Below are 72,089 nucleotides of genomic sequence, written 5' to 3'. Positions count from 1 at the left end.
CTATCATTACACCTGTTTTCTACACTTTTTCAACATACACTGGATCCATATTTACATAAATGCTATTAAAAAAAATTTAAGCTTTCTGTTATAGTGCTATATGTGTCTGAACAATACCACTGTGCCAACATACAATGAATTAAAAGCATATTTGCAAAAAAAAAAGTTAATTGAAAAGTAACAGAAATGGCTAGCTAAGAGAAGCTCGGATCACAAACAAATTTAATTTTATGTGAAAAGTCCAAAGTAGTTTCAAAAAATATCAGCATTTGCCTCAAAGGCAAAACTCATTCCAAATATATGGATCATATTAACAATATTCCACTAAATGCAGAAAGATGGGACTGTTCCAATAAGCAGTGACATTAAGATACTCACATCAAGAAGGTCCTGGAAATACTTCTTTTTCTCCCATGGCAAAAAGCCTTGGTAACTTCCAGCATAAGACTGTAATTTTCTTCCCACAAACCCTTCCCTTATATTTGTATCCACCCGCTCATGTCCTTTTCCTCCTTCCATTCCCTGTGGGCCTTCTCCAGTATCTAAATTCCCAGTATGTTTTGATTTCTGTGTTTCCCTTAATATGAGTGCATTCAACACTTTTTCTCGAGTTTCATTTTTTTTTCTTCCCATGCTCTGGGAGGGAACTGTGGCTTTAGGCTTTACTTTATAAAGAGGTTCATTTGTTTTCATTGTAACAAGAGTCCCCATTGTTCCTGTAAGCCTTGAAGGAACTTCTTCATTTGCTTTTATTGTTTTTATTTTGCCATCATTTACATCTTTATAAGGCTTCTGCCAGCTGGTACTGTTCTTCTGATCTTCTGAATGATTATTCACACCCTTCTCTTCCAGACCTATAATGCTCTTTACTGTAGTTAAGAACTGGAAAGGTCTCAGGAGAGCAGCCTTGGATAGATTAAATCCTTTCTGAGTGATATCACCATTTAGTAGTTTTAAGTCCAGGTTCTGAAGTGCCAGCTGAACATCTTCGGGAAGAAGAGATACATTTACTGATGGTATTATCACCTCTTCATGTAGGCTCTCTTTTGTGCCATTTCGACGTCTCCTGACTTTTGGAAAGCGTTTCTCTTCAGGAATATCCTCAAATATCATTTCAGCCTCTGGTACTGAAGTTACACTTTTAAAATCAGAGTCAGATTTTTGTGTGGATGTTGCATTCAGTTTTGGTTCTTCTCTAGTGTCAACTTCAACAGCTACTTGCATTTTAAACTCTTCATCATTTTTATTTAGGAATGTAAGGTTAAAATAGATCACAGTTGCATTCATGCCACTGTGCATTATGAGGTGGATAGTCTTCCATTTGTTAGCAACTGAAGCATGTCGGATAATTGGATTATCACTGTATGAGCCCTCAATTCCTTTCTTGGCTATTTCGCTGAAGCTGAAGTAGGGCAGACATTCACCTTTGGGAACAACATAGTAGGTCTGATTAAGCTGAAGTGTCACCTTGTACATCTCTTCAAAGTGATCTGGAAAAGAAACAAACAAACAAACAAAAAAAAACCAGAACATGTTTCTGTCAGTTACCAGTGTGACATTAATCTTTCACTCTTTCTTGAATTGTAATATGCCCAGCTAGATTCACAGTATTAGCAAGGAGACAGCTTTGTTAAAAGACACTTATTCTAGTTTCCTATTTCTCGCTCGCTTATGTTCAGTAATGGATGACTAGAATATATCCAGATATATAAAGCTGCCAGACATTCCCATGCTAATTCTGAAAACTGGTATAATTTATCACTCTTTCAGTCTCTACCTGAAGAGCCTTAGTGCTCGTTACCACATGTCACTTATATTTATGTATCAGTCATAAGTAGCTTGCCCATATTAACTTTTGGCCACATTTTAGGAATTAATGTTACAAGGACTGGGTTTCACTGCTACACTGCATCTTGATTTGAAACTTCCAAAATCACACAGGCTGAACGAAACTTCTCCCTCTCACAGCACAACACAGATTATCTGTCAACTCTCATATGAACAAAAACTTGCTGACAGCCACAGCATTGCCAGTAACGCATTTGTCTGAGCTGAGATGCAGGGGAGCCTTTACTCTTCAAAAAGGACAAATTCTTCCCCTGACTATACTAGAAAGCACTTTCAATCACTTCATTCATTCCTGCTAGTCTTTCATAACCAAATAAACTTCAGACAAGTTCACAGGTGATTGAAAGTAGCCTTTGGCAAGAGCCCACAAGCAGATTTGAACTCACACTGTCAGCATCAGAGAGGTTCTTTCCATTTTTTTAACTGCTGTAGGCATCATCAATTCAACTGTCCCTACTCAGATAAAAGACACTTTGTGTAACTGAAATGTAATTTCTCCACTTGAAATATAAGTCTCTTGAGGCAAGGAGTTTAATGCTTGCTGCTCCATAAGGTATCAAGCCCCCACTCTGGTTGGTCACTAACAGTTTCATTAAATAAAGCAGCATATAATATTGATCCTGGTTTGGATTAGTGAGTACAAGAACCACCTGAATTTTTCTTCAGCTGCTACCAGCTCTTTTCCACAGCACTGTACAGGGCATCTTAGCCCAGTGTGAGAGTAATGGTGAACCAAAGAGGTCAGCTAATTCAAGAGAATCCCTACAGAATGTTTATCAGTAATGCATTTTACATACCCTGGCCACAATCACCAGCATCAAATCCACACGAGAGGACGTTGCAGGCCTGATCACAGAATTTGTCTGCCAGCCAGGAATTAGCACAGCCTTGGTTACAGTATGAAACACCACTTATTCCTGCACCAAACTGCCATGGTTGTCCATTTCCAATACCTCCAAGTGCACCTCCACCAGCACCATAGCGACTACCCCCGCTGTTACCTAGAGAGAATAAGAAAAAACAAACCCACCAGAAATAAGAATTTCAAATTACTGAAGAAAGGCACATTTTAAGACTCAGTGTTAAAGCTAGACTGAAGACTCAACAATCACCTGTGAAATGAAAAAGTGGCAAATTCTAACTAGACCTCAGTGAGTTAGTGTAAAATCTATGGTGTGCATAACCTCAGTGAAGCCCAGGAATCAATGTACAGTGGCAACAAAAATGCCAGCATATTTTATCTTAACTTCAAAAAGGCAGACAGAAAACTGATTTACTACTTCTTGGGCTTGCAACCTTGACATTACAATCTCCTAGAGGGGTATCACTTTCTCAATACACAAGTACCACTTCATTTTTCTGCCCTATAGCCATGAAAATTTGATCTAGAAACTAATAGTGCAGTTCAAACTCCATTATTATTTGGATTCTGAGTCCAAATAATATATGATACTGTATATATATTGAATAAAATATAATAATTTTAAATTCAAACTCCCTCATTTCAGCTAGTTAAATTTAGTACCTAAATAATACTTATGTTCTACTTCCTGTATTTTCCATAGAAATTTATAGTTTGCAAAAAATAAGGTGTTCATCTGTAAGTCAACTTTTTGTTTATTAAAGAGGCATGTTTTACAGTTATAGGAAAATGACAAATTACAGAATTATCCTTGTAAGGAAAAACAAACAGTTGCTTTTTTAAATTTAACACTGCTGTCTTACCAATGCAATCCCCTCCATCCCAATCACATGCTGAGTTATTACAGGCTTTATCACAGTAACCATCCTTAATCCATGAGCCAGGACATCCCTCAGCACAGTTTGGCACAGGCCAAGTCAAGTAAACCTGGAACAATATTACAGTGTGAGACAAGGACTGGCAAAACCGAAGTCAGTTGAGCTTGTTTATTGGACTACAGAGACTTAAAATAATCCCTCCCTGTGTACAGCGCCTTAAGATTTCGCAAAGCTTTACAAACAGCATTTAAATCCTATCACCCAGGAAAGAAGTGTTACCAGTTTCAAACAAAAGGAAGAGCTGAAGAATTCCATACAGCAAAGCAGCAATGGCCAGAAATAGAAATCAGGACTTCCCCAATCCATTTCTGCAAACCATACTCCAATAAAATTAGTATTTTTTGTTTTGTCAGCTAGAAAGGGTGAACTCAAACTCTGAAATAGCTCTGCAGTTCACTTATTCTCTTGACTCAAAATGTTTCTTCATTACTAACCAGTCATGAGATAAGCAGCACATGTTGAACATAATCCCTGAAGTATCTGATCCTCTGTGACTTAAATAATTCTAAGAACTGGCAGGATAAAAAAAATGTGTGGGTGTGTATATTTTCAACTGGGGAGGCATTAAAAACCACACACATTTTCCCTGAGGCTTTATTGTTTCAAGATTTTAGCAGCACATTTCCTACTGAAACACATGCTGATGAGGTGATCACAAACAACGCTGCACCTAAGCTGACTTTGTATCATAACTGGGATGAATAACTCAAGAAGAATACAAACTCAGCAACAATATGATCTTACATGCCTACATCCTTAGATGCATTAAAGCAACTAAAAGTCTCCTCAAGTACTGAAACAGTTCTTTTAGCGTAGATTAAGCTAATTTTGTACAACCCTTCTGTGTTTGTGCACAAGTGTGTAGATCTGCCTGCACAAAATGATTAATTTAATGTTGTGTGTACCCACTGCTTTAATATAAATCACATATATAAATCTTGACTTTTTTCTCCATACCACTCATGCAGATGAAGCTCATGGACGAGAACTGTGATGGCAACCAGAGCCTTTCTGCATAACTCTTGCTAGTGTTTCCTCAGCCTGCTTTCCTTGCTTAACCCCAGTTGTTGATAATACATTTGTTGAAAGACTAAATTACTTTGTGTTTGTGAACATGGAACAATATCTATTTTAGTAAATAATTTTTATATGATTATATAGAGATTGAGAAAAGATATTATAGGTGTCTGGGACAGAGGTAATTAATGGTAAATTTAAATATTAGACCAGGGTGAATGTCTTGTGACCTCAGTGTACCCATGGAAGAATTGATTCTGGTTCATTTTGAGTATTTTCCACAAAACAAAAAGCATTTACAAAGGAGGGAAGGCCAACGGCTGCCAAACACCACATCAGTCTTATCAGTGCTCTAACAGAATGTGGGAGAAGTAGAGAACAACACTGAAACTAAAGCATGAAGCCTGACAGAGGAACCATTACACCCCCTGAAACCTATAAGTGAATACAAAAATAGTAATTTTGCAACCCAAACATCAGCACAGCACACATACAAATAGAGACAAGAGCCTTCCCCACCCTGCACCTTTGCTAACAGTTGTCTAGTGAAGAAAAAAGAACCTTTAGAGACAAAAGAAGGAAATCATCTTATATTTGCTCTCCCTTTCAAAGCAGCATTTCTTTGATTTTTATTATGTTAGCATAGAAGAGTTCTATATCTACTGGTAATATATTTTCATAATGGCTTACCTTTTGACCTTTAGAGTGACTGTAAAAATCATCGGGCCAAACATCCTTCCCAAACATAACATCATCATTGAGATAAATAAACTTCTGAGAAAGGCCACTGATACGATGAATATGGCTTTCAATAGCTGGTGAACTGAAAGTAGGCAAGTGACTTACATTCTGAAATATTTCCTAGAACAAAAATCACCAACAACAAAACAGTTTCAGAAGGCAAAAAAAAAAACCAAAACCCTAACCATAACAGCTCAGGCACACCAGATATTTGATACTTATCTGCTAAAAAAATTATCAAGAAAAATGAGAGATAAGAAAGAAGGAAGTAAAAGTATTTTAGCAAAATAAAGACATCAATATCTCATTTTTCCCCACACAAAACCATTTTCAAGTCTGCTGCTTAACTAAGAAACTGCACCTGGTTCATCACAAACTTTCACAGACTACTCTTTCATTGAGTACTGGATCAGGCCCAGGAAAGACATTTACAATTCTTATGAATTCCAGGCTGTACAAAATTTCCAGCAAACTGAACCTCTTCCAGCATTCAAAAAAAATCAGGATTGTTCCATCTCTTTCAAGTAACAGAAAGCAAAAGACAGCAAAAGAAGTTGAATTAGTATCTTGTTAATACTCTGGTTGCTCAGAGCTCCTATGGCACGTCCAGATACCAAAATTACTCCCAAATTTGTAATAAGCTACTACAGTATTTTTGTTTAACTTATTCAGGAAGCTTGAAGGATTCCTTTTCTCTTTTTAAATAACATTTTTAGATTGCATAGCTACTTTTTTCGTAGTCATCGTCTCAGTCCCAGTAATTGTAATCCATCCTGTCTCAACACAAGTTTATTAGGTTATTACTGGTTCTAAGGGAGTGTTTATGGATTCAGATTAAACTTTCTTCTTCTCAGATTTTTTTATAATAGACTCCATAAGGAAATTAGACATAGGCATACATTAGCTGAAGCCCCAACATTTGGAAAAGGAGACTAAATAAAGGCTTGATATATATTCAGTTATCTGGTTAGCCAAAATACAAAGACATAGTGAGGTTTAATAGAACCATGAATGAGACAGGGAAGAGGTTGTCACCTCTTCCAAATAAATCAGCCTTGAGCTGAAAGGGCATAAGTGCATTTTAAAACAAACACAGTATCTTTACTAGTGGCACTTGCATATTGGTATTTTTATTTAGGGATTTTGGTGGGGTTTTTTGCTTGGCTTTTGTTTGGGATTTACCTGATGTGTCACTATAGTTATCCGAGGATTATCCAGGTTAAGCCAAGAAGGAATCTGCCCATTGGTGACGATGAAAATATGCCGTACCCAAGGGGCGTGTCTCTCTATTGATCGTAGGGAGTACCTCAGCTCTTCGTTATCTTCAAAACGGCTGGCAGAAATATCTTCATCCTGTTTAGACTACACAAAGAAAAAAATTCTTTGTTAGATTCTAAATACAACATTCAGGTTCTGATCCAGCTAAGGACAGTGCGCTTGAGCATATGGGTACATAAGCACTTCAGGACTTAGCCATTCAAAACTATAATTGCTATTGATCAATGTACTTTTTTCTTATAAAGGGTCATATTATTCTGAATTATCAGGGCGAACAATACAATCTTCTGACATCACTGGCTGACCGCCTGGTATCATTAGGATGGCTGCTGACCACACTGCAAGGTGACACTGCCTTGTGTGACCCCCAGTTCTTGAAGAAAGACCAGTAAAAACACCTCCTCCTGCATCTCAAATCAGTAACATCACCTTTCAGAAATCCAGTTTCAGGAGGCTGGGACCTTCCAAGCACATTGCATCATAAGCTTTATTTAAATGTCACCTAATATAGATGTACTGGAGGTGTCATGATGTAGCAGCTCTGCAATTTGCCCCTGCTCTTAAGCAGGAGAAAATTAATCAAGCTTAGCCTAATACTACCAAATAGTTAAATGTTTCCATATGTTTTTATTAAATAGAAAGTGTTCCAATTAAAAACTTATCAGTTAAGTAACAAAATTAGGTGACACGACACCATATGTTTATTTTCCCACTTACAAGACCTTAATGACCTCTCCTAAAACCAACAATTAAGGCTTCTGAAATGACCATTTCTAAAGTCCAAATGAAACAGGAAACTCAAGAAAATATTTGAATGTTTAACAATTAGCATTTTCACTGCAGATTCTAGACTATGTATATGAGTCTTCTTTTCTAATATGTACAATAACAGCTTTTACATTCTCAAAAGCATAATACCTGAAAATATTTCAGCAACATCAGCAGCCATTGGATAGGTACACATTCATAAAATAATGCATAATTTCAACATGGGGAAATACTAAGTTCAGGGTTGGTAAGAAGAGTTTCCCTGAAGCCCAGTTCACAGCACACAGACTGCAAACTTTGCTGCACTGGGCACATTTGCTTTATCCATGTCACTTGACATTTAGCATAGAAATAATTTCCAGCAGGAGAAAAAACCCAAGATTTTAACAGATCATATCTTGAAACAGACACCTTGTTATTTCATTTCCTGTTTCCAAACCAAACATCTTTCCCTGTATCAAAGGCATTCAAAGTAGGCCTCCTCTCCTTACAAACATCTGTATTTCAGGACTTCAGCGTTTTTGGAAGAGAAGCAATTAGCATTTGCTCAGCATAAATGATGCTGCAAAGCAAAAAATTACAAAGAAACATATTGAAAATGAGATGATCATGCTTCTTAATAAAAGCTTCTATCTGTCCCACGCAGGAAACCTGCTTATCTGCCACTCAGTATCAGTTAAGCCTTTCAGGATTTGACTGCACACAAGTTTATCAGAACATGTGCAGAGGGCAAAAGTTTTCACTTAGTAGAGAATGTGACAATTTCAATTAAATGTCACAGTGTTTGATCCTTCTCCCTTCCTTGATTTGAGAATTGGACAGTGTTCTTGTGATGGTTCTCATAACCTAATAAGTACTTGATTCTTAATACTTCCAAGCTCCTGGAAGAAACCCCACGTTCCTTGTCATTTCCTAGTTAGGCTCTACTTGCAGTTTTTAAATGCTGTAACCTTTCTATGCTGTAACAGAATTTACCTACCTGACTGACAGAGCTGAGGTCCCATAGTAAATAAGCAGGATTAAGCATCAGTTCTTTCCCATCTATAGTCATGTTCTTCTTTGCTTGCTTATTCAGTTCTTGGAAGCCCTTAGGGTTATTCAGTTGCAAGAGAGCCACACTGGCTTCTGAATAGAGCTGTAACTATACAAGCAGACAAAACAATTTCTGGCATGCATCCCCAGCAGCATTCTTCTTTTGCCAAGTCTATCTTTTTGTTGTATTTTACTTACTAGAGTCACTAATAAGAGTGACTGATAAATACTACTTTTTAAGAATTACAATTTTGTAGTGACACAGAAAGAAGTAGTAAAATGGAAAATGAAAAACATTTAAACATACAGAACATTTCTAGATGCTTCATTTTCACTTTACAAAGAAAATTTCTCTTTACACAAGGATCTAGGTAACAGTAAAACTGTGCATGTTATAAATATTTCTGGAGCAAGTGAATAGTCAGTCCCCATCTATTCTCTCCCACCCTAATAACAAAATTCATGTTTTATTAAAACTTTATTTTATGACTGAAAGAATCATCCTTTTTTTCCATCTTAATCAAGCAATGATCTTCTCAGAAAATTACGGGCACCAATGTATTGTTGCTGTCACAAGCAAGAAGTTTTCAGAATGGTTTACAGTTAGCTCAACCTACAGCTCTGAAATCTGAGATTCAAAGGGCTCCAGAGGTAATCCATGTGGGTCTCCAAGTCTTTAATGATGGTTGCCAATATGCTGTTAAGGTCATTTCTTAGTTGTGGACTGTTTGATCAGTTTGCTGTTTTTATCTCTTGCCACCAGTTAAGACTGTGTATCAGATTTCATAATGCACAGGATAAGTGGCTTGCACTCCACACCCTCTCACCCTTTCTCTCACAGCTAGTGTAGATTCCAAACTACAGGGCACCAAAGCACCTCCGTATTAATACACCATAACCCAATAAAATCATGTGTTTACCATATGAAGTAGCATGAGCAGACAATCAAGCTAAAAGCAGATCTGCACTTTGATTTTCCAAGTGGATGCATTCAACACTGATTGAGAATAAATGCAGTTAATCATATTTATTTGAGCCTATGCTTAATGTTTGTTCCTTCAGGCAACATAAGACAAATAACCACACCTACAGATTTTCAGTTGCATAAGAACTGTAAATGCAATTCAGAAATTACCAAAATTTGAATCATGTCAGGTTCAAAAAAGCAGTTTCTTTTATAATAACTTTAAGTGGGTTTGTTTATTTATTTATTTATTTATTTATATTAACTGTGACCCTTTCTGCTCATCTTAAAACACCACTTGTCCCAGAGTTTGCAGCCCTTCCCTTAGTAAGACCAGCTGTTCCACTTGTGACATTTTAAAGCTGTTGATGCTTTGACTCATATGCTATTTGAGATCTTTCAATCTGACTTATGAGGCCTGTCATTAAAAAAATCTGATAAATCTCAGACCTTCCAGGGAATCATCTGAACCTACGGGTGGAAAGGATGGCTTCTGTAGGTACAGTTACGGCCTGCAGCCAGCAACCTCCAAAAATATCGATATTGAAATGCTACAGATTGCAAAGCTGCCATCACTGGGCTTGTGCTTTATTTAGGAATACAACAGTGTCACACGGTCCCTTAGAATCTGTCATTTAAAACATACATACACCAAACCAAAATTATTACCATTCTAGAGCTTTGAAAGCATTTAGGAACATTTAGTTTCTCTTCAATTTGTTCACGCCAAACTCAGCGGAATAAGTGCCTGCACTACAGACTCCTAACTATATTTATTACAACACTTCCCCTTTCCCCCACTAATACAGCATATATGCTCCAGTTTTTTAAACTTGTAATATTCTGACCTCAAACAAGAAGTGGAAAAACCTGCTCCACTGCTCAGCATCAGTTAAGGTAAACCCTGCACTGAACAGATTATTTTTATTACATCAATGTGTTTTTTCCAGTAATACCTTTTTAAAGAAACCAGTCTTTTCCTAAACAGAGCTATCAATAAAGTTAAATTTCAAAGAAGTTACTTGGTGATATAACTGATTAGATTCTAATAAATTGGAAGCTCTGCTCCAAATATTTTGTTGCTGATATTTCACACAGGAATTCTCTCCTGACAGATTTTCTAACGCCTCACAGGTATTAACCTCCTCTCAGCAGGGATGCATGCAATTGCCCAATCCCTTGGAATATCACCCTATACAGAACATCTTCACCCTGCCAAAGCAAGTCAGCAGATCCAAATGTATTGTAACAACCAGCAGGTATGGTCAATGTAACCTGGCGAGCCTCTGCTCACACAAGTGGGTTGAAAGCACCGTGCAGGCACATGCCCAGACCATCACTGTGCACTTTGTAGTCACACACTTGAAAACAAGACAGGGAAACTGCATTCTTTCCACCAGGTAACTTTAAATGTAGGTTCTTCTTTGGAGCCAGCATGTTTGGCAATGCTTACTAGACTAGGAGGCAGGGTAGATTTGCTCATACACCTCATGCAGAAGTAAACACCCTAATTTCCATTTTCTCAAGGTAAGAGGCCTCAAGAGCACTTTTTTCTGAGGTGAGGCTTAGACTCCTAACTAGTCTTTAAATTATTTTGCTTTATAATTTTAATGAACAAAGCTGATGGTTAAGGAAGTGAGATGCTCCTTTTCTTCACTCTCCAGTATGAACATAGTGAAAACTGGTATGCCCACATAGCAAGGGAAGAGGGTCATGTGTTAAACAGTTACTAAAAGCTTTACAAATATGAAACACTGCTGTCTTTACAAATGTCTCAATTTCCCTTTATAAAGTGACACTTAGAATATAAAACATAAAATAATATAAAATAAAATATAAAAATATAACGAGGCTCAACTTTGAGTCAAATCCTCTTGCCCCTGTCAATCCATTTCTTGTCAGTCTTTACATCATGACCTAATTTTTAAGTCACAGGTGTCTCTTTATGCTGAATAACAGTTTTCTTTAGAAATGTAGTTAAAGGGTGGGGAAAGTGAAGAAAAAATGTTCAGTTGTTCTTCATATACAGGTCCAACATAATGTCTTTAAAGCAACATGGCTCAGCAGCAGCAGATGCACAACCAGAGTAACACCTCCATCTAGTGGCTTATTAACGCTTGGTTAAGAAAGCATAGACAATAAAAAGCAGTCAAATATAGTTTTCAACCTCATCTGTCATAACACACATCGGAGAACAACAAATGTGACCAAAAGACACACTGCTGCTTAAATTTCACCTGGAGATAAAATTCCATTCATTACATTACAGCATAGGCCATAAATAAAAAAATTCAGTAGACCATAACAAACATAATTCACCTTGGAAATGGATCCATTATATCACACATCTTCACATTTTAACCACCTCTAGCTGAGCTCAGCTGTTTTTTCTTACAGATTTTTAGAAGAAACACCTGCCCAGATGTCTGAACAATTTTTGGTCCTCTTTGGATTCAGAAGGGATTTCAATCAAACTAAAGCAACCCAACAAAACCAGCTTTAGCAACATCCAACACAAACACACCAACAGCTACACTCCTACTTTACTCACTGTTCTTCCCTTCTAACAGCAGCACTGTTGAAAGTGTTTATCATAATTCCTTTACCTCCAGCAATTGCACTAAGAAACAGCCACTTACAGCATGCAGAAACTCATTAAGCATCAGGAGGTCTCTATGAGACACAAGTCTAGCTTAAACTCAGGTGCAACTTTCTCTCTTTCCACCACACATCTCACACCACTTCAGAGACCTGAGATTCCAGAAATAATAACATAGGAATTGCTGCATATTTCAGTGGAGATTGTAAACAACCAACCTTTCTTCCACTTTTAGTGCAGCATTAACCTAGCATGTCTCTGGTAAGGAGAAAACCACACTTGGCTGTGTTTATCATAACTGCTGACCTACAGCATCCACTGAAAGGAACTGACTCAGAGCTCAGATCTTAGCAAAGACTTCTGCAGAAAGAACCTCATCCACACTCACGCATAAAAATTTTTATGCATGCAAATAAAAAATTTCTTACATTTAAATACATATTTTTCATTATAACATACATAAATTCCCGTTATCAAGAGTAGAGAACTGTTGGAAAAGAATTCACTGCTCTGACCACACAGGGTAAAATAATCCCAATGTAATTGTTCTAAAGCATCCACCACCAGAAAAAGAAACACAGAAAGCAAAGATGGCTGGAAAGAGAAACTACAGAATACTGCGAGATACCAAAGGAAAATTATGTATATACAGAGATACACCTAGTGATATTGCAGAAAAGTTCTTAGGAACAGATAATGACTTGATCACAATGGCAATGTTTACACAAAGGTAAGAACACACCAGGGAAAAGGGAACCAGAACAAATAGATGACACATGACTGATGACAAGGAAAAACCCACAGCCAAGACAGGGTAAGGAAAAATGGTCTAGAAACATAATAGGCACGGGATGGCACTTCCATAGAAACAGACAAGGAGTGGAAAACATAACTAAGATTACCCAGAGATGCAGCCTTCATGTTGATCAGGACAGCAGTGAAAAAACACAGAGAAACTAGAGCATTTCTAAGATTTGCTGAAGAGCTAAGTGGGTGAGCAGCCTGGATACAGATTAGCCAGCTGCTTGGATTGGAGAAGCACAACTAAAACACAGAAAGAATTCATCCCTCATGTTTTCTGTTAAACTAATATTGCTAGGAGGGCCTACTGGAATGGCAAAAGATGATGAAAGGAATCAGCTGATCAAATGGGAAAAAAATAAAATACTATAATCAAAAAACTAAGGTCCAGGTGGACTTGTTCCACAACTCTTAAAACCACAAGAAAATAAACGAGCAGATGGCTCAAATGTAATTAAGAGAAATCCAGGTATTTCACTCTTCAAAGGTGTTCATGAAAGAGGCAATGTGTCTATGCTAACATAGGAGACATGGGCTAGTCTAAGGTCTGTGCTTGACACATTTACAGCAGAAATCCTGGAGGGAATTTGAACTTCTCAATGCTGGAAGCAAAAACTCCACACAGGAGTATTAAGGGAAAAAAGCATGAATGCTGACTTTAACAGTAGTCAGATAATGCAATTAGAGTGAAGGTAGAAATTACCTGTGGAGAGCTAGGAAACAAAGGAAAAAACAGATAAAAACCATCCTCAACAAGAGGTATTCTTCTACTAAAAGTTCTGTGTTTTAGCAGCAAAAATATTAGTACAAGCTGTGCACAACATATATCAGAGTGAAGAAGAGAAGGTGGTAAAACATCGTGGACAGAAAGACACTGAAGGGTCCAAGAAAGACACATAAAAAGTTACTCTGACAAAGGAACACCAACCAAGCCAATGGTATAAGACACCAGAAATAAAAAATAAAACCTGAAAAAAGTAGCATACTATGGAAAAAAACCTGATTAAAGTCAAAATAATTTCAGAAAAGAACATAAAGCAACATTTGCTAAAGGACAGGAAATGAAATTCCACATATTGGAATATGTTACTTTGAGAGCTTATGTCTATGATGTTCAACCAGAAAACAAACACTGCCTGGGATGGTGCTCCAATATATTCCCAGACGTGGGAGAAGGCAGATTTCTTTTACACAAAATAATCTGTGAACTGAGAGGGGCAATATTATTCATATACCAAATTGGTAATTAATGAGAACATTACAGAAGAGCTGCTCCTAGAAAATAACTCTATGTCAGGAAACATAAGGTAATTGATTTGAAATTGAAACAGAAAAAAATAATTAAGGAATGTGTTGTTACTAAATGTCTTGAATGCTGAAAGGACAATTTTAGCAAATGAAACGACCTGAATACAAAGGTATCTGAGCTCTTCAGCTACATTAAGTCAAATGTGTTAAAACTACCAGGAACCTGTAACTTCAGATGTACTGAGGAACTAGAATAGGCTCAAAACCCAAACGGACAAACTTGCACTCAAATAAGATTCTTCAGATGGCTCAAAGTCAGAAAGCATTTAACGAGCAATTCCTCATGCAAACTTGAAATGAGGAACCTGACACCTGACACCATCTCTTCTTGGATAGTAATCTCATTTCTCTACAGGAACACCATTTCTTTAAAGTGATAAAAAAATACCCATTGCTTATCAAACAAGTAGAGACTGGCAGACTGACCATATGAATATTCACTGTTGTTTCACCACTGTGACAGTAAAGATGTAAACAAAGGCAAAAATAGAGAGGTATGTAAGCTTAAACAGCTGTTTAAAAGCTCTCCCTATTAAGCTGTTTTACAGCATACAGCAAAAGAGGTACAATTGTGTTTCCTTTGCCAGGTTTCTGCCATTAGCATGACTGTAAGACAGCCAGCTAACACAGGCTGAGACAAGAGGGAAGAAATTCAGCTTGCATTATGTTGGAGTGTGACCAGACTATGAAAGGGATTACATTATAATTTCTGCAGTGGAACATAGGAGTTGTTTGCCCAGCCTGCCTCACCCACAAAGAAAAAAAAAAGAAGGAACTTCTGCTCATTTGAGGACAAAGAACAAGCCATAAAGTAAACTAGCACATGCTACAGGGGGACATCAGATTAATAAAGACAACTTAGTACAGATTTACATCCCTTTATACCTAATAAATCCTCCTCCACAAACTCTCTGGCCTCAGTCCTTTTCACACTACAAATCACATCTGTCTCCAATACATAAGCCAATAACTTTAACAAACATCTAAAACTTTTACCTATCTGTTAAACCTGGTGTAACTTGAACAGGTGTCCAAGTATCACAGCAGAACAGAAGGCACTAAGTGCGAGTAGATGACAGTCACACAAGTTGCAATCTGTTGCCCTGCAGGTGAGTAAACTGAAGTGCAACTTGCTCAAGACCCTACAGAATATGTAGCAGAGAGTAATGCGGTGTTCGGTTCTGTTACTATAAAGAGAATTCTCCTAAAAGCAAAGAGGGAAGGAAAAAAGCTAAGAAGCCACATAAGCAAAATTCTGTCACATTAAACAAGCCAGTGATCTAGAATCCTACAGCAAGACAATAGCCTATAGCAAATGGCTGAGAGAAACTGATAAGGCTGGTAACCTTTAATCAGTTGTAGGCTAACAAATCTAGTGCCCAATAACTTGCAGTCCAGTATGGACATTTTGTTTTTTGAAGGCAACTCGTCACTATTCAGGCAAGAGTCACATGCAAACCCCCCCCCCAGATTACTATCAGCAACATCCTAAATTTCCTGGGTGGGTGAGATCCCATACGTGAGCCATTCCAAAAGACCCATGCAAGTAAGGTCTTCTTTCCTCCAGACCCTTACCAGTTTTACTTTAGAAGCCAGGCTCTCTGGCAGTTTTGTTCGTAGCTGATTTGTTTCTTTGAATGTAGCTGGAAATCCACTAAGGAAGGCCAAGTCTTGCATTAATACCAGACCTGGAACTTCTTTGTCTGTAGTCTGAAAACAAGAGAACAGGTTGTAAAAATCTTTTTAAACTTACAATAATTCACATTACAATAAGGTTTGTTTGAAAAGTTTACACTTTTTACTACATTGAAAAAGAATAGTGCAGAAACTTCTAAAAATGTACAGAATGTTTAACACATACAACAGATAATCAACAGATCAAAAGAACGTACCAGGTAAGCCCTCCATACTATCTGTTTGCTGTTGTCTTTCATCATTCCAGAATGAGCAGCTTCAACTAGAATACATAAAATGTATTGTAAACCAAAAACTGAAAGTCACTTCTTTTTTATATTCTACTAATCAAGATATATTTTTGAAACGTAAAAAGATTTAAATATTTATGGTGTGAAAAGTTGCCTTAAGTGGTAAATAATTCTTGGTAGAAGAAAAACCACCAGTGATTAGGCATTACATATTTCACAAAATAAGAAGCTCATACCAGCTCTAAGATCCTATATATATATATGCTGAACACATGAATAATTTTGTTTTACAGTATCTGATCCTTTAAGCAAGGGCAGAACTTATTGCAAAATATTCAAACTAGATTTCACAGCAGTTAAGGGAGGATTTCTAAAACTAATCTTCCCCATTATAAACCTCAGCATTCTGAGATTATCAGTGCAATACACATACTCAGATATCAAACCTGTTTTGCATTAGTCTTTCAAAGCATGGAATTCTAATCATCTGTAATCAGTTGTTTGGGAGGTAAGCAAATTGTGTCATTGATGTCATCACTTAGAAGGAACACATTGAGGGCTAGAGACACAGAAAGACTTGCTAAAGTCAAACAGAAAATTTGCTGCAGAGTCAGTATTGGAGAAGAAAACCCCACCAAACAAAACAAAGTCAGAGCAGCTTACTAAAAAAGCTTCCTCTAGAAAACCTGGCGGAATCAAACAAAGAGGTTCTTACCATCCTTAGGGCTATCAAAAACAATTACTGTCACATTGGTAGAAGGGTTTTTTGGTTTTGCTACGAAGAACATATTGGTAGCAGCTTGTAAAGCAGGATGAATGGACAGCAGGTCTTTCAGCGTGACATTGATAGGCAGCGCAGGATCCAGGACAAGCATTGGCACTTTGATACAGTGTGTCAGCAAACACTCCAGTTGCTTCTCACTACAGCAAAATACCAAAGGTATAGTTAACACTAGTAGAAAATTTAAGACAAAATCAATGTTAGATGCAACGAGAGGTGTTCTTGTAAAATCTGATCAACCATTTTTAACACTTGCTATGGCAGGGCACATTGCTAAAAGCCTGCTTATTTTGTTGCACAAAGTGATTGTACCATTTAGTTCATACCCATACCTGTTTTTTCAGAAGTTTCCAAGATTTCAAAGTCTGCCCACAGAGAAGCCCTTACAAAAATCTCTAAATAACAAAGAGCCAAACCAAATGAGTGGGACAGACCAGACACTGCCACTTCCTGGTAGCAGAGCCACAAGAGGCTTGGACCCTTCACAGACAATTACTGGCAGTGCCATGTTATACAAATGGCAGGTGAAAGCAGTGCTGAAAAAACAGTCATGCTTTTGACTCATAAAACTCCAGGCACATATGCATTAAAAATTCATACTCAGAATGGGGACTATGCCTAAACAGTGCCAAGGATATGCTTTTCACACTTCAGAAATTGTTACATTTTAAGAGGGTCATTCACATATGCCACAATAACATTACTTTTATTCAACATATATATATTATCATGCTGTCAGCTTTTCTTGCAGTGACATAGGAAAGCATGCATAGGCTATAGAAAACCAAACCACTGCTCCAACCAGCAAATGCTTTCAGCTAACAATAAGTAGATCATCACTTATTCCAATTTATGCACAAAAAACTCACCTCTTCTTTGTTGGTTCTGTTGTGTTCTTTCCAAGGATTTCCCTATTAGAAAGTTAGAACAAGCATATTAAATAACACTGAGATGACAGTAAGGAATTTAGTTTAATTTCAGGTTGTCAATTGAGTCAGGGGCACACTGTGAAAGTGCCAACAACCCGGTGATAAAGCTGCAAAGGCCTTGCCATTGGCCTTGCCAGGGCAAGCACAGGCTGATCCACGTGCCCCTCAGTGCCCACCCTCGTGCATTGTGAAGTTCATAAAGTTGTGGTTGTGCTGACAGTTGTGGCAGCAGGACTCTTTGCTAACAGGATTTTACGGGGTTATTATTAGATTACTTAACAAAACAAATGTTGATATGAAAAACACTGCTAAGAAACCAGGATGAAGTGACCTGAAACTAGGTTGACTTGACTGTTCTGCCTAACATAAATATTCTGATAAGGTCTATGAAAAGCTGTTTTTTCAATAGTGTTCATTGATTTCAAAGTGCATGAAAAAGGTTACCTACAAGGGAAAGAACCAGGTGCCCCAGTAGACAGTGAACGTGACATGGATATGAGTCTTACTCAGAAGCTTGATATCAACTTTATAAATCAGTGCTATGGAAGAAAACAATACGTGTTTTTCCCTTTCCAAAATGGAAATCACAGCATGAGTGATGACAAAGCTAAAACCACTCTATGAACTGCTAGGGAAATAATAGCATAAATCTGAGAGCTTTACAGAGGAGAGACCATGTCTATGTTTAAGGTCAACGGATTTAAAGTTCTACTAATATTTTCATTATTTAGGTAGCAAAGGTCCAGAATTTCCCTTATGATCATATTGACAGTGGTACCTAAATTGCAAGACGTAACATCTGCCAAAAATCAGATCAATATGCTTCCTTGTGGATTTCTGATTATTCTGCATTAACCTATTACAATACTTAAAATACAAATTTGTTCTTTCATTCAGTGTATTTTCTGGCCTAAACAAATGATGTGAGCAGAGCTGATTACTGAAAACTAAATCAATGGTTACAAGACATAACCCAAGCTGTCTGTAGCAGCTCGTATTTGAAAGCTTAGATGAGTAATTTTGCAGAACTTATGCCACACCAAATGCAGCAATATGTGTCTTTGCCTCCCCAGTCAAAGCACAACTCATACCTTAATAGCATGAATAAGTTATTTTCTTATTCATCAATTTCAGTGTTTGGAGACTACAAATCCAGCTTTAAAAAGAAGCCTTTAAGAAACATATGCTTAATTTTTAATTAAGCTCATTATAAAAAGAAATAGTGGTGTAGGGGGATAGAGGGGAGGAAAAGGGGATGAAGAAAGGTTATATATTTGAGATACACTTATTATTATTATTTATTATATTTATTTATTATACAAACCAATACAAACTGCACAGTTTTCTTCATGACATTTTACAAACTCATGACAGAACAGCTCTAATTTTTATGCTTTAAACCTTAAACTGTTCTCTTATTAGATGGTGCTTCACAGCTGAAAGAAGAACTGAAACAAGGTTTTGGGAATAATCAAATTAAGAAGTGAGAAAATGTGCTTTGAATTTTCATGTTGAGTAACATAGGAAAAAATAACAACAAAGGGAACTAGTACAGCATTAGATTGCTGCTGTTGGTCAAAGGAGAAAACGACATAAGATTGTTACCTCATTATTTTCTGCTCTTCCTCCATCTGTTCCCTGACCTGTTGCAATTCTTTGATCAGTTCAACATCTGTGCCATTCACCCAGGTGTAGACCACGTCAATAGGCATGGGTAAACAAAGCCTACATAATTCAAAGGAAAGCTACATGAGCTGTTTAATATTACATTACAAATGTCCATGGCATCCTACCATAGCAACCTCTGTCTAACAACAGAAATACTTGGTGTCTGGGCTGCAAACAAGACAAAGCAAAAAGCCTCTCTTTAGTTATATATATATGTCTTAATTATACACCAGCCTTTGACAAAATATCACAGACATAAAACAAAAAGGACACAAACTGGCTATAACAGTTCAGTGAGTAAACGATATCCCAGCTTTGTGCTCTAAATTTCACCTACACAAACCTATACCCCAGTTCCTTCAAACCTATCAAATATTTTACAAATCAGAACCAGCATCCAGGCACATTCTTAATTCACCAACTACACTATATCAGATAGCATGAAGTACAATGACTTTAATCACACTTGCTGTTATGTAATTGCACAGAGCCAATAAGATCTCAGCAGGACCGAGTCTCTATTCTAGGAATGTCTTTTAGGTATTATTACCAGGGTGTTTCATAAACCAACAGCTTACATTAATTCAGATTCTAGACATGGCAGATAAATTAGTTCTTGACACAACTGAATATCCTGGAGCTGTTTCTGGGGAGTTACAGATTTGCTGGCATACCCAAGGCAGAAGAAAAGGGTTTGGGTACCTTCTTTCAATTTATGATAATCTCCTCTCCAGGGCCCAAGACCCACTGCTTTGTGCCAGCAGGTACTCCAGGCTGCTGCCAGAGGTGAACCTCTCTGTCCCAGAAAGCAGAAGGCTGCCCCAAATACTATTTTTAAAAGTTCTAGTGTCAAGCTGTTTAATACCTTCCCAAACTCTAGATAGCCTAGCAAACCTCAAACACTTCTCTAATGCTGAGATCCATGGGGCCACGCAATGACATTTTCCAAAGGTGTTCCCTCTGCACCCACTGCGTCCTTCAAAAAGCATTCAAATCAAGACAGAGCTCACAGGCAGTGTCTCGCCCACATTTCCTTGCACAGCATGGCATACAGAAGCTTCTACCCAGCTTCATTTTTACTGGCTCAGATTCAGTAACTGAAGCCCAAAATTTAGTAAAAGGTCAGCCAGTAGCTGGTCACAGCACAATGGACAGGAACATTTAGTCCTCAATTTACCACTGTTCCTCCCAGCTGAGCTATGAGCAGCGCTGCCTTCCCCAGAAGCACCACCCAGAAAGTCCCTCTCACCTCTGACATGCAACACTCTGCAGAAGCCCACCCTGTCAACTGGCAAGGGGGAAAAAAAAGAAGCTAATTTACCAAATACAAATACCCCCCTAATCAGTTGTTTCAACTCTTTCCCCAGAAATGACGAGCTTCTTGTTCATTAACAAGACATTTTTTGAACAAAAAACTCCTCCTCAGGAATCAAAATTTAATGGCAGTAGCTCTTCCAGCTTTTCTACCTTTGTTGTAATCAGTTAAATTATTGGTTTGACAGTCCTCAGAACGCTGCAGCCAGGAATGAAGTGTTTTAGTTGGGAGCACCTGACTCAAGACAGCAGATTTCAAAAAGGCCCAACCCACAGTCTTCCGGGCAAAGTGCAGAGTTTATTTAGGCTTCATTGAAGAACACAGTATGTCCAAAACAAAAGCCTGAACTCCAGCTTTTTCAATGGAATGAGGCAATTCTGACTTCTGTGAAACCTCTCTTCAATTTATCATTTGTTAGCAGTGTGCCTATGCAACAGCACATATAACTATGTAATTTGCTACACTATGCCACATACAGCCAAATGCAAAGAAATTCCACAGAGGAAAGACATTTTTGGTCAAATTCAGGTATCCCAACTATGAATTAACTCTGACATGGCAAGCTCATTATTCATTACTAGTGGCAATAGAGACAGACCAGTAAAAAACCAAGTGAACTGTTTGCAGATCCACTGGTGCAATTGCGTAAAATTAATCTAAATACTCAGATAAATTTTTTTAATGCATTTTTACAGCATACATAGTTTTGGAAAGTAGTGTTTATCAGACATAATAATAAAAACCAGATATCCCACTCAATTTATTGCTTCCAATTAGGGTAAGACTGTTAAGACTTCATCTTGTTGGGCTTTGTTAAAGCTTTCTGGATGGTTCGATAGCTTGTTAAGGAGAGTATCAAGAGTTTTTATTTTGAGAAGTACGTAGTGGAATTTTGGTTTAAAGTTAAAAGGAACAGGAGAGCCATTTCAGTAGGATCATTCTGAAACACTATTTTAACATGCAGAGTCTTTTGCAAATTGTTTAAGATTAGAAAAGAACAAAAACTTTCTCCCTCAAATCCTGTAGCTGTGTTTCCCCTTCATGTGGATTTATAAACTTGGTCTTAATCACAAACAGCAGTCTGGTAAACAAGTTAAGCCTAAAATGACCTGAGTCAATTTACTAAATACAACCCTTCTAATCAGCTATTTCCCATCTTTGAGATGACTAGTTTGTGGTTCATTAAAAGATACAACTCAAAGCATGCTTTGATTCCAAGTGGGAATTATCTTAACAGCTTTCTACAGAAAATCGTCACATTTCCCATTTGGTACCGATTTGAATATGAGCAAACTTTCTTGGAGACTCTCAATTAATTAAGTTGAGGCTTGTTATGGATAGCCTTCTACATTTTCCTCTTTCAAAAATGTACCTATTCTTTACTTGAAAATCTAAAAACATCAGTATGATCCTGCCTGAATACAAACCCAGAGACAGCTTCCCCAGACAGGACAGGACACATACCTGCCAGGAAGCATTTTCCCTGCCCATGATGTGTTTACATACCAGAACCATGCTCACAGCCAAGACTGCAGCTAGAAGACAAACCTCATTGTCTCAACATCCACTGTTGCTGAAGGAGTACAGTAGATTCTGGATCTCTCCCAAGTTACCATATGGCCCTTGCTGAGTCTCCTTATGAACAAGGTAACTCTAAGGTCCTCACTGTAAATCTCACAGCCCTCCTGCCTCTTATAGCTCTGTAATTACCCATCAACAGCAACTCACCTGTTCCACTGCTATTCCTGCTCCCTACTTAGTGCATCCTTTCCTCTCTCCAGCCTCACCCAGCTCAACAATTAATGGCTGGCCAACCACTGATAGCTCTCACTTGCTGTACCATATTGAAATCAGTCTGTACATTTTAAAAGCTCAGGATTGTTCCTTCACATTTTCTTTCCATACACAACAAACTGCCCTGTTGTGCCTGACATATGTGTATTAAAGTCATATGTGTGAACTGAAATAACTTAAGCACCCATTATGAAAATGTAAAGCTTTTGTCAGGCAGTCAGTTGTTCCTCAGTAGCACTCCCCAGGCACTGGATGTTTGGGGCACAATCCACAGAAGTGAACAGTAGCCAAAGAGTGCTTTACACAACCCCAACAAAGTAAGGAAATACCCTGCAGAAATGGGAACTGACTATACCTACACAGAAACAGCAAAATTTGTGATTTTGTTTTGGACAAAGTCAACTATTTTATAGAAACAGTGAAACTTAATTATCACAGAGTCAAGCATTTTAGTACTGACAGGAACAAACTGACGTGTTTTCACTTCAGTACTGATGAAAACATTGGGCAGTTAAATGCCTCCCTGACATCCGATCCCGTCACATCTCGGAAGCTCAGCAGGGTCAGCCCCGGATTAGTACTTGGATGGGAGACCTCCTGGGAAATGCTGGGTGCTGTAGGTTCTGCTCCTGAGGACTTCACTGGCACTGTCCAAGCTCGCTCGGCCGTGGCAGATGAACCTCAGGACTGAAACGGTGGGGCCAGTTCTGCGTACGCTGAGCCTCACCTAAAATCCACTGCGCAGGCTGGAAGGGCACACCCACGTGGGGACAGCCCTTCCCAAACCTTCGTTGGAGAAGCCGAGCCACACACACACCACACTGATGAAACATGTAAACATGCAGCTAATCATCCATATAAGCTGTATCTCTGCTTTCGTCTGTCATGCTTTGAAAAATGGGAGAGAGGGGTAAGAGATGAGATTATAGAAGTGCATAGTGTTCAATGACACCATGCAATGTACTTTTGCAGTTATCTCACATCAGCTAAAGTGTGACAAATTGATCTGATCATTTCTACTGTCCCGTGACTCAGCAAACCTCAAGGCAGATAAAAGCATCTGCTTTCAGAGTTTTTTTTTCTCCAGTCAAGTGTATCAATGTTAAGAGTCAGATATCTCCTTAGTAGCTTTCTTTCATCTACCCATTCACAGTCCACTGACTTCCTGAGCAACAGACTCGAGCCTGATCAGATACAATGATGAAGCCACAGGAAGTCATGTAGCAGTTAACACAACCGAAAAAGATGAGCCACATGACTTTGTTCCCAGCTTGCTGTGAGAAAATTGTACCAAGCCCTCAGCTTTTAAATGCTTCTTACTGCCTTTGTGACTTCTCTGCGAAACAGTGTTCCTCATGAGATATCACAGAAAAGGTAAACAAAAAAAAATTTTCAAAACACTGAAATCTGGAGTTTTAAGCAGACAGGAACAGAACTTATGTTTTTCTATCCTAATATGGAAAACATGTCATGTTCTTCCTTTATTTTTAGCACTGGCACCATTTTGATATTTCATTAGAGACTGGATGAATTAAACATATTTAAAACATAAACCCTGTTACATGACTAGACCTCCCAAATGCCAAACATCTTCCAAGATGGAAGATTATGCACTAATTTTAAACCAATAAGTTTAAAATTGCCTGTGGATTTAGAGCCCATACATTAGTGTCCTACTCAACAATATGTTATTTCATCTAAAATTTTTCACTTAAGTATTTAAAAAATCATTGAACAGTAAAAATGTGTGAAATGTCAAGTGCAGGTAAAGCTCACCGATTCTGAAATGATTTGCCAGCAACATTGTCTCTGTATGAATCAAACATAACATGATACTGGTCTCTACTCCACTCCAAGACAACCTGCAAATTAAAAAAACAAACACAAAATAACTTGATGTCACCACCTTCTAAAGTTAGACACTTAAATTTCTTCTTTTGAAATGTTTAATCACAATCAATTTAATTCAAATTGATCTATGTATTAATGCACAAATGACCAGATCATAATCCCAACTAATTTCTTACACTGAACCAGCCATCAGACCTAGAACTGAAGAGACCACTTAATTTAAACAAACCTGGTTTTATTCTGCATGAAACTAATTCATTATTTACAGACACACTTTTTAAACTACTATTTATTTAGGTTACCTCTCCCTTCTCTCAATCTTCAAAAATTCAGGAATGTTTTCCCAAAACTGAGACCTTAATCAGATATACTTCAATACAAGCAGAAAACCCCTAACACACACACACCCCACCCCATATAGTTTCTCTCATCTCTATTCCCACACAGGACATATTGAGGTATACACACCTCTGAAATCTGAGCACTGCAAACAGCCAGACAAGGGCATATCAAATTATGCAAATTGACTGAGCTACAGACTTAAAACACAACAGCAATTTCCCAGCAGAGGTGAAGTCTTACATTGCATCCCGACCAACCCAACAGCACAGTATTTCTGATGGCTGCAGCCTCTCTTCCATCCCCTTCCATTCCTGTCACCTCCTTTCACCTGACCCCAGAGTGAGCCAAGGCACAGCTAAATCAATAGAAAGATGAATCTTGAAGAACCAGAGCGCCTGATCTTCCTCTACTTGGTGACAAACGGTGGTGACAAACACACAGTTGATATCTTTTACAGTGAAAGTCCAACCTTAAAAACTACAGAGGCATCTTGTGTTTTAGAAATGGAGAAATGGAGTCACAGTGGCTACTTTTACTGGGGTAAGTACATACTTGTATGCACTGGAGGGTAAAAACAAAAAAACAACCCTCCCCCTCAAAACAACAACAAAAAGAACAAAACCAAACAAACTAGGAAAGGATAATGCTTGCTTTACATCACTCTTCCTAGATATAAATTTTACTAAAGCTTATTTCTTCTATTATGGGAACTATGGAATATCCTATTTCCTAAGGCAGCATTCAAAACCGTAACAATAAACCTTCCTCCCTTTTCTCTATGTGTCTCTACCGTGATTGACACAAAAGCAAATTAAGGCCTTCTAGAGAGCAGGGAGGCTCCATCGTGTGCCTGAGTGACAAGCACGCACATGCAATTCCTGCCAGAGCTGCAAACGGTCTCTTTGTAACCAAGATCACATCAGTACACTTCCATTCCCCTCACACAAAGGACATATACTTCACAGGTGGGCATAAAAATCTTCTCCCTTGAATACCAGGGTCAGGATTTTGCTTAAAAATGCACAATTGCACTTTTTCATGCAGAAGTCATTACATCCTTCTGCCAAATACCTGGTTTAATACAGCACACACGAAAGATCATATCCATGTGGAAACTTTTGCTACTACTGACAATGATGAATTGGCACACAGAAGAAGACATACAGAATAATTTGAGTAATTATATGGATAATTTGGCTCTACAGAAAGAAAACATTAACAGTCAGCCTTTGCCATTTGTCTAACTATAACCAAAAAGAACAGAGGACACATCTCTTATAAATACGTTACCTAGTTAAGCATTTCCTACCTGATACATTTTTTTCCTTTTAATGTTTCCTCCTGACACATTATTTGTCTTGCAACAATGCCTGGGGGCTGCCTTAACTTTAAATACCGGTATTAGAAAACCACAGGGGAGCATTAAAAAACAAGAGAAGAGATACAACCTATTAGGAGATACTGTATCAGATACGTGATAACAGTGGCTCAAGAATGTTCTGGTTATCAAACCAAAGCTGAGCAACCTACAGAAGGATGGCCAAGAAGAGTTTGTAAGCAAACTGTTCTACAACTTAAAGCTCATCTCACATTTAGGTTACAGGATTGGTTTAGGCCTGGCTACCCTGTATGATTTGCAGAAATATTTCTGAATCATGCTTAGTGCCCTGGCTCAAGTTTTAATTTGAAATGAAGCTTATTTTCAGCTTCTGGCTGTAAGAACATCCTTACCAATCTCAAATTATTTGCCTTAACCATCCATTTTTACTCCATTAATATTATTGACACTAGCATGAATCTAAGGCAGCAGATTTAGTTTTGCCTGCTAGGACAAAAAGCTGGCTCTGGAGGTGGGGGAAAAGCAGAACTGAAAATGCTACTCAGACACCAGGGTCTGATAAGCGCTGCCTCACACTGCTTTTTATTGCTTGAGCTCCCCGCAAATGGCTAAAAATGGTTGAGCTGTTAATTTCTGGAAAGATTTCTTGGGTTTATTTTCCAAACAGTTTTACATTTCTTTTATTAGCTGCTGCCTTGCAGACTCTGTTCTGGAGCAGTGTTTTCTGTTCCCGCTGTAGTTGTCAGAAGATGTCAACAGTGTTGGTTCTCACAAGGCTGGTCTCCCCTAAATCACTGAACTACCACTGTTTACCAGTATAGAAAGGAAAAAAGCAAAACGCATGCAAACATAATGTACCACAGTTGTGGAGAAAAAATAACAAAAAAGAAAAAAGGTTTTATATATTCCTATGTGACTATTCTATAAAGGGTGCAGGGTTTGTTGGCAGATTTTGTTGGTGTTTTAAGCTTGTTTGTTTGTTTAAACACTGCTGGTCACTTTTCTTTTTTCTGAACATATAATTTGGAAAACCTACTCCTACACGAATTTTGCTGTCTAAATAGTACCTAAGCCTTCCAAATAACTTAAAAAGAGTTGGAAGCATCAAACTATAAGTTAGCATGAAAATAATTGTGAGCTGTGATTGCAACTGATTCTTACCAAAATCAACAAAAACTCGGACAACTACCGAAGTATTTTTAAAAACATTCAAAGTTCTATGGTATCCTAAGGTTGGGTTTAAGTCCTCATTCTGAAGAAATGCAAAACTAAGTTTCACAGCACCAGGAAGTCTACATAAATCTAAGTTGATAATCATGTACAAACAGGTGCCTAAGAATACTCTATAATTACTTAATTTGCTGATGGCTTTGAAGTGTCCCAGTAGCTTGTGCAATAAAGCAGAGATGAAGTACTTTATGCAAAGAAGATGTACTGACACACAAAGTTCTGTTTGTGGCACACTCAAGAGTTTCAGATAATACTCTTTATGGCTCATTAACCCTCCCCCCTGCATCTGAACGAGCCCATCAAAATAAAACAGAGAAGAAATAAAAGAAAGAGGAGAGGAGAAAAAAAAGAGAGAGAAGACAATTTAGGAATCAGGAAGTTCCAGTCTGTTTGCATTTAACACTGCCGTCCCTTCAGACTTGACAAAAATATTTGAATTACCTGAATCCTTACTATATTCTCAAACACTGCACTGAAGTAGGATTGGATTCTTTGCTCTCCAAATTCTTTCATTCATTACTTCTCAAAGAGAAAGGGCAACACCGAAATGAAACTTTAAAATATACATCTATATAAAATCATGTATGGAAAAGGTGTGAGTTACACTGCACCATTTACAAAATAACGCGGGCAAACTGAGTAACAAGTAGCGAGTAACTCTGCGGAGCTGCAGGGAGGATATATTTAACTCCTTAAACTCCGGACGGGGCAAAGATGATGTCGCTCCCAGTCGGCACGTGAAGGTTTGTTACATCCAGCACAGGCTTTAAAAGACTCAAACAAAACCACAACGCTAATAAATCACCCGATAAGGGAAGAGGGAAAAAATGCACAAGACCAGCACGCAGCAGCTGCTTTGTGTGTCACCTCTGCCCTGCCGGGGCCCGCCGCGCTGTCAGAGCCCACCGGAGCTCGCAGGTGGGAGCGCGGCGGCCCGAGGGGCTGCGCTCCGGGGTGCGGGTCGGAGCGGCGCCCGCGGGGTGCGGTCGGAGCGGCGCCCGTGGGGTGCGGGTCGGAGCGGCGCCCGCGGGGTGCGGGTCGGAGCGGCGCCCGCGGGGTGCGGGACGGAGCGCCGCCCGCGGGCCCTGGCGCCGCCCGGCACAGGCAGCAGCAGCGCGGGCGGACAGCACACCCGCCCGGTCCCCCAGGGCACAGACAGCCCCCAGCCCAGCGCCCCGAGGGCCGTGCCCGCCCCGCCGGCACAGCTCGGCTCGGCTCGGCTCGGCTCGGCACGGAGTGGAAGCGCCGTACTGACCTCCCCGAACTGCAGGGCGGAGACGATCATGAGGACGAGGCCCCCGAGGCAGAGGCAGGGCCCATACCTGTGCGACAGGCAGGTATAGGTCTGGCGTTGCAGTAGCTTTAGCAGCATTGCCCGCCGGCGGCCGCCGCCCCGCACGGCCCGGCCCGGCCCGGCCCGGCCCGGCCCCGCCCCGCTCCCCCGGCCCTGCGCGGGCCCCGGGCCGGCCCCGCCCGCAGCACCGCCCCCTTCCGCCGGCGCCAGCGCCGCCTCGCGGTCGTAGCGGGCGGCGCCGCCCGGCACTGCCCTGCCCTGCCTGGCACAGCTCGGCACGGCTCGGCTCGACGCGGCACGGCACGGCACGGCACGGCACGGCATTGACCGGCAGGGCACTGACCGGCACGGCACGACATGGCCCGGCACGGCTCGGCACGGCGCGGCACGGCACGGCTCGGCACGGCACAGCACGGCACGGCACGGCACGGCACGGCACGGCACGGCACGGCACGGCACGGCACGGCGGGTGCCAAAAAGATGGTGCGAGCCTCTTTTCGGTGGTGGCCAGTGACAGGATGAGCATCAGTGGCTGTAAACTAAAACACAAGAAGGTTCACCTCAACATGAGGAAGAACGTCTTTACACTGAGGGTGACAGAGCCCTGGGACAGCTGTCCGGGGAGGTCAGGGAGTCTCCTCCTCTGGAGACATTCAAGCCCCACTTGGATGCATTCCTGTGTAACCTGCTCCAGGTGACCCTGCCTTGCCAGGGGGTTGGACTGGATGATCTCCACAGGTCCCTTCCAACCCTAACAATCCTGTGATTCTGTGACTTTTGTATATCATAAAAATACAGTCAAGCTACATGCTAAGATTTTACTTAAGTGTTCTATTGTCTGTTTTGGCACAGAAATAAAGCACGGGGATGGGTTCATGGAATGGGATCAGGAGGCTAGAGAGGGTTATTCATGAAGTTCTTCAGAAACAGTCCTTCAGGAAAAAACATGGTAACAAGAAACTAATTAGCAGTCATTAGCTGAGAGCACACTCTGTAAATCCTCAATTTGCGTCAGTCCGTTTTCTGCCATGAAGTTCAGACATCTACACAGGACACTGCTGGTACTGCCACTGCCATAACTTCCATCAGGCAGAGGCAGTTCTGGTTACCAGAGCAGAATGATGTGAGGTCATGGGCCCTCATGAGGCCAAAGACAGTAGCACTTATTTCTGTAGTCTGCCACTGCATTGAAACTTCTCAGTATTATTAAAACTCCCTGCAGTGTCTTTTCTGAGTAACCCCCTTGTGATCTTATTTTTCCCTTTGTCAAGTAATAATGCTTGACCACTTCCAAAGTTTGTCCCAGTATATTTGCAGTTGGTTGTGTGAGAGGACTGCACCTGGCTGTACTTGAAGAAATGCCCAAGACTACATGGCTCTTTGGCACAGCTCTCCCAGGCCACTGAGTCCTACTCTGATTTACATTTTTGGTGTCACAGTGTTTTTTCCTTTCTCCATGGGCCATAGGACAGGATGGCAATTTTATTAGGGCATACCTGCAGAGTCGGAGAGCCCACCACACAGTGCTGTGTTTCTCCTTCTTATTGTGTGTTATCAGCCTGATTATACTCATTTGGCCCTTCCTAATAACCCAGGCCTCCAGCCTTGGTGTGCAGAAGCCTCAGCTTATCTTTTATAACAGCCAGCACCTTCTCATCACATGTGCAGTGTTCTCCCTTCATGTCTCACCAAGGTGCCAAAGTACTACCCCGGGGGAGTATAATCCTTACATATTTGCTGGCACTTCCCTCACCTGCTCCTCCTGCGCAAGCACTGTGTTATTATTATTGAACTATTATTACTCAGCTGTTATTACTGCACTGCAGCATCTCTTTACCACCACCTACAGCACTGTGGCTGCAGTACTAGTGATGGCCTGGTATTCTGAGCCAACAGACCAAGGTTTTCACTGAGAACTGAAGTATAGTATATATGCAGATTGTGAGACAAAGTATTATTTCCGGTCAACAGTACAGCAGAAATGCAAAAACAGACTAGAATGTGCTGAAGAGATGAATATGAGAGACGTAATATCAAAGTAAAGCAGAAAATCAGTCATGGGAAAGCAAATTACTTCAAGATCCAGATTAAAATAATTAATGCAAAGTGTAGGATGATACATTTATACAGACAAGTAAATACTTCCATATGATACCAATGGGATAAAACCATTAAAATTCACATAATCTTTAAATTATTTTACAAAGTATCAGCTAAAATATTCCAGTAGATATAGAGATATAACAAGTGCTGAAAAAAATGTGATGGGACTATATCTATCCTTCCTTGTAGAACACTCATATTTAAAGAATATCTGGTTAAACTGAAATAGGAACATGGAAGGGAACAACTACATCCTTCCTTCTCAAAAGACAGTAAAATGTTTTGACTTGTTCACATCACAGGAATGAAGATCAGAAACCTATTTAAACTAAATAGGTCTAAACTAAACTACTGTCACCTGGTTAAAAAAAAAGCGAAGGAAAATCCAAAACAAACCAACCAAAACAAAACAAATCAAAAAGGAGAAAAAACATATTCTGGAATATATTTGAAACAGAAATAGCAGGAATACCTATCAAGCCTTGAGAGACATCCTAGCCAACTTGTGACAGGAGACAGGACTGGATACTCCAGATGCTCCCCTGTATTCCCATTTTGCCATGGGGTTATACACTCTTGCCCTCCTCAGTCCATCCAAGCCTTAATTATTCCATGCAACAGAGAAAGGAGGTTGTTTAGTTTGGAGAAGAGGAGGCTCAGGGCAGATCTCAATGCTCTCTACATCTCTCTGAAAGGAAGTTGCACTGAGGTGGCAGTTGGCCTCTTCTGCCATGTCTCAAGTGAAAGAACCAGAAGAAATGACCTCAAGTTGTGCCAGGGGAGGTTCAGAGTAGATATTAGAAAAAAAATTCACTGAAAGAATGGCTGGGCATTGGAATAAGTTGCATAGGGAGGTGTCAGTCACCATCTCTGGAACTGTTCAAGAGGGGTCTGGTTGCAGCTCTTGGGGATAGAGTTCAGGGGTGATTACAGTGGTGCTGGGTTGGTGGTTGGACTAAATGATCTGCAAGGCCTCTTCCAACCTTGATGATTCTGTAGTTCTGTGAAAGGCATGGAAAATGGTGAAAACAAGGCCACCCTCAACTTGCTAATTAATTGCTAGCCTCTAAGGTACGCAGAGTAGATGCAAGTTCAAATCCCTTTTAAGACTACCTATTCAAGTTGCTTGGATTCTTCTGCAACTGTCACTAGAAGTTATTTTCAGGCTCAAAACAAGAAACCAGATCAGGAACCTTGTATCACTTTGCAGTTGGCTTTGTAATCATGTCTCTGAAAGGGGCTGGGCTCACGCTAAATTCTCCGTTTTTTTCCATTTTATCTCATTCACTGCTTAGACAGTTCTCCAGGTGAGAACCTTAGTATTGTTTCCAAGAATGAGATACTTAACTCTCTTAGTTTCCTTCAGTCATTGTAGATGTAGACGAACTCAGATATTCTGCTTGGAACAATAAAATCCACTAGATGTCAGGATATCTAAAAATTAGACGCTGCCGTTGTAATCCAACATATACTTAAGGGCCTTGCCAAGTCATTATCCAAGTAAACCACTGGGCTCTTGGAATAATTTACTTGACTGTACTTGTGCTTGTATTACCTCGAAGATGCACGTAGCAACACTTAACAAAAAGGCATGACTTCTGTGGAATATGATGTAATCTAAATAAGCAGTCAAATAGTTATAAACACACTTTATTTTGATCCTTACTTTCTGCAAGTTGCCTTCACCAACACTCTCTCACTCTTAGATCTTTGAAAACTCTGAATTTGTGATGTTTTTCTTACTACAGTTAGAACTTTCTAAGAGGGAGTGCAAGCTATTTTCAAAAGAAACTAAATATCTACTCTCTTTCAATGGGAATGGAGATCCTGTAACATTCAAAAGCTTGAAGAAGGCACAATTTGCCACTGGACATGGCAGACTTGTCCAGTAGCAGCTCTTTCCAAATCTTTTGCATTCTAATTTGCTGGGAAGGGAAAACAGTAAGAACTAAATATATGAGTCAATAATTATCTTTGGTTGAGGCAGAAGACCAGAAGTAATTAATCTAGCACCTCAAGCCTCCCTCTCAGCCAAAAATAATATTCACTGCACATTCCATGAATCTCCCACTAAAGCAAAGAGAATTGACATCATTGTAGGTTTCCCGTGTTCATCGCTGAATGGTCTTTTTCACAAACATGATTAATCTTGTAGCACCTCTGTGAAGCAAATATTACTGAGCAAAAAGGTAAAGGCAAAATACTGCATGTTTGATGCTGGCTTCAGCTTTAGGACTGAAGTCCCTGAGGCTCAGCACTTTGCTCTTAGGGACCCTGGTTCCATTTGTGAATACTCTGAATTTCTGAGCATTTAAAGATGTCTCGAGTCAGGCAAGAAAAATTAGGAACAGAGAAGTAATGATGTGCCTATGGAGAGTTTGCTTGAAGTAACTTGGCCATCGTCAGAGAAGAGTTTTGCAGCAGAGACAGGGGCCAATTTATATCTGCTTATTGTAATGATGGAGCATCATTCCTATCCCTGCCCTATTCACTAGATAGAGCTATAACAGATGTACTCAGAACTTTTTTCAAATCCTAGAAGTAATTCTACACAGCTATGAACAGGCTTACCCTGTGCCCTGAAGAACAGAGAGGAGAAAAAAGCAGCCAATTATTTTCCCACTCACTCTTGTAATGCACTGTATTTTCTGTGCACCGAGCCAACAGGGGACACTTGTAGAGGGTTGGGCCCTAAACAGCAGTCAAAACAGGCTGGTGTGCTTGTCAGTATTTTGGAGACCTGCATGAACACTTTCTATGGAAAGAAAATGGGAGACAATAGAGCCTTCTAGGACTTCTGTCTCTGCCCCTACACACCCAACCCTCTGTAATATCTAGCTTCTGAAATTTAAAGCACTAGCCTTGGGCATACTGGAATTGATAGCTCGGTACAGCACTATGAATTTGGTAGTACCACTATCTATGAAATACAATCATTTAAATCACATTAGTCATTTAGTCACATTTAGTCACTCAGGACATAAAAAAGACAGTGACCGAGCAGTATTCTATCCTCCAAAACATAATCTCATTTGGACTCACCATTTATAGAACTCTTAGTCTTTGATAAGACTCAATGCCACTGACATTACCTCTAAAATAGAGATGGAATATAAGAGATTAGTTTCTGAGAGATGTGTTAGACCCTTATTCTATGTCTTGTAATGAATTATCTCTTAATCAGTCTGCAGTAATTTTAGCCTCATGAGCAAATGTATTCTAATTATATGCAGCTAGTGAGAGTTTTCACTCAGTACTGTAGCAAAAGTGAAAATTTTTAAATTGTGCTTAATACTTCAGTACTCTCAAAAATCCTCAGATGTTCAGTTCTCAACCCTCTGGACAGGTATATTGTTTCCCCCTTCAGACCCTGTTTCTCTACAGTAAAAAAAAAAAAATATCTCCTAAACATCAGTCAGTTTCTACCTGTAATAATACGCTGTTCCAATTCTTCAAGTAAATCACAGCAGCTAAAACAAGGGAGGCACACTTCGTAGATTCCATACAAAATATAGTTTATTCAAGAACTCCATGGAGAGAGAGAAAAACAAATGAAAGAAAGATCCAAACCAAACTACAATTACTCAATATATAATCCTAAAACCCACCTATCGTCACCTCCCATTGGCTGAATAGCCATGTCCATATACCTTACTACAGCCATTAATTGGATGCTACTCTGGTGCAGATGTTTCTTCTCTCTCGTGAGAAAGCTATACTCCCCAAATTCCTTCTCATGGCAAGCTGACTCAGTAGCCTCCCTATCTCACTTTGTTTTGATTAACCTGCAAAAATTTTCTTACAGGACTAATTAAAAACTGCCTGAGTTCTCATCCCTGTACCAACTTGTAGGCCTCTGACAATGTCAGAGACTTTTCTCAATTCAACAATCCCACATCTACCCTTTCCACTTCTTTTATATTTGTGCAGATACTAGAAAGGACATTTACAAAAATCTGAAGAGCAGGGCTGGTAAATACGAGGTATTATTAAGAAAAAAGGCAATAGTAATAACTTGGAAACAGATGAAAAAGATGAAAAAGCAGTGCCTAAAGAGCAAAGGACTGGAACAATGGCATTTCAAATATCTCTGAAAGTGAGCATCTAGATGAAGCTGAGGAAGCATGTGCCTCTGGCAGCAAAATCAAAATTTCTAAGCATAATATTCATGAACATTTTACTCTGAAAAATCTGTTATTTCCTGAGCACTTCAAACTAAGATATCAAATGCTTCAAAAAGCCACAAGAAACCTTTTGAAACTCTTCAGAATCTGTAATTTGCTCTTGGTTTTGGTTGTTTGGGGGATTTTGTTGTTGTTGTGTGGGTTTATTTGTTGTCCTTGGTTTTCATTATATTAAGTTCTTGCTTTTTAATGTGATATGCTCTTTGCTATGGTCAATGATAATTTAAATAGACTGTGGCCTTCAAACCAAATCATATCTGTATGTCTGTTTCCAAAGTCCCTAATGAAGTGGATGAAAGATCCTGGAAAAGTCTCCCCAAGCCATAATTTAATACCTATAATATATATTTAGAAATATATGTTATATTAATATAATCCTATTTTTGAAATATTAAATTTCATCATACTTTTGGAAAATATACAGTTAGAAATCATTATCCTTGATATTCAATTATCACTTTAGACTAGAGTAAAACAGACTAGAACAGAATAGAATTTCTCACAGTAAAATCTAGTAAAAAGGTATAATTTTTAGTTTAACACTACAAACCTGGGACCTCCAGTACACTGATGCCATTGTTACAGCATAGTACTGGAATTTACATTTCTTTTCTTAATCCTGCCAAGTTGTAATAGCACAGGGAACAGACTGTATAGATTAGATGGTTAGAATGGGCAGGGTAGTCTTTTAAATATACTCAGCCACATGTAACAGAAAAAAATAGAGGTGCCTTTAGTGAGGAACAGTGGCCAGTAAGATTTCGTGGCTGTATCAAGGAGTGTGTATTTTTTACATCACAGGAGTAAGATGGAGAGTTAAAACATTAGAAGAGCGCCTAATTTTGGTTAGTTAGCTCTCAATCATCTGATATGAATTGGAGTATCAGAGAGAAGCATGAAATAGATAAAGGACCTCTTTAGGATGAACAATTTCCTTGGCTGCCTAGAAATATGTTTTCTATCCTTAAAAATGCTTAAGAGACTACAAAGAGAGTAGAGTGGAAATAAATAATATCTTTTTGGAAAGCTGTATTAACTGTTGTTCTTCATCTCTAATTTATTTCAGGACATGGAATCATAGAATTGTCCAGGCTGGAAAAGGCCCTTAAGACCATCAAATCCAACCATTAACCCAGCACTGACAAGTCCACCAACCATGTCCCTGAGTGCCTCATCTACTTATCTTTTAAATACTTCCAGGGATATCTCCAGAGTCTCAGTGCATCATATTGATCAATACTGTGACTCTTTCACTTCACTGCTAGTTGGTGTTCCCCTGTACTAAACTTTACATACGTGATGGGAATTCAAGACGATTTCTTTTTTGTCAGGCACCCTACACTCTGCTATCCCCAGAAAAACTAGACTTGGAATTCCTGTCCATGAGCCTCCAAGGAACAACCTAAATTCCATAAGGCCACAAAGGGAGAAGGACCAAGGGAGTTTTCTGTAACAGGGTGGTGACAGGTGGCCCTACGAGATGGAGCAACTCCCTTCAGTGGGCTCTAATGGGCAGCCTCCAGCCACTGCTGCCCATGGCACCACTTCCCATCTCCCAGTGAACCCTGGTAGTGGACTGCCAAAATGCACAACTCAAACCACTAAAGAACCTGATGCCTCTGTCTGCCACTGCCACTGTGTTAAGAAGCTGGTACAGACAAGACACAGGTATAGCTCATGATCTTTTTTCTGAGATTCCTAAGCTGCACCAGCTTTTCCTCAATCCAAAGTTCCTCAAACAAATAAGAAGCAGTGATGCTCCCACAGGTTATTGCAGTGATCATTGCCAGCTACAAAGCCAAGCATTTGCTTATGCTTCATGATGCTGATTTCACTGCATTTTTACTGAACAAGAACAATCCTTCTGCATTTATTCTGTATTATTTGTGGTCTTAACAGAGTTGCTATGCAGCATGAACCTTCAATATGGAGTAACTGTGAAGAACATGGACAAAGACCAAAAGAAGATGGAAAGCACAGTTTGTTAAAACTGAAACGATGAAATTGGGCACTATTTAAGTTTTGTAAAATTGCATTTTACTAAATCTATTTGTTACATTTGTATCAGCTTGAATCAAGCAGTTTCAACATAAAGAGACTTCATAATATTACACTGAAGCACATGTAGCAGCTCCCTTTGGCTTCGTTAGAATTCAGTGTCAGCTGTGCTGGACAGAAATGGAAGTTTATGAACAAAGCAAACAGCAATTCGATATCAGCAGCGTGAAAGGATGGTATTTAGCAATATGATGTGGTAAAGGCAGACAAACCAACATCCTCAAATTGTTGTGGCAGATCTAGATTACAATATGAAAATAGGATCTGATTTTTCAGCAGTGAATGCTCCACATTTCTAGGAGGTTTTACATTGGACATAGCACATCATTAGCCACTTCTGATGTTGAGAAAAATATATTTCTGATAGCTTTTTCTAGGACTGATCAAGCTCTCTCAGTTTAGACTTTGAGTCCTTTAGTCCTTTTGCATCCTAATTGGGCTGAACGTCATGAATTTCATTACTTTCTCTTACTCTTCAGCAAGAACTTAGTGTCAGCTACTGTGTACCACTAAGAAATCAGCAAAGGTACTTCTCTCAGATGACAAGGGCACATAAAAACTCCCATTTCACTTTGAATGATTTCCTTTCCATAAAAATGTGCTTCTGCAAAAATGTACTGCCAAAATAATTAAAATCCTAAAGCCAAATTCTCCCACTAAGTGCTTCAGCATGTTGCCTAACTCACTGAGAGTGAAGGAGAACAAAGCTACAGAAGAATTGTTCATCTGCAGCTAAACAGTCTCCTTCTTGCTCTTTATAGCCCACATCAGTCTACAGCTCATGCACTCTGAATACACAGGTTTCTCACAGTTAAAAAAATCACCCAAAAAGTAAGCAAAAACAGAGTAGAAAAAAAATTATTTTCAGATCTGATCTTACCTAGAAATTCTGGAATAAACCTTTTTACATCTCATTATTATTGGGAGATACTGATCCAAATCTGTCCTGCACCACAGGAAACTTTTTTTTTTGAGAGAGTATAAATTAACACAATTTCAACCCAGTAATTACATCTCTTTATTCTTAAGGGACTTGCAATTTTTGAATTGCCCAGTCTTTTTGACAGTTGAGACATCTTTATCTACATTTTGGTTAGATATTTAGGTAGATATTATAATCAAACTAGCTATAGAGGGACCCCAAAACCAGCAACATATGACAACTGTTTTATAACTAAATCACATTACTTTTAAAAAATATATCATGCCATCTGCCACAGCATAGGATTTCAGAGAAGTTGTAGGTTGCTACTATTGCCATTCCAAGCTTCAAGTCAAAAGTGTGAATAGCTTACACATGCTTTTGTTACTGAGAGAAGGTTGCAGAAATTGGTATGTGACCAAAGAGGAAGGGAAGAGATACCACAAACTGTGGTGAGCCACCATGAGAACAAGAAAGAAGAAAACCAAGGGGGCCTGGGAATTGTCAAAGTGACCTTGTGCTGTTGTATCTAAAGTCTTTCATTTACTGTCCAGGGACAGAGCTGAGTGCTCAGCTCTGTGTAGGGGTGTGAATGAAGAGTGTGTGAGACAGTGTGTGTGTCTGTGTCTGTGTCTGTGTCTGTGTGTGGTGTTTGTGTGCCTGCAGCTGCCTTGATTTGCTTAACCACTTCCAGTTGAAAATGATGAGTATAAAAACCCTGGATGATTAACAATAAACTGATTTCTGTCTGTCATGCCTGTGTGAAAACAAAGAAGGTCTCTCTTTCTGTAAACAGAATCTGTCTGGTTTTATTCTTGGACCTCCACAACACAACAACAAACCAGCTTGAACTTTTCACACAGTAATCTGAAGAAGTTGCAGGTAGTGTCTTTGATTCCTTCTGCAAATGTACTTCGGGTACAACCTGTCTGGAAACTGTCTCCTTCTTTCCAGCCAATACATCTTTACCACAGCAGTCCTCAGCTGCTGCACAGTTCACACCCTTCTTTCCTTATTTCACCATACACTCTTTTTCTCTTTGCAAGAAACAAATTCTTCCTTTTCTCTCTCACTTTATTCTCCAGGAAGATCAAGTTCTGCTTATAAGCAGTTGTAAGTCTGTGCATTCCAAGGGGTATGTAATTATAGTGCAGTTGCCTGAATATCCAGGTCTGCTTAAATATAAATAAATTGAGCAAGTAATCTGTGAGGGCAAAATCTGCAGACTTTACATTTTTATATTATAAATGTAATCTCTCAGACTGTTAAGTTTTTTGTTCTACACCAGAAGCACTTTCAAGTCCCAAAGAAAGGGTGAAAGTGCTTGGAGAACACTGAAGTAACAGGCTAGAATAATATTGTACTTTCAGTTTTATTTAGGGTTTTGAATGCCTGTGTATGACAGCCAAAGCAAATTTGGAAGGTACCCTTTACTCATCTTTTAAAAATATGTACTAAGTACTACACTTGGCTTTGCTGTAAAATTTGCAAAAGGATTTGCAGTTATTAATAAAAAAACTGTTTAAGCATTCCATTCACAGACTAAGGATCCTTTTTTTCCTAGTGCTTGTGTGCAGCAAAATAGAAAATCTCAAGAAGTAACTGAACTACATCTCTCTTGCTCTTGTTGCAGATTTTCACTACTGTTATCTTCTTTCCTTGTTTGTTCTTCCATCTTCCAGCAAGTTCTTTGCCAAAATAGGGAAGTAAATGCTACTGTAACTATTCTGCACAGGTTCAGTCTAAACACCATGCAGAGATACTAAAACCCAAGACGTTTGGGCAAAGGAAGTCTTCCAACTAGGCATTTCATGTTACAGATCATTTCATAATGAATGAGTTTGGAATTACATGTGTGATAAAGAAAATAGTCATATATAATAAATATAAAATCAGTGGAAAACAGATTTTGAATAAAAGAGAAGAAAAAGTACCAGCAGCATAGCCTGTTTTAGCTCTCTTCCATTACTATTTCCTTTACCGTCGTATGTTTTCAAATCCCTGACATGGATGTTATTATTTGCACATCTTGCATATCTATTTTTCTAATAATTCTAACATTAAGTAGTAAGTAGTCTGATCTTGGTCAAAAGGTCTGTCTTTCTTATACATTTCCTTTAAGTAACAAAAAGATGCAATGTGTTGTCCCTGGAGCCTTTCCTCCTCCAGACTGAACAACCTCAAGTGTCTCAGCCTTTCTTCAACACAAAAGGTGCTTCATCCCTCTGACCATTTTTGTGGTCCTCCTCTGGACCCCCTGTAACAGGTCCATGTCTTTCTTGTACAGGGGACCCCAGAGGTGGATGCACCACTCCAGATGGGGTCTTACCAGGGCAGAGTAAGGGGCAGGGTCATGTCCCTTGATTTGCTGCTCACACCTCTGTTGATACAGCCCAGGATGCACCTGGTTTTTTTGGACTACAAGCGCACATTGTTGCCTCATAAATAATTTTTCATCTACAAATATCCCATGGAGCTACATTAAAGTCCATAGTTATTTTATATTTTTATACTGCTAGTGTTTTACTATAATTTACAAAAACACAATAAATCAAAATGCATAGACTTTTTTTGAAATATCACACTAAGGTTCTTAAGTCCAAGAAATAAAATTACTCCTCCCAAGTTTGCCAGTAACCTGGATTTGTTACTCCTTGCAGCTTCTAACGGTTTTTTAAGAACATGCTAATGCTTTTGATGAAAACCAATTAAAGACCACCACTCCAATTATATGTTGTAACTGACTACCTTCTACAATAAAATTATAAAGAAAAAGAAACATCACATGAGCTATAATAAATGTTTACATAGCAACGAAGGGCCTTTGCTGGTGATCACCAAACAGTAAGTTGCCACCTGCCTGAGCCAATCGTGTGTCCTTCTTTCACTCCAAATGCTGTTCAGGTACTTCAAAAAGTCATGTGAAGAATTTAAATACTCAACTCACACTTTAGAGTGATTCATTTACTACTTACAAAACTGAAGTTAGTATAATGATTTTGCAGAGCTAGGGATGAAATTTTTTTCAGCAATGTGCCTAAAATGTTGTTGCAGTAAAATAAAGTTAATTCCTTCTCTTTCTTCAGGAAACCAAACCAGAATATAAAATTACTGATACTTAGAAATGTAAAATTCTACTTCTATAACTATAATGAACATCAGTACGTTTTGGCAGTTCATTGATTTATGAGTGCCTGTACAGTATTTCTTTGATTCTCTGTTTCAAGGGAAAAAGCCCAAAGATACTTTATGCTGAGCCATAATTAAAGAAAAAATTTTAAACCAGCATATATTGAGACATCTCAAATATTAGTTTAATTCCAGTATTTTTGCATCTATAACTTAAAAAGAGAAATGAACCCATTCTTTCAGCCAGAAATTTCTGTCACTCAAAATTACTAGAAGACAGATTAGCTATGGAAATATTAAGAATAATTTCGTGGTTTGGTGTTGATTTATTTCCCCGAACTCTTTCTTTTGCTATATACAAAATGCCTCTCTTTCTGGGTAGTAGAAAAGTATTGGCCAGTATGAAAGGGGGAGAATTTTTTTTAAAGTACTTGACTACAAACATGAAGTATCAGTGAATTATTACGCCTGAGTAATACATAAAGAATATGACCAACATGCTACTGCCGAAAGGCACTGCCAGTACTGCCAGTCTTAGTGGTAGAGTAATTTATTACTTTGCTGTGCTTGCACCAGGATACACTGTCCCAAAGCAAGTCCTGTTATTAAATTTCTATCTCCCTTCCTAATACCTTCAAAGGCATGCCAAGTACTCACCTTACATGCATCCGCTACAGGGAATGGGTACTGAAGGCAAGATTCTCAATACATATTCAGGGAGAGAGGCAGATCATGCACAAGTATGTCTTTGTTGCAGAATGGTGACCTTGTGTTTGCATGTTAGTTTGAAAGGCAGGTAACTATGAACAGCCAAGGGAAACAGAAATAAACTTTACAGATTGTCCACGGCTTCAGGTTAAACCAAAGCAAAAATATTGAACTTGGCATGATTTTGAATTAAACAATGGTTTCCCTCTAAGCGTATGAAAAAGTGAATCTCACGGGAGATGTGCAAATCAAGGCTACATTATGTGCTTGAAACGAAAGTCCCAGGTGGATGTGTGTACCAGAGGTGTGTGCCCTGCGGGACGGCACAACGGGAACTCCAGACCCCGGGGTTTCTGAGCCGGTTGACACCTCCTGGCGGGCAACTTGTGCGGAGTCGGTGGCCGCGCACGCTCGGCCACTGTCCGAGGCACCGGCCGGCATGTCCCGCCGCGCACTGCCCGGCAGCCCAGCACCGCCCTCCTCCTGCCCCGACGTGGCGTGCGAGGCCCCGAGGGCCGGCAGCGACCGGGGCCGGGGTTGTGGGGAGGATTTCGGCAGGCAGGAACCCTCCGTGGGCAGCGGCGGAGGGCGAGGTGCCCCGCTGTGCTCCCGGTCCCTCCGCCGCCGTCGGGGGCCGCCCGCGGGCGGGGCGGGCGCGGCCTCGGGACAGCGCTGGGGAGAACCGAAAGTGAAGGGAAGGCGGCGGGGCATCCTCGCGCCGCGGGAGGCGGCAGCGCCGTTGCCTGGTGGGGGAAGACGCGTGTGCGTGTGTTGGTGTGTGCGCGCCCCGAGTTCTCGCTCACGGAGCGGCACTTCAGGGCGCCGTCGCCCCGCCGTTTATGCCCGGGGCAGGGCAGTCGCCGGAGATGCTGTGCTGCATGCCCGGCGTGGCTTTCGTCCCCGCTTTGCTAGTCTGCTGGTCCTCGGCCGCCTTCATCATCTCCTATGCCATCGCCGTGCTGAAGGGGCACGTCGAGCCCCTCGTCCCCTACATCAGGTGAGGGGTGGGGGCGCGGGGGAAGTTGTGTGTGTGTGTGTGTGTGTGTGTGTGTGTGTGTGTGTGTGTGTGCGTGTGTGTGTCTCACTGTGTGTGTTTCTGTGCGTCTGTCTCTGTGTGTGTATCTCACTGTGTGTGTTTCTGTGTGTGTGTGACACATGAGCGGCGGCTCCGAGGGGTTCCCGGCGCGGGTGTGGGATCGATCCCCAGGGGAGGAGAGGCAGTGCGGGCAGGGCCTCCCCGTGGCGGGGGACACTCTGTGCGCTCCCGCACCCATCACGCCTCCAGCCTCTCCGAGAGCCACAACACCCTAACGCCGACAGACGCAGTGGAAAGGACCTGAGAGCGTTTTCTGCTGGAGCAAAAGTGTCCTGCAGGCCTGATCCTAGCAAAACTTTAGGATTAACTGGTGGAAATGTGGTTTTGTTTGTGTAACTCCAGAACTGGGCCAAAGTGCACCAGATGATGACAGGACTCGAAGCCCTCCATGGCCTTTGCAGTACACACATCCCCACAAACACACACATTTAAAATTTAGACATCCCAAGGGATGCCTGGCATCTCTTTTCTATAACTCAGTTATTTAAGTGCAATTATGTATAAATCATTGTTTATGCATTGCTTATGTTAGCATTAAATATGAATTACGAATTTACTAGTATTTATCTCTTAATAGATGAAAGGTTAGCCAGAAATCCAAGAGGTCTCTGATACACAGAAGATCTAAATGAGACTTTAAAATACATCTTTCAAGACACATCTAGACCTAATTCCTTGAAGGACTTTACGGACATGCATAATTTCAGAAGACTGCTAACCTGATTAGCACATACAAGCAAATTTGATTGAAAATCAGGATTTGTCATCATAGGCAAGTGCAAATGACACCACAACCCACAAGAAAGTTGAGCTTCATTCAAAGTGAGCCAAAGAAAGTTGAGCTTCATGCTTATGTTAGCAAAACCTTTTGTCTGCACAAATCTGGGCTAAACTTGTTCTTGTACTTCAACAAATACCCTACTGCTCATCCTTGATTACATACGCACTTTTACTGACACAAAAGTGCTTGTGATCGGTGCAATTTATCCATTATTGGCCAAGAATAAAACATTTGATATAACTGTGTCTGTTCTCAGTACATAGTTTGTGCTCAGAAGGATTTTGAGGTCCTGTAGTAAGAAATTTGACAAATTATGTTTCTTATGTTGAAGACATGTCATAGAATAAAATATGTGAGAGACCAGGATGTGGGTTTTTCCGTGTAACTGTGTTTGCTTGAAGTTTTTGGCAGCTCAGATATCTTGTGTCATTCTTTTAAAACAGATAAACCAAACCTTTAAGTCACAACTGTATAACTCTGATGGATGTATCACAGCTGCCATAGTTATATCAACCTAAAGGAATAGCTCACAGAAAAAAATCATTCTTTTAGCTATGGAATCACAGTAAATGTCTGTATACCCTCAAAGAACGCAAACAAAACAAATATGTAAGAGCGGGGATCAGTAATACCCAATCACATTTCAGGCCCTGTGTGTTTACTAGTAAATTTTTTTAAGTCTTTTTTATTTTACATCCTTTCAACATCACATTTGCACTAAGGATATACACTGACTGGTGGTGAAGAATCTGTAATAATTCTAAAGGCACATAATCTAAGCATAAGATCTTCATCGAGGGTGCACTTGGGAATAATACAATGTTTCCTTCTAAGGACTCAGGCCAATAGTCGTACCATGGTTCATATTCTTACATTGCAGGTCATTGCTTTAGCCTAAGAATCTGAATCATGTGATTAGAATGTGATTTAGTAAAACTTAGAATCATAAAAAAGAGGAAGAATGTTGCAACATTTAAGTTATGCAATATCTTAAAATGAGCTATAAAATATAGAGCTTGTACAGGGAAAATTCCCGTTACACAAAGGAGAAGAATATTGACAAACTTTAGTTCAACATTTCTATAACTCTTATATACATTCCTCAGGTACCCTGTGTATGCCTTGAGGTAACATTACTTTTATTTGTTTACCATGTAACAGCTGTCACAGTGAGAGACCACACCTAAATTTGTCATTCAACAGTGCTAGTATCTCATCAAGGAAAGCAAATACATTCCTGGGTAGATAAAATAAATATGATTTTGTGTTTTCTAGCAGCTGAGCCCTAAAATTAGGTTATGCCCAAACTAGTTCTTTTGCTAGTACTATTCAAAATTCAAACTAATTTGGATGTGCTGGGATGGCTGTTTGGTGGTTTGAATATTCAATAAAAGACTAAAGGGAATTTTCCTGAAGGTATTTGATACCTGCTAGTTCTTCTGGATCAGTCAGAATCCCTGTAGGGAGACTAGAATTTTCTTATTTAAAAAATTTTGGACTTTTTGGAGAGAAATAGTTTATGATGGCTATGAAGAAATTAGATGATGATGAATCTTTAGACCCCAAAATACTTATTCCTTGTTTGCTCTACCATTTTGTCTTCCCACTCTTCAGAAGACTGTTTGGTTTTAGAACTCTATTGCATGAGATGGTGACACAAATGCTGTCATTTTCATACAGGGTTCCTCATCTTTTCAATGGTCGTAGAGCTCATCTGGGCACAACCTCAAAAAAGAGAGCAAATTTTCTTTCAAATGTGCCATTTGCTTTTTTCTTTCCATAAAAAGAAAGGGAGTGTCACCAATACTTTCTTTTCTAATATTTTTTTCCATAGCAGCAAACCAGAGCTAAACCAAAAATGAATCAAAGTCTTCATTTAGCTTCAGGGATTTTTTTAGTGAAATATATGACATTAAAAAGATTGTGTCCTTAAAAGCCCAGTGTATTTACTTTGAAATTAGATTCTAGATGTAATACAGTATTCTTGGTATGAAATGTCTTTAAAGCATACGTCTATTGAGTTTAAAAATCAACAATAGCAAAATTCACCTATAAAGCTTTAGCTTGAGAAAAGGTTTAATTAAAAAAAAATTTCAATCCAGTGCGATTTCAGGTTATTTGGATTGCTCTTATGATGTGTTCCAAGAACTTCAAATGGCTTTCTATGCATGTGCCAATTCCATTCCTTTCTCACCTGAAGTCCTTCAAAAGCTTTGAAGTGATTGCAGTCATGTACTTACCACAGAGCAGTTTCTGATTTGAAAAAGTCCTTGAAGATTGTCACAAGTGGCCCAGTTTTTAAATGGAGTCCTTTGTCATATTAATGAAAACACTCCAGAAACACGAGGAAAAGATGTGAAGCTGAAGGTTAAAAAATGGGCTAAATGAAACATGGATTAAAACGATTTTCACATGTGTCAAACAAAAAAAATTGAATTAGTTTACTGTTTTCATCAATTCCACTATCAAAGAGAAACAAGACTAACACAGCGTACAAGCTGGAACAAGTTTTCAGAAATCATTACAACAAGAACCAATCTAGTCAAAACAAATGTATGAATTTCCTCTAATTTTTTCCATCAGCTTTTCATAGGTCTTTGCTTTGCCCTAAGCTTCCCCTTGGTTTTGGTATATCATCTTAGTAAGAGGTTAAACCAATCCTACTGTAACATAGAAGGGGGTTGAGAGCAAATATTAATTTCTAAAAGAAATCAACCCTTTTGACATGGTCATACTCCTGAGTCTTGAACTTAACAAAATTGTCAAAATCTCCAGGAATGATTGTGTAAGTAGAGATTCCTTTCTCTTTTGGATGTTAACACAAGCATTTGTAGGGGTGAGTGTAAGTATATCCCTTAAGGAAAGCTGTTTGGAGTTCTACCTTAAAGAGAACAGAGCTACCTGGAGTATGTGTGGTGGCTTGTGACCAGTGAGAGGCTGTGGTGTATGCAAGGTGAATTGGTTAACCAATTATGTGATAGCATGTTGGATGTGAGAGTGCATAAAAGGTGTGGTTATTACTGCATGAGAGTCAGTCAGATCTAGATCTACTAGGATGTGAGGTGATGTAATAGGAACTAATTGGAACTAACTTCTTCTGTTATGAGCTATGAAGAGCTGTCTGTTAACCTATCTTGAATAAACTCCCTAAGTTGTGAGCCTTCTGATCAAGCCTTCTGATGACTGCTGTGCCTGAGCTCTTCTGACCGTCAGTCCACAGCCCAGCTCGGTGTAAGAGGCTCCTCCTATAAGCATTCATGCTGAGCAGCTGTCATTTTTGTTGCACTCAGCGGTAGGTTCAGAAACTTAGCACTGAAACCTAATCCAGCCTCACTGCTGGAATGAGGAGTATCCATCTTCTTGAATCACATAGAAAGCCCCGTATCCAGGTAGTACCTACTTGTCCCATCATACAAGAATCACTGAATTGGTTGGGTTGGAACAGACCTCTGAGATCATCGAGTCCAACCTTTGATCAAACACCACCATATCAATTAGACTATGGCACAAAGTGCCACGCCCAGGCTTTCCTTAAACACCTCCCAGGATTGGGGGCTGCATCACCTCTCTGAGAAGTACATTCCAATGTCTAATCAGCCTTTCTGTGAAGAAAGTCCTCCTAATGTCCAACCTAAACCTCCCCTGGTGCAGCTTGAGACTGTGTCCTCTTGTCCTGTTGCTGGTTGGCTGGCAGAAGAGACTGACCCCCACCTGTCTACAACCTCCTTTAAGGTGATTGTAGAGAGTGATGAGGTCAACCCTGAGGCTCCTCTTCTCCGGGTAAACAGCACCAAGTTTCTTAGATGCTCCTCACAAGACCTGTGCTCCAGACCCTTCACCAGCTTCATTGCCCGTCTTGGAGCTGCTCCAGCACCTCTGTATCTTTGTAGTAGTGAGGGGCCCAGAACTGGACACAGTACTTGGGGTGTGGCATCACCAGTGCTGAGTACACAGCCTTCTTGTCCACCTGAGCGCTTTTCCCCGAGCCTGTAGTGCTGCCTGGGGTTGTTGTGGCCCAAGTGCAGGAGCTGGCACTTGGTTTTGTTGAATCTCATACAGCTGGCCTCAGCCAGTCCAGATCCCTTTGCAGAGCCTACCTACCCTCCAGCAGATTGACACTCCCACCCTCAGGGAAAGGTTTGTTCTCTAAATCTTTGCTCAGTTTCCAATTAACTTTGATGTTAGTTGAATCCCTTACATGTTTACATTTCTGACAGTAGAGTTCTTTGGGTGTCTCTGTTTACACACACAATTATGCCTCGTGGTACTGGCTAGTAACTGAAAACTCAGCTCACACCCAAATTAGGTAAAGATTTATGAACTAAATGTTTTTCATTGGCTTGACCAACAGAGCCTGATCAAATAGGTATCAACTGATTGTGTGTTAGACACGAAAAAATAGGCATTAGACAAGAAAAAATAGTGCAAAGAGGAGACAGCATCACAGTATTATTCCTTCAACATAGCAGTCACCTTCTATAGAAGAGTCCTGCTTGAGGAAGCTTGAGCCCACGTCCTCCCAGACATATCCATCCTGTGAGGAAAGGGCATTCTTTGGGGTGGGTGTTTGCACATATGTAGGGAAAAGAGGGAAGAGTATTCTGTGATGAAGGCGTTCCATTTCCTACACAACAAATATTTTGTATATGTGATGTTTTTCATCTATCTATCTATCTATCTATCTATCTATCTATCTATCTATCTATCTATCTATCTATCTATCTATCTATCTCTATGCAGGTACATATGTATATAAATTCTGTAGATATTCTGCAGAACTCTATGCTCCCTCTCTCTGTCCCAGTGAACTTCTAATTGTCCCCTATAAGGGTTCATGACTTCAGCAGAAGAGACAAAAGCTTGGCTGTAGAATACTCTTGAGCTGTATCTGCATTAGTAAATTAGACAGCTCCTAGGAACATTCCTGGGCATTGGAATACAATTACTATCATGGGATTAAGTCCCTTCAAGAAAATCAGGAACTTAAGCCCAATTCTCTCACATCTTAAGACAGTGAATGCCATTAGACATGTTTTACTCTATCACAGTGTTAATTCAGTAGATAAATGTTGTTTCTAAATGTCATTTATGTAATCATGTCATTCATTAGCAAAGTATTGCTCTGTCACCTCTCTGCATATTGCATACAGAAAATGAATACAGCTCAAATAGTATGCTCTCAAAATATGCTTTCTTTTTGAAAAGAAAGAGTCACTACTACAAATTGAGGCTAAGTGTGCAGCAGAAGATATGTCTGAATGCCTTACACCCATAGCAGCAGTTCACACAAATTCCATTTCTTGGGATTTCTTGTGTACATCTCATTTATGTTTCATAGATCTCAATTAATTTTTAATTTCTTTCTCTTCCTGTTTTAGTGACACTGGAACAAAACCTCCAGAGAGTGGTGTCTTTGGTTTTATGATTAATATTTCAGCTATTTTAGGTATGTATAAGGTACTTGGTTTGACCAGAATGAAGAAATGAGAATTAGCAAAATCTGTCTGTGCACATTGCGGTCCATTCAGTATTCCTCAGAGAAATGACTCCACAGCCAAATGGTGGTGTCAGATAGATGTAAGGAACAGCTAGAGAGCTAGGTCCTTAGGAGCAGCTAGTGCAGGCTTAGGGGCACTTATGTCTCTTAAGAGCACCTCATCAGTGCAAAGTAGTTAACACAGCTGGAAAGAAAAGTGGAAGAAAGATGGCATAACTACTGTGAAAAAACTCTGTCTTTGACACAGGGAGACTTTAGGTTGTAATATGCTGTAGCAAAGAAAAGAACAGTGTTGAAGCAACACCAGGTTTCCCCTACAACGTGCCTACTCCTCTACAAAATGACTGATAGAAATCAGGAAGCTTGGCATTTTCTATTCACCTCTAGAGGATGGGGGATCAAGAGCTGTGTGTCTTTGTATACACATAGTCTACTATAGCCTTAAGGCAAAGTAAAAAATATTACCTTTCCTAAGAGCCCCATTCAGTCACACTATCTTGGTGTATTTCATGTAACCTTGTAGTGCCTAGGCAAAGCTACCTGATTTATTTTTCCAGCTGTAGGTAGACTAAAACTATGTTCTATGTTATGGAACTGTGGGATGCAGTCTACAGCGTATTATATCCCTGATGAACCATAATTTTCTAATCCAGTACAGGTGTTTGTCAGGACTGAACTGCATATTGGAATCTGTGTTTATATGTAGCAACTCTGAAAATATGAATTAATTCTACAGACCATCAGTTATGAGAAGATGTAGTTCTCATACAGGACTGCATATCAGAGCAGAATAAAACCTCCAGCTTATGGTTCATCTCCCTGTAACATCTGTTCCTAATGTGGAATGGCAATGCCTCTGTGCCCAAAACACCCAGGAGAATGGAATTTAAATTAGTGTTTTTCTTGAACTCATGTGCAGTTATTTCTAGATAACAATAATGTATGATGTTAAGACTAAGATAATATTAAAGTTTTATCTGAAAAGTATATATCTGAAATTCACTGCCTTTTTTATTCATCCCAGTAGATTTAAAGGCAATATTAGTTACTGTATTATGCTCATAATTTTATTCTGCATGCTCATGTGCTACAGGAAATATGTGAAAATGTAAGCAATACATGATCATCGAACAAAATACATTTTTTTTGTTTTAGGTGTAATTACAATGTACATCAGATATTTATTAATAGAGAAGCAAAATGAGTCATCACACTTTGTTAGATCTTCTTGCAACATGTTTTCGTTATGTATTGGATTGATGGGCTGTATTGGAATGGGCATAGTTGCAACTTTTCAGGTATGACTGTAAATTTCATATCATAAATGAAGCTAAAGTTGTTTTACCAGTTAAAATTTCAAATAGATCAGTGATTAACATTATCCCAATGTGGATAGTTAGAAAATGGACTAGGAGGAATGCCTTTCTTGCTCCCACCTTTTTTCAGTAGCTTTAAAGAGACAGATTTGTTTTCTCCCTATATACTAGATTGTTTTCCTTGTACAGTTACTTCAGTAAGGGGGTTCCTGAGTGCTTGTCTGTACTCTAAAACAACTTCATATGGATGTTTTTGCTGTAAAATTTTACTGTGAAAACTGGGCCGTAAAAAGCTTTGCTATTCAAAGATTAGTTTGCTTGCAGTCAGGGGGGCAAAATTAGTCAGACTGACAAAAGTTAGGCTTTTTTGCCTAAATGATGACACAAGCACTACCAGGGTTTTCTACAGAATAAACTAGACATATCTGACGGATTAGAACATTGGGCACAGTATCAGCTTGTTGGTTTGAGTCTGCAGGAGAAGGCATAACAACATGTTAAGTCTTTTGATAGAGATGTGTAGCATTAATGCATATTTTGCCAGAAGGGATTAGGCATCTCATTATAAATCAAAGTCCATCCCTCAATGTCTGAAAGAAAGTTCAACAGAGTGCAAAAATACTGAAACAGATTATTCATGTCACCTTTTCTAGTGAGGAAGTGTGTAATAGGGCAGATTCTGACACTAGGACAATTGCACTGAAAGCTTTGGCTTAGAATCAAGTAAAATTTAATTTGCTGGTAGTTGAGATACTGCCTTTAAACCTGTGGAAACAGCTACATTATTTCTTTTAAAGCATGCCCTACTTTGGAACATTTTAGCAAATGCTGTTGTGCTCATATAGTGACCTGTCAACACACAGAGAAATTAAAAATAATGATTGTCAGGGCTTCAGCAGCCAGTTGAGTTTTGCATGTAATGGACGTGGTACTTAGACTGATACCTTGCTCTTTTTACTTTTAGGTCCAGGCAGTGTGCGTGGATTGCAACACCACAGTCACTGCAGTCTATTCTAAGCACACTATTCTACTTCTAAATATCTGTACTCTTACTGATAAGTTTTATATGTGGCACAAAAAAAGTAGGATGATGGAGAACAGTGTTACTTGACTGAAACAGAAAACAAACTCAGCTTCCATTAATATAAGACAAATCAAGAATGCCAGATAATTTGTGAGAGTGAGGGCAGCAGAAACTTTGATCCTGAAGTTTCCAAAGGGGTCCCTTGACAGTTACAATATTGGTTCTTATCTAATTTCTGTTGCCTCTCATTGTTCATAAACTGCTTCCTCACCTAATTTCTATTTCCTCTGCTTTGACTTTGCTTTCCATGTTAGGGGAAGTATGTAGAGTTTTCAGAACACAATAAGGATCTAATCTATCTAAGCATCTGAAATACCAAATTTTCAAGCATGCCTAATTTCCCAGGAATCTGGAAATGGTAGCTTGCAAGTCTGTAGTCTTTTAATTTTATAGTGCACTGAACAGTACATTCTTATCTCCATTTACTAGTAGAATAACTGATACATGAAGAGGATGTGAGATTTGCTCAAGGTTAAGTTACTGTTTTAGGTCAGGAGATCAAAGCAAAGCAGGATTTAGAAATTATTTCTTTAGTATTCTGTCTAGTCCTTCTAATCAGTGTGTCATGCAGAAAATTTACACTCGCGTACTACCTGTTAGTTTCTGAACACTCATTTTTCCCCAGCAGGTGAGGTAACACCATACCTGAGTACTGTAGGAGAGCTGGTTGACACTGCTGGGCATAAGTTCCTTGTCTTCTTCCCCAAAGCAGAATACCTAGTCTGCTAAAAAGGCTGCAGTGTGAAATTGTATTGGAAATATTTAAGGTTTGCTTTTATTTGCTCAGATCTAGTGGCACTTGTGGTGAGCCTTTGAAGCAGCATAACCAATTTTTTCACCCATTTGCTTCAAGTTAAGGTGTGGTAGGTAGCATGGGAGTTTAATGCTATTGATGTCTGAACACTTAGTAAAAGTGAAGAAAGAGGTGGGAGAAAACACTAAGAATGTGTTCTCTAAAATCTCTGAGAAAATAAATAATGGTCATGAATGTTTGTTCTCTGTTTTAAATAACACAATGATTAAAATACAGAAATGAAAGACAGTGGAGGGTTAGCTTTAAAAAGATAATTGGCTATGGAAGGTAAAACCCCGTAGTCCTTAATGAATAAGGCAAAGTTAAAACCCAGGTCTGGTTTTGCTTGTCAGACATTGCACATGATTAGAGTGATCTTCTTGCCTTTGCCTGGAAAGTTTAGGAGGCTTAATGTAGCAATGTAGCAACAGTTCCCAGGTTCTGTAGGGATTGAGTGTGATGGGCTTTTTAAGGAAACTGTGGCAGTTCGATAGGAGCAATCATGAGAGCCGTGTTAGCAAAGCTCTCTGTATTGTGCATAGGGCTAAATGCAATGCTTGCCTAATGCTTTCCATACCAGATCCTGCCATTCCTGTATATATGGGAGGCAAAAACTGGGACAGAGAAGAAAACTCAAGTATAGATGAGCTGCCACTTAAATACCTGTGTGAGGACTGGTAGAAAATCTGGTAGAACTTAATACATCACAGAGAGAAGGGAATGAGTATAAAGAATTTAAAAGGGAAAGGAATGAGTATTAAAGAATTTAAAAGAGCATGTGAACACTTTAGTTTAATTAAACCACTGTTAAAAGACAAAACAGCAGCCTCCAGGCAGGAAAGATGTTAAAATATGTAATGAAAGGGTATAGATATGTTTTCATGAATCAAGAAAACAGATCTGTCATAGGTCAGTTCAAAGCACCTATTTGGTTATGCTCTGGTGATAGAAAGGAGCTTTAAAGCTAATTTCCCTGTCTGCTAGTGGATTCTAAGGTGGAAAAACTTCATCTTTGTAAAAGGTTTTTAAGTATTTAGAATACAGTAATTTGTCAGGAATCTTAATCTGTTTTGCTACTGGATATTCTACTTGTTTGTGTTATAAAGGAGAGAATTTTCCATAAGCAGGATATTAAAAAAATATAGGCCACACATAGTGACATTTTTATATATATATACCTGATTTTTTCCTGACTTATTTCCTGGAGCCTTGTGATGGGGCACTGGAGGGTGAGGGATGGAGCTATAGCAGTCACTGGTTAGAACAGCTCCCATGAAATTTTACCATAAGAGTCTGGTCACACAAATGCAGATCACAATTTCAGTGTAGAGTTGAAATCTTTGGCAGGGTAGGGGGAAGAAGGAAGTATAAGAACCTTTTAAGAAAAACACAAGCCAGTTCCTGTTTGTGGAAACATTAATTTGGTAATAGAGAAACTGCTGAACAGAACTAAAACTGATCTAAACTTTTACATGACCATGGAAGGGACTGACCCAGTGGCTTTTGACACAGTTAGTTTACCTCTCTGAGTTACTCTTTGTCTGTTTTCTTTCATCTTCCCTGTATAGACTGTTTGGAAAAGGGACTGTTTCCCACTCCTTGTATGTGCCCAGCATAGTGTGGCTGCTGTCTTCCCACAGCTCACTGATTCCTACCACTGCTCAGATAGTAGCAGCTAACCATTGTACTGAATCTCTTTCCAGGAGCTGGCTGTTCCCAGTGTCCATGACATAGGAGCTTTGGTGGCATTTGGCTCGGGTGTTGTATACATCACACTTCAGTCTATAATCTCTTACAAGTCCTGTCCACAATGGAACACTTACTTTGTGTGTCACATAAGGATGACCATATCTGCAATATCATGCATTGCTTTCATTCCCAGTATCCTTTACGGTGTATCCCATGGTTTTCCCTTTATGCATTCATGATTTGCCTGTTAAGTTAAATCATTGATGATAAAACATGAACATGAGGTTACAGCCTTTGCTTAGGGATCTCTGTTGTATATAATATAGTGTGTTGACACACCATTAATAGTGTAAAGATGAGTTTTAGGGTCTTCTGAAAAGCTTTATCTCTTTTTTCAGTGTTATATTTAAAACCAATGCCCCAGTATTCTTCACAGGATCATGCACTAATAAAGCTAGACCAACTTTCCAGCTTCCTCCATTTGATGGAGAGTAGGAAGAAAGGCCTGCAAAAGTGGGGCAGTCCTTTACAATGAACCGAACACACAGACATACAAAATACAGGTGGCATACCCAAGATTTCTGTCAAGCCTAAACAGATGATTTTGATCAGGTTGGTTGCTGCTGGGTTTCATTAGTTGCCTCCCCTAGAGGCACACTCATCACACTTACTGGCTTTTCCCAGAGCATGCTGGCATTGGAGTCATCCCCTTGATTTTGTTGGCTTTGGGTGACCTGCCCATGTTGGAAACTGGTTGCAGCAGATTCATCACATCAGTCAGTGAGCCACAGCCTGCTTTTGGCTTCAGCAGCTGGGAAAGGGTTTTTAAAGATGCGCCCAGTTCCTCAGGGGAAGCTGTACAAACATATCAAGCCACTCATTGTGGACCAGTGGAAACCAATGTAGTTCCCCTTCCAACAATGCAGGACTCTGTTCCCACAGTTCTTGATCACAAGTATGATCTAAGTTTTGGAGTGTCTCCTCTTATTGTCTGTACTTTGAAACAACCAACAGAAATGTGTTTTGATTGCTGCTACCAGTTACCTTGTAATGCTGTGTTTCATTTACTTGTGTTCTTAATATCTTGATTTGATATTCTGGTTGTTCTGGATCTGCTGTTTTATGGAAGGGGAAGATGGGGGTCTTTTTGAAAGCAGATGTTTTCATTATTACTCATTAAATTGTATGGTTTCCTTTACACTGTTTTCCCCAGTGATTGTGTTTGCTTCAAAAATTTCCATGACAAAAATAGATTGGACTCCAGGTGAAAAGGTAAAATCTTATTAGGTAGCCAACTTATCCTGTATAATATAATTTGGGGAATGCTGTTATTTTCTAAAAGTGTCTAGCATTACAAACAACTTACAGACTTTAAATAGTACATTATCATGGACAGATATGTGCAATGCTGGTTACTTTTTACTAGAAAAGTGTCTGCAGCTTGGGTAAGGAAACTTGTTATGGATGGGTCAATCTTTAGAGAATTAGACTTTCATTTCAACTAAGCATTTAAAAATTTCCCCTATAAAAAAACTAGAAAAAAATAAAAAAGAAAAGGTATTCTGGAAATTAGTTGTTCTACTTCCTTTCATAGTCAATGTCTTGAAAATGAACTTCATATATGAAACAAATGTGGAGCAATTTCATTCTGAAGTTTCTGGGTTTTTTTTACAACATTGGTTTTCTCAGCTTTTTCACCATTCTTTATTAAATATTCTTTACTATTGCCCTAAATATTTAGGGTCTGACCTGAAGGATACTAAAGTCAATATTAGATATTGGAATTTATTTCAGTGTTCTCAGAATGATAACTATGACAAATAATTTTTCTTTTTGGACAGACTTAGCCACAAGGAAGTATTAAAAAATAAGGTTAAATAATGCAGAGAGCGTATCCTGCTTGAAGAGCTTAATAAAAGCAAACTTGGCAAATGTACTTCAACAAAACAGTGACCAGGCAGCTGTGAGATAAACCTTTGCAAGTTAGACAATCTTAGTAATATCTTGAGATGAAAGGATGAGAAAATGTTTTTACAGAAACAGGTTGTTGATGGAATGCTAAGAAACACTTTACATTCTCTTTGTATCATATTAGGTAGGATTGCTGTGTTGGTCATCTTAAAAACAAAACTCTGATCCGCAACTGGCACACAAGGGTAGCTCTCCATTTTCAAACATCATAACAATTTGCTGTAAGGGATAGTACTCTTGAACTCAGTGGCTCTGAGTGAAAGCTTTGCATATGGGCACTTTGGTAATCTTAACGTAAGAAATTAATGTTTCACATTCATATTATATTCAAGCTATGTTTGAATCTTGTGCCACTTGTAGTTTGCTTGTACTAATTTTGGTGTTAATGGAACACATGCAACCTTGATAAATATCAGTCTGTAAAACTAAATCTGAATTGACTTTTGTACAACAGGGTATTGGGATGATGAGACATAACTCTTACATGTGTTGAATTTGCAGAAGGACATGTCTATATCATTCCACATGTATTTTGTTTAGCTGTTTTCTCTGAAAATTTGTTTTATGTTTTATCAGGATTATACTTATCATTTTATGAGTGCAATCTGTGAATGGACGGTGGCCTTTGGTTTTATCTTCTTCTTTTTAACTTTCATTAGAGACTTTCAGGTTGGTATCTCCATATCTTAGCAGTGTTTAAGTGCTGTGAATTGTATAACAACAAATGCAATAGAAAATTGCCATTCTTTTATCTCAGGTAGATACATCAAAGCTGTACAGAAACAGATTTTACCAGTCTCAGAACTGATTTCTGTCTATTCAATGAGTATTTTTCCCCTCAGTTTTAAAACATAAAATCCAATTTAACAGTTTAATAGGTGTCTGTCTGGACAACTATTCAGTAAATTAATATATTCTACTTATGTACCAATCTTTTTGGGAAAGAGGACCTCTAAAGGTGATGTAATAAAAAAATGAATGATGCAATTAAAACTGCATTTCTTTCTACCTAGGAGGTTTTATATAATAATTCCATGCATTTCAACCACAGATGTTGCCTTTCTTTTTAGATATTACACATTTTGCTATACGTTCCCTCACACTGAGAAAAATATCAAATATGTTTTGCAAAAGTATTGACATAAAGACTTTCTGGTCTTGGGAGCTGGATCTGGGGATTCATCAAGCCTGAATTTAAGGAAGAGAAAATATTAGATTAGTTAAAAGAAAACCTTTATATGACTTATGAAAGGCCTGTCTTGAACTTACTTTCCCAAGCTTTGCCTCACCAGCTCTTGCTGCTTTCTGAGAACTGCTGCTTTATCCCAGAGTCTCGAAGAGGAAGTGACTCACTTGTGATCACTGTAGATCTCATATCCCATATGTAGGTCTTTCATTTATAGCACTGCCTCGCACCGGTCCCAGAAAGTTGAAAACCAGCTTCCAAGCATGTGCATAACTGTAGAATATGGGAACCAATTGCTGCTGTGATAAATTGATGGAAACCATATCCAGAATTTGTGGAGGTGGGAAGGGTGGAAAAATAATCAGAACCCTCCAAGTCCTCTGGTGTAAAACCAAAGTTTGACATCAGATCATGTAAAACATGGTAATTAATTCACTTGCTTCTCCACTTACAGCGTGGATGTAATTGATAACTCTATATAATATTTATGTAGCTTTAATAAGCATGTACAGAAACCTATTTTCAACTAAGGATTCAGAGTTAAAATATATTTTACAAACCAACAGCAAACATTTCTACATCTGTTTACTTTTGACTTAGCACTGAAAAGACCATGGCTGTAGTGCTTTTCCTTATTTAAAAAAAGGGAAAAAAATCAGTTTGGTAGAACAAAACACTTTAAAAAATTGTTCAAAATTACACAATCCATTATCTTAAAGGTATATAGTTGCCTTCTAAAACTCGACGGAATTATTGAAGTACCATTCAGAAGTGCACACATCATTTAATGCATCATTTTGTGGGAGAGGTGTTCATTACCAGTTCATCACTGTCTGATGTCTACATATATGATGGCAGCTCTTTTATCAAAGACAGACTTTTCCCTTGGAGATGGAGATTTGTAGGACAATGCTGTAGTTCTCAGCATACTTACCAACAATTTTTAGTTGATAATTCTGCTTCAGGCCAAAGATTCCAAAGTGTTAAAAATTCAAAGTTTAACTATATATGAATATTGTGAACATAATAAATAAGAGAAAATGATGGAATTAAGCTAAATGGAAATGCAGACATTTTAAATTACAGGCTATAAAATAGTAGGAAATCCAATGTATACCCTCTTTTTGTCCTAACCAGTGCTTACAGAAAGCCAAACTATTAATTCAGAAAAAAAACAACTGTCAGACTCTAAGAAAAATGAGCCTCTTTTATTTTTTTTTAAATTTCCTATCGCATGTATTTCACTTAAACACTTTGTTTTGTTTTATCTCCTTGTAATTTATATTGCAGAACTGTGAAATTAATTTATCTTAAGCTGATCTTGTTTTATTTTTCTTTTAGAGATTTTCTTTAAGGATATCAACAGAAATACATGAAGACTCCTGATAGTGAAAAAAAAATATATTTTATATCTGTGAATATTCTAGGTTTCTTTTTACTTACAGAAAATGTTGCAGAGGGACAGGGATTAATAATGTTATATTAGGAACCCAGGCCATTAACTCTGCAAGAGATTTTAAAAACTCACAGCAATGTTCCTGTTGCGTTTTTGCAATATTTTGTAATTTTTATACGGTTTGTTATATTAAAAATACTGTAATAGAAACAATCTCTAGAAGCACTGGAAAGTCATTCAAGGACCTGATCTCCTCATTTCTTCCATTTAGTAGGTATAATATCCATATCCATACTTTTTAATTTGCTGTAGTCTGATTAGTCACATTAGTTTTAAACTTGAGAAAGTACATTTTACAAACAGTTGGGAAGGTCTAAAGGCAATGGAAACCACTAAGGCTGAATTCCTATGCTGTTAAGTTGCAAGGGCTGTGGAAGATGGTGAGAGCATAAGTGGCATCTTGGTTTCAACACTAGAAATTTGAAGTTAGGAGATGGCAACACTATGCTACATGTTTCTGGTACTGGGCACTGCACACAAATAAAAATTCTAGGAGAAGTTTAAACTAAATTGCTTGGAAAATGTTTTCTAATCATCACTGCAATACATGTAAAAATCTTTTCCCCTTTTATGCACGGTTGACCAGACAAAACTTAACACTGAAGTGGGAATAGAAAGTAAATTTACATTTATGCACAACATACTAAAGAGAAATCTTTGTGCAATTTGGTTAATACACAGCAGAAGTTTCCAGCCTATGTTTTAACCTACAGTGATGGAATGAAGAAGGTCTCCAAAAAGTCTTTGGGAATGAATCAAAACAAGAGGCACCAGTAGTTTTCAGGTGTTTGGTCACATGTGTATGAGTGTTATATATAAAACTGAAGAAAAACAGACAAACACGGAGAGCATCTGTAGTGAAGATACGGCACATTTGCTGCTATAGACTTACTTCTGTAATAAAAGACTTGAACTAATTGAGAAGTCAGATGTTACAAGTATCTGCAGGCAAAAGGTTCTTTTGTGGACTGATTCACTACCTCCATTTAGTGCATTAACCACTTTGCTGTCAGTTAAATTCTCTGAAAACTACATTTGCCATGTTTTATCACAGTTTATGCAGAAATATTGATGATTTTCAGTTGCTAATTTTCCACAAAATAAAACTAATATGTGTTTTGGAGCATGATGTCTTAAGATTAGTTATCTGTTCATATTCCCTTTAATGTATATTTTAAACTGTATTAAATTTAGCTGTTTCACAACTTAAAGAGTCGCTGTTTTCTTTATAAGTTCTCCCATATAGAAGTAGTAAAATCATTTTTCACAGGCACATTTACTTTCCATAGTAATCAGGTTATATTGCAGAGGTTTATAGCTACAATCCAATTAAAAATCAAATCTAGTACTGACAGAATGAAGGGCCTGTCTTGCTGATGAGGTATCCTGCAAGGGACACACATTCCTTCAGGTGAAGATCAAAAATATTCAAAGGAAAATGTGTATCAAGCACAAAAAGTGACATTCTGTTATTTTGAAGGCCGTGTTAAAAAGACCGTATTTCTTAGTGCACTGTGTATTGTTCTATTGCTTTTTATTCCTTGATTTCATAAAAAAATATAAGAAACTTGAAGTTGTTATTTCAAATGATAGCCAACCTTTACAGTGATTACAGTATCCTAAAGGGGGGAAAACCTGTTCAGAGAAAGTGGCTGAATCAAGATAATCTTGTTTTCTGAAATCAACATGTCAGTTCAAATACTGAGGAACTACTGAATGAAGTACACATGGTGTGACTCTTGGGGATGGTCCTGTGCGGGGGCAGGAGTTGAACTTGATGATCCTTGTGGGTCCCTTCCAGTTAAGCATATTCTGTGAGTCTGTGAAATCCTTCCCCTTTTTCTGAGCTTTATCATGGTACATTTTAGTGAGAGCTGTATTCACGACTGAAAGAGCACACTGCCAACAGTGCCCCTTTTATTAAATTTGTTGAGGCCAAAACATCAACATGTATCGACATGTGTATAGAGACAATGGACTGTGTCCTTTTCATTTCTGCAGTGAACAACTATTGAAAACACTGATTATTCTCTGGCTCCAGGCACATTTTCAGTCAAGAACTTAATTATTTTTTCAGTTGTAATGAGAGTTGACAAGTTGCAAGCAATTACAAAAAAGTATTATTCTAGCAAAGTGTGCTATTTTAGCTGTGGATGACTCTTGGTAATTAATACGCTTTCATTTTTACAAGCAAGTGATCTCTACAGGTTAGCACAGATAAGGTCACATAAATTTCTGTTGCATTGCTACAGGCCTTTTCTACTATATTTTCAGAATTCTTAGCAACCAAAAATAACTATTTTTTCCTTGGAAGTTATGCTAGAAAACATTTTCATCATCTGCTCTGCATGATGTTTTCTATTTGTCAGCCCATCAGGAGTGATTGAGAAATTCCTTTTGCATAAACTACAGTAAATCACATGACAGTTTCTGTTATTTTTAGTGCTTATGCTAAATCATTCTACCCCTTCCAAAAGTGTAAACCCTCATTTTTCTGGATTGTGCAGCTTGATCTGCTGATGAAATACCACTGGTATGGTCTCTTGTCACAGTTCCAGATCATGTAAAGATGAAACTCAATCAACTCAAAATACTTAAAACCTGCTTTGTCTTAGGGCACTGTTACTTGCGCTGCTTTTCCTTCCCATGTGTGCTAAGCCAGTAAATACAGTGAACTTTTGGCTTTTCTCATGAGGTCTTCTGAGTTTTCATTTCTGCATACTGCCTTATCTGTAACAGCAGCATAAGTAGTGAAATAATCTTGTTGGTGAGGGATTTATTACTTGGTCCTAATACTGGTTGACAAAGTTTCAAGTGGATTAGAGGGATTATGGTAACATGTCACTGAATTTCAGACATTCAGTTATGAAGTTTGTAAAGACATTCAAGAGCTTTTAAGACATTTTAAGACATCTTAAAGACATTTTAAACTGCTCTGCAAATACAATCTTAGTCTCAATATTGATATCACATTTTCATAAGCTTTCAGTTTTTAGAGGGTCTGCTTGAAGACTGCAGAGTGTATGGAGTTGGTGAACTCTTCCTAGTGATTTACAGTGTCCACTAGAAATACTCTTTGAGGAAGAAGCTGGAAGAGCTGTTCTCCTCCAAGACACAGTGAAAGGCATCATGGGGCTTGGATTTGAAGAAGGGATAATGTATGTTTCCTTTGAAGATGAGCTCATGTCCCTTTATTCGGGAGAAATTCAACATACTGCAGGGAAGTAGCAATAGGTTGTAATTTATAAGATCTCTAGCTTGGACTAAATCTGCCACAGCTGGGTCTGTCTTTCACCACATTCGTGTGAGTGCCTGTGCTCATATGGTCCACATATGCAAATACAAACACTATTGGCATGATGAAGCCTGACAGTGGTTAGAGTCCTGCATGTTGCTGAAATACACATAAATAATAATACTTGCTGTATTTTATCAAACCCAGCAGGGATTTAATGAGCTCTGGCTACAGTTTCTAATTGGTACTGTAATGCAGAAAGAGCATTTCTCACATCTTAAGGAGAAAATAGACAACTACATGTGGTATCTGTACTTTTCCCTGCACACAATAGATGGCACTAGCAGACCACATGATTTGAGTTTATTTCCCACGTTCAGGCTGGCAAGTGCAATATCTTTGTAGGTAGCTTTAACTGCTTTTAATAGTCGCCTGGAGGCCCAGTTAAATGATTTTTTTATTATGCCTTTGTGGAAAACAACTCAGATCTAAGTTTCCTTGCCATTTCTTCCTGCCTTCATCTAAGTAAATATGTTTTGCTACTGCAACATGTAGTTTCATAGCAACTTCAATTTAATTGGCCTAAGTCAGAGGAGCCACTTACTGCAGTTAGCACTGGTGCAAGCTGCAATCCAGCTGTCATTATTCAGCCACCTCTCTTACGAAGTTTTTCTTACCCTATTACAAAGAAGGTACATTTTACTCATTTGCTTCAGTAGAATTCTGTCAATTTGCAATGGAACACCAAAAGACAATATAGACCTTATTTTCATGAGACAACAATATAAAAAGAACAAGATTTTAACATTTCAAAATTGCAGCCAGTCTGCACCCAGAAAGAGTGATATGTCAGGATGTAAAACAATTCAAAGGCAGTTGCTGTATCTATTTAAAATGCACTTTTGTGTACGTATAACATCTTTTTTCTGTTATTTCCTTGCCTAATGAAATGGTTAGCATTTTTTTTGTGTCTCTTCTGTGAAGTGTACCAAAAATCCAGGCCTCTGAACCTTATTTCACCTGCAGCGATAGAACCTCAGCATTCTCAGTCTTAAATATACCACACTAAGCATGGATATTCCTGTACAAACTCACATCCAGTATTGCATGGATTTTTTAAAATAAATGTAGAGAGTGCTCTGACAAGGTATGATACTTCATTATTGATAGACACCTTTGACACAGTAGACTCTTCTTACCCCACAAGTCCTCTCCCAACACATACTCATGAAATTCATTGTAAATGGAAGGCAGATTTCAAACAAGGTTTATCTGATGAACATCCAGACTTTCATAATGAGATCTGCAAGAACAGTCTCTGTAGCCCTTCTTTTATTACATATTAGCAGCTGATGGATCTCCATGCAAAGAGGTATCTTTCCTTCCTCTCACGCTGCATCAAGGGGCTGAAACACATTAAATGGTTTGCATGGAGTCTTTTGAATTATTTGAGAGGATTTTGCTGTGGCAATGGGAAGGAGAAGAGTGATGGCAGCACAGACTAACATCAGTTTCATAAAATGGTCACAGCAAGTGGCACTTAAGTGTGCAATGCCATGGACAGAGACAGGTCGATATGAGAAGATCATGCCTGCTATAAGGGTTTTGGTTTGTGTTGTTTTGCTTGACAAAAGTGGAAATCATGCAAAAAGTCAATAGTTTAAAGTTATTTTGCTAGATCTTACGGAAGACTAGGGAAATTCTAACCAGGAAAAAGGAAATAATACTGGTTTTGAGATATAATATATGCCTTTGCTTTTATCTTTGTGCATAAAAGCTCTTTTAAACTCTGTTCATTTTAGCTAGAATATGGAACTGTTTATATTCTGTCTGTCTGTGAGTGACTAGGTAATGCAATTCTTGAACAATTCAAAGGATTTTTTGTTGTTGTTCAAATCAACAAGTTTCCCCCTTAAACACTCAATGTACAGACAGCTCAAAAACATTGACTATGCTCCAACCAAATGTTCTGAAACAAGGAGTTATGCAGTAGGCTTTGTCACATCCCACCATTTCTAGACTGGCCCTGGCCTTTAATTCATATGGGTGACCTGAGCAAGACAAAAACTAATATTGTGGAGTTACAATAAATACTGTTTTATACAATTGCTAGTCTTTCCCCCAGGATTGTTTTTTATGATAAAATAATTTGTGGGGTTTTTTTTCCTTTAAAATGTTATAAATAGGATGAGAATTAGGGGTAGGGTTTTGTACACATTTGGTCTTTAAGTAAGATTACAAAAAAAATCTTGTCTTTACTGTTTAGAAAGGATTTTGACCATAGGTCTTGCTCTTCAGGCAAAAATCTAATGTTAAGCAATTCCTCCTGATGAAATATCCCCCTTTTCTTACGGAGTGCTATTTAAGCTTTGAAGAGCCAAATTCAATAGAAGATAAAAACCTTCACTTGAAGAAAAAGTGATCTTCTTGCCTTTAATCAACTAAAATCAGATTCCAAGCCAGCTACTGGCTTTAATTGTTAGTATTTCTTGCTCTGCTCAGCAAGTGCATATGTTGTTCATAGAGCCTGGGGATGTTTCCTGAATGGCTTCTGGCGTCAGCAGAATAACCTCAGGGATGAATCTGGAATACAAGTTGCCTCCCTGTAAGCAGTTTGAAGGCGACGTCAGGCTCTAAGATTCTGCTTGTTTAATTCTGCTGCTTAAACCCAAATTGTTTTCTTACTGAAGAAGCAGAAACGGTGTTCAAAGTGAAGCATTTAGACCCAAGGTCTCAGAATGGATGCCACAGATACAAAAGGATGCAGTTCTGATTAAGCTTCTAATAACATTTAATTGGAAATTCAGTGCAATTGTGTGTAAAGATCCTGGCACTGTGGCAAGATTTGGAGGTCCTGAAGTAGCTTTTACAATCTTAGAAGCAGCTGAGGAACCAGAAGCCAAGCTTCAACAAGCACTTGTTTTCTCAGGAGTGTGGAAGCGTTCCATTGGCATGGCTTCCTCTGGGTTTTGGGGGCACGGAGATGGCGCCATTTCTTGTTTCTCCCTTTTGTCCTCTGTCCTTCTGTGTTACCTAATACTCAATTCACACAAATTGTGTTGGCAAACAGCTCCCCTAGTATGTTAGTATTAGGATGTGGTTTCTGTGATTCTGTTCCAGAAATCATCTTTCTTCATGACAGTCAACAAATTAGCCTTATTTTCCTCCATTTTGTGGTCTCAATGTGATGTCTGGGGAATTAAATGTATGCAGGTAGTAAGTCATGGGTGCTCTCTGACCTGACTGCAGACCAAAATCAACTCTCAGCTGAGATCCTGCATACAGCTGGCATGGGTGGCCAGCTTAAAAGTGTTTAAACCAAATATTTGGGGTAATTATAGTATTATAGCAGATTTTAAGGGGTGATTGCCAGTGCTGTCAAAGGGTGAAGCTGACATTTTTTCAGTACCCCTCCTTGCCAAACGGCTTTAAAATTTGAACGCTGTTATTGTATTAGTATAGTTTTTTTAGTCTCGAACTGAATTTAAAACATGCTTACTGTTTAGGGTAGGCAATACAAAATCCTGATCGCTACTTTCCTGGAATTTCAACCAAAAGGAATGGTACAACATTATATAATCATATTTTTTAAAAATCAACTTGCAGTTTTACATGGCATCTTGTGTCTGCTCGTGGCAGCCAAAACTGAGTGTTGCCATTGAAAACAGAGAGTCATGGCAGTATATTCACTCCAAAAATACCTTCTGGTTGCAAAAATATTTAACAATGTTAAGACTAAAGAGGAGTGAGAGGAAACTAAAGAAAGACAGGATTGGAAACTGTTCATTGCACTGTCACATAAAAATCCACTATGGAAAAACGCACAGACAAATAAAAAACAATTTCTGGAGTAAAAATGGAATCCTGCAGACCAGTGGGTCTTCCTGAGTAGAGGCTGAAGGATGAAAGGGAGTTGACTCTCAAGCCACTCAGTTAAATTCAGTGGGCAAAAAGCATTGGGCATTGAGTATTCAGCTCGGGACTGGGGACAGATAAGTGTCTCGTGGATTTCTAGGAAGAACAGAAACACTGCCTTTGTGCATATTTCTGCGTTGTGGATAAACAGAAGTCTCAGAAACCAAAATTGTAGCACTACCATGGATGGGTTATTGAAAGCCTTTCATAAATCATACTAGCATTTAAACAGCCTAACAAAACAGGAATTAGTGATGTCTCAGGTTTCTTCAAGAGGAGCTGGAGGCGGGTTATCATCTGGAATACCAGGTTCTGTAATCATTTCAGAACCAGTAGTTCCCACATATTTGTGTTGTATTTGTGTCAGTTACTCTCGAGGCACCAGATCAAAAACAGGTCTGAAGATTGGAAGCTGAGAGAACAGGTAAGAACGAGGAGAGTCCCTGTATAAGAAAAGAGGGAGAGGCAAAGGTAGGACTGCAGGAGTTTGCCTCAAAGTCTGTGGAAACATGCCACTTATTGCTGGCCTCAGTGGAAATGAAGAAAACCAGAAAGACTCCTTAATTATCTTGCAAAGAATTAATTACAGCAAGTTACATAGAGGGACCAGAACGGACTTTCCCTTCATTTTCTGGCAACTAAGGATCAATACTCTGATAGGTTTCTTAGGAGCAAAATTGTATTGTAACTGCAGTCCCTGGATTTGGAGAAGAGGTTCCTGCAGCAGGAAGATTTCCCCTTTCTGTTGATTTTCAGTGTAGAATTTGGGATAATGGGAGGTTGTGCTTGCTTGTAAAGGTCCCCACGTAGCTTCTGGTGGGAAGACTGCTTGTTAGGCAGTCCCACAGGGAACAGGGGGGGAGGTTTTTGCGAGAAAAATCACAGAATAGAAGAGGAACACTGAGGGTGGTGATCTGCTTCAGTCCCCATTGTCACACGGGAGACTCCGAAAAGGGTATTTCTGTGGGTGCAAGAATGATTTGCTTGATTGGGATGGGTTCTCTAGTCCCAGTAGGTAAGTGATGGTTGATGGAGTCATGGGAAAAGAGAAACCCAAGTTAGGAGTCCAATGTTCATCACTGAAATCAAAATTAAAAAGAAAAAAAAATAGGAAAGAAAAGCAGTGAAACTGGAAATACAACAGACGCAGAACTACAAACGTCTGATGAGTCTAATGGACCAGTACTGGCCTAGGAAGAATCAAAGGGAAGAGAACTATGCTGATGCAACTAGAAGAGCCACAAGGTAAATGATCACCCACCAAGTAATATGCAATGAAGTCTTAAAACATCTGTTGATGATCAGGACGATAGAAACTCCAGCAGAAAAGGGCAAAGATGGCTTTTCTTACCAGTGTTTATACTGGCCTGCATTAGGATCAATCAAATGTGCAGTCATACTTCATTCGACCAAGCCTATTGAATTAGTTCTCATCTACAAAATACTCACAGGGGATAGCTCTGTTAGTCTACTGCTAAACCACTGTTCAACATAAAATACTGCTAATCTGAACTCACTCCTTAGCATATGTCTGGTGCTGCCCTGATCATTTCTTTTTGGATTTTTGTGAATTGTCAGTATTGTTATTTTTAAACAAGGGAACACATTATTCAGAAAGTACCAAACAACATCTTTATAATTATCATGAAGTCTCCTATAGAGCGTTTCCTGTTAACTTTCATAGTGTTTTGAAGAAAATTCTTTTGAAGGCTTTTGTAGGATCTTGTCCAACATATCTGGGGAGTCTGTTTTTCAGTGTCTAGTTTTACTCTTTAATGTTTATTTATGGCCATTTCAGTGCCTTTAACTTCCTAGGATTGTAAAATAATTTAACCAACTTACTGATTTTAGTTTTGCACAAATTTAGACAAAGACCAGCTGATTTACTAGCAATTAATGTATAATCACAAAACTTATTCTTAAAACAACTTCATTTACAGCTTGTGGTGTTCTTTGCAATGCTGTGCATGAAGAGGCACACAGAGCTGGCTTTGTTTTGGCTGTGTACAGCTACAGCAGATACACCTCGTGCAGGATACAAGCAGGAAGCTATAGAGGCCAAAGTTCACAGCAGTTACCGCAAACAGGACATGAATTCCAGTACAAGTTCCTCTCGGGAATCTAGTAAGTTTTGTCACTTTTCCCCCCCCACTGTTTTTTTTTTACTTTGTTTTTAAACCTGCTTCTTTTTAAATGATACAAATTGGTGTCATTGTTTTCCCCATGCACTTACCATGCGCTGCCAGCCCTTATCAGGATGGCAATGTAAGATCATAGAACAAACTGGAATGATTTAGGCTTCTGGTATTTCCTGGCTGCTTATAAAAATCAAAGGAGCTGGTGACTTCTTATATCTGTATTTTACAGTCACGGGAGCAAATATTTTTGCAATGAATCTTCTTAAACTTGACATACAAATCCAATCACATTCTGAAATGCCCATTCCCTTAAGATCATGTCATGTTTGTGGCTACTTTTGATTCTACATATTGTTCCTGGGAAGTTTTCTGTTGATAGAGTGAAAAACCTGTGCATAACACACTTTGTACACAGCTCATTATTTCTTTACATCTGCTTCTAAATAGGGACAGTGCAGTTTCAAATAAGGCAGAAATGACTAAGTCCATCATTCTACTGCCCAGGTACCCTTAACACAGTGTGTCTTTCTGCAGCTCATATCACAGCTAACATCTGGCATCCCACACAGAAAGAGAGGATTCTTTGCCTAATGGTTGAAATGTTCTCAAACAGTAAATACTTAAACATAGCTGGAAATTGGAAGAATATGAGTGGTCTCCTGTTAAGCAGGACATCTCCCTGTAGGATATTCCAAAAGAAGACCCTAGGAAGGAAAATTATGAAGTGAGAAATTATTTGTGCCAAGGCTAAAGTGTTCAAAAAACAAGCATTGTTACTAGTTCTGAATTAGCTCCTCTGATGTTACACCAAACCTTATTAGCCTTCTTTTAGCAAAAAACTAAGATTGTTGCTTAACTTTCTGGAACAAGCCACGAATTCTGAATTCCATTGTTTTTCGGAGGCTGTGGTTTGATTCCCAGAACCAAAGTGAATCTGATTCTTAAGCTGGCATATAGCATTAAAGCATACCTAGATAAGGGTTCTGAAAAGAGAGGTTTTGGTTTCAAAACCTTTTTCACATTAATGGGTTCCTTATGAGTGATAATGGTGTAATTAAGAGAGATGGAGAACCAGACTGAGCAGTGAGCTGCACGCAGTTACCCTTTTCAAATTCACTGGAGGGAAAGAGTAGAGACTGTTGGTACTTAAACTTAGCCTGAGGAAAACAAGATCTTCTAACCATACTACATGGCATCTGCCATGTTTAGAGGCTGTTTACAAGAGGACTCATTCAATAACATCAGAATCCTGTGAAATCCTTTCATTCTGCTTGAATTTAAATCACATTCTGTTCCTGTCATGCTTATCTGCTCAATGCCTCCAGGAGACATTTGCAGAAAAACACTACTGCTTACCATTTTTGGCTGACAGGAACTTATGAGGCAAGTAAACAGAGGTTACCAATACCAGTTTTATCTACTGACTACTGAAGTACTCAGTGCACACATGTTACTGGTGAGGCTGGTCTGTGTAATTTCTGTTTTCTGTTTGTCATCACTTGTCAAGCAGCTGAATGCATTAACTAGAATTTGTCTGCAGTTCTACAGATACAGATGTGCTTATCATCGACCCTACAGATATCTGAAACAACTGGCCATGAGTTCTGGGCACTGCTGTGGAACAACAAACAAAAATGAGCTTCTCCTGAAAAGAATGAACTACCTGTACTATACAATGACGTATAGCAAGGGTATCACAGAGATCAGGTTGGTTGGCACTGTGTTCCCTGGGGAATTCACCTTGAATCATCAGGTTAATTAGCAGATTACAACTGGCACTCCATCTACCATTGTTTCCAATCTCTTATCCAGAAATGGTGCTTCATGTAAAGTAAGACCAATAAGTAAGTATTCAAGTGTGAGAAAACCCAGAGCAAAAGCTGAAGTAAGTTTTATGCTCATTTTACTCTCTGCCAAAACCTACAGGCTTCACAAATGAATTTGCCGATACCTTCACAGCAACAGTGTTGAAAAGCCCAGCCAAGCTGGCAGGAGAAGGCTTTAGCATTCATAAGGCTGCAGATGTAGAAGTCTTGGACAGATGTCCTTGTCAGTCCAGTCTGCATATGTGACTTCATATTTGACCTGGCTGTTGGAATAGTGACTAAAACCATATCTTGTCTCATCAGGTACCAGTCAGAACTATCTAAATATGTTCTGCACCATGTATACAGATTCAACAATAAGGATTCCTGGATGGAAAATTTCAAAGATGTCCTTTTAAGGGCTGATACTCCTCATCTGATGTTATCTAATTAGTAGATGTTTGTCTTGGTTTCATGAAATGGTCTCCAAATTGTTGTTTTCTCCCCTTTTTTTTAATCAGTCTAATGTTTAAAATTATACTAAATGGGGGCAGAACACTAGAGAACAGATGGCAAAAATCCAGTGTACATCAGATTTAATGGCAAAACCAAACTCTGCAGATTAATACTGTGATTGTAGTAAATTAGGAAAATTCCTTCATGTGCAAAAAGAAAACTGCTAGATCCTGTCTTCTGAAACTATTTGGAGCAGCAAGGCTTTGATATTCTTGTGGAAGAAGCCCTGGAAGGCTGCTAAGCAGATGGGCTTCAAAGCTCTTACCTTTATTTAGGAGGGCATCCTGCAGAGGAGAGCTGCTTTTCTCTCTTAGCCAGCACATAAGCGTTCTGGTAGTCTCAGAATTTAGTACATCTGCTGTGCAGGTTCATGGGGCACAGGGTTTCAGCTGTGAATAAAGTAACTAATACACTCATTCAGAAAATAGATCTTTCAGTCTTGCTGCACTAAGGTGGAAGTAGTAGTGAAGAAATTCTGCTTGTGGTACATGTATTCCAATACCATTCAGTACCAAACCTTTTGTTCTTGTAGGCAATCACAAAGAAGCAAGCAAAGGTAGGTGACAAACTTATGAAAATCTACACCCTTAGCCACCAGTATTTAACTACCCTAGAAAAGAAAAGTACTATATAAGAATTATTATTAAAGCCAAGGAAAATGTTCCCTGGGAATGAGAGAATTTTTTAGGGTGATAACACGAGGCTACACATCATGAGACGAAAGAGGAAAGATGTCCTTACAGGATTCACTTTGGGTTTTTTGAGGAGCAAATGGCATCAGTCTGGGTAGGAAAGTCCATTCGTTCTGAAAGAACACACCTAAACACAAGAACTTTTCTGGAGGCAGGCCAACCAAATGGAGAAAATCGAACTATAAACCCCATGAACTTTGAATGATGCTGAGATTTGTTTATTTATAACAAGTGGAGAAGAAAGAGACAGGTTCACCTATCTAGTAACATGAGCTTTAAAGTGTAAAATAAATATAAAGCTAAGAAGCTGTCAGGCCCAGGAATCCAAAACAAAGTTTGTTCAAAACGTGAGCAGAGGCACAGCTGTCACAATGCTGACTTAGCATTCCTCAGGTTTCAAAGGAAAGTCAAGCCCACCAGCACTTCCATATCCAAGTAAATCCATACCCAGTTTTAGCTGCAGACACTGCTCTCATTCTCACTCCTTCACCAGGGAAAGATCAAAATGTCAGTTGCCCTTAGACACAAAAAACCCCAACAAAACCAAACCAACCAAACAACACATGACTAATTGCATAGGACAATAGCATATTTCTGCCTTTCATACAGAAGCCAAATTGGATATAAGTTTTCATAATTTCAGTTATGGCTTGGAGAAGTGATTCCCAAGGAGAGTTTGTGGACCACTAGTCATCCACAGCAATCCTCAGAACTACTGATTGTCCAGACTTGTGATAGACAAAATCTGCATGTTGACAATAATTCCTTGCTTTAACTTTTTAAAATATTAAATAATTTTTTTTCTCAATTCTTTTTCAACAAAGCAATTTTTTCTGCAGTGACTTAAATATTTCACTGAGTTTGGTTCACAGCATGTAGTTTAGGAATTATTTTTAGGAATTATTTAGGAATAACTTATTTCCTTTCTATGTAGTTGACTATTGCAAATTGCCTGCAGGAAATTTAGAAATAAGACAGGCTTTTCGTGGGTGACTAATGTTTTACCTGGAGAAATCAGGCTTTATTTTGCACTATGTACATAATTTCTTTCAAAAAATTGGGTGATAGTTTACCTAGTGTATTTCCAAAATGTTAATATGCTGACAGATCAGTAAATGTAATAGCTGAGAAATGAGAACTTGAGTAATTAACAGCATTTAACTAGAAGGAGAATTTGCTCTCTGAATACTT

At 38.9% G+C, this 72,089-nt stretch overlaps 2 protein-coding genes across 3 annotated transcripts in view; one reads left to right on the top strand and one right to left on the bottom strand.

Annotated features, from left to right (window-relative positions):
• The window catches only part of GNPTAB (N-acetylglucosamine-1-phosphate transferase subunits alpha and beta), a 43,178-nt gene extending 14,407 nt beyond the window's left edge, over window positions 1-28,771 (bottom strand). For both annotated transcript variants that reach the window (XM_071551077.1, XM_071551078.1), the window contains exons 1-13: window positions 28,586-28,771; window positions 24,345-24,430; window positions 19,397-19,516; window positions 17,732-17,773; window positions 16,797-17,002; window positions 16,049-16,113; window positions 15,732-15,866; window positions 8,432-8,593; window positions 6,589-6,768; window positions 5,356-5,526; window positions 3,574-3,697; window positions 2,646-2,849; window positions 379-1,490 (exon numbers count right to left, since the gene is read on the bottom strand). In XM_071551077.1, the coding sequence (XP_071407178.1) occupies window positions 379-1,490; window positions 2,646-2,849; window positions 3,574-3,697; window positions 5,356-5,526; window positions 6,589-6,768; window positions 8,432-8,593; window positions 15,732-15,866; window positions 16,049-16,113; window positions 16,797-17,002; window positions 17,732-17,773; window positions 19,397-19,516; window positions 24,345-24,430; window positions 28,586-28,702 (2,724 nt within the window). In that variant the 5' untranslated portion in view covers window positions 28,703-28,771. The remainder of the gene's footprint in view (window positions 1-378; window positions 1,491-2,645; window positions 2,850-3,573; window positions 3,698-5,355; window positions 5,527-6,588; window positions 6,769-8,431; window positions 8,594-15,731; window positions 15,867-16,048; window positions 16,114-16,796; window positions 17,003-17,731; window positions 17,774-19,396; window positions 19,517-24,344; window positions 24,431-28,585) is intronic.
• A 13,656-nt stretch (window positions 28,772-42,427) lies between these two features.
• DRAM1 (DNA damage regulated autophagy modulator 1) lies at window positions 42,428-59,720 on the top strand. Its single transcript, XM_071549754.1, has 7 exons — window positions 42,428-42,725; window positions 48,984-49,051; window positions 50,258-50,400; window positions 53,999-54,176; window positions 55,198-55,256; window positions 56,532-56,624; window positions 58,483-59,720. The coding sequence occupies exons 1-7, from the start codon at window positions 42,568-42,570 to the stop codon at window positions 58,525-58,527; spliced, it is 744 nt and encodes a 247-aa protein (XP_071405855.1). The 5' UTR covers window positions 42,428-42,567; the 3' UTR covers window positions 58,528-59,720.
• The last annotated feature ends 12,369 nt before the right edge of the window (window positions 59,721-72,089 follow it).

The sequence above is a fragment of the Pithys albifrons genome, chromosome 3 (assembly GCF_047495875.1).
Source record: "Pithys albifrons albifrons isolate INPA30051 chromosome 3, PitAlb_v1, whole genome shotgun sequence".
Classification (NCBI taxonomy): Eukaryota; Metazoa; Chordata; class Aves; order Passeriformes; family Thamnophilidae; genus Pithys; species Pithys albifrons.
The sequence above is the reverse complement of the archived record's forward strand: the minus strand, read 5'-3'. Positions and strand labels throughout refer to the sequence as shown.

Bases quoted from the DNA above. Each gene is read 5' to 3' on its own strand.
- DRAM1 (XM_071549754.1), top strand. From the start codon at position 42,568: ATGCCCGGGGCAGGGCAGTCGCCGGAGATGCTGTGCTGCATGCCCGGC. The intron at 54,177-55,197 runs GTATCCTTTACG...TGTTTTCCCCAG, and splicing joins ATGCATTGCTTTCATTCCCA to TGATTGTGTTTGCTTCAAAA. The intron at 55,257-56,531 runs GTAAAATCTTAT...ATGTTTTATCAG, and splicing joins ATTGGACTCCAGGTGAAAAG to GATTATACTTATCATTTTAT.